Here is a 72,089-nt window from a genome sequence, read left to right on the forward strand (position 1 = left end):
ACATGAGCCCTGGTGCCCAGGACCCCGGACCAGCCCCGGAACCAGGACCAAGGCCCCGGAACCGGACTCTTCTGTCCAGGAGCCCCGGACCCAGGATCCAGGGACCGACCTACGGGCTCAAGGTAGGTAAGTATCAGTGTGTGTGTTATGTGTGTATTAAACTTTTATTTTTCAGGGTGTCAGTGTGTTTTATTTAACTATTTTTTGTACTGTAGAACTACAAGTGCCAGCGGGCCCTTTAATGCCCCGCATGCTGGGACTTGTGGTTCTCCAAGTCCCAGCATGCGGGGTAGGCTTGCTGGGACTCATAGTTCTACAGTAGAAAACAATAGTTTTGATTCTATTTTTTACACTTTCCATCAGCCCGATGCCCACCGCCCAGGGGCATTGGGGACAGCCCCGGACTTTCAGCATGGGCTGGTAAGTCCTGGAGGGGGGGGACCCCTTCATTGGGGGGGTCCCCACTTCCCCAGGACCCCTGCCGATGCTGACCAGCCAGGGGGATAATGCTTTGGCCGCGGGACCTTATATAATAAGTGTCCCCCGGCTGTGGCATTACCCTGCTGGCTGGTTGGGTCTGGTGCTGGTTCTTAAAATACAGGGGACCCCTAGTCATTTTGTCCCCCGTATTTTGGGAACCAGCGCCGGACCTTGAGCCTGGTGCTGGTTTCATTAAATCAAGGGGACCCCTATTTGTCGGGGACCCTGATTTTATGTCACCAGCACCGGCTCAATGAGCCCGGGGCTGGTTATGCTCTGGCAGGGGACCCCGCTCTGGTTTTTATTTTATTTTAACTGTTTAAACTTTTTTTACACCAGAACCCTGCACAGATCATTGCGATCTGTGCAGGGTTCTGGCTAATTCGCCCATCAGAACCTGGTCTGATTTTTGGGCGAATTATAGACACACTTTATACAAATCGCATACCATTAAATATGCGATTTGTATACTTTTTCATGTGAAAACATCTGGATGCGATGTGCTGCGAAAAGCAGCCATCGCATTTCCAGTGTGTCCAACTTGTTGGCCAAAATCGCACTTTTTTCACATTTTCGCAGCTCATTAAATATGCGAAAATGGAAAAAATGCGATTTCGGACGTTTTTGCGAAACAACTCGCCAAAGTCTAATTATCTCATCCCATAGAATGTCACCCTCACTGTTCTTTTGCTGTTTAACTCTTGTGCAGTCCCTCCTCTTCTATCTCCATAGGCAGGACGCTGAGGACGCCATTACACCCCTCTCGTGACTGAGGGGGAAAGGAGGGGAGAGAAGGAGGAGATGGAAGAAGAGGGGAGGAGATAGAGGGGGTGGAGGGTTGAGGACTGGCAGTGGCACTGGTACAGCACACTGAGAAGAGGGAAGGAAGGGCGGCGCTGTTGCCTGTTCGTCATTTGATGACAGCTGACAGAAGCAGGGAGCAATGGGTAGGGGGCAGATCCGGACATGACATGTCATCCAGGCATTCACAGACAGCACTACATGCCTCAGCGCAAGTGTCCGTGAGGAAGAGGGGGCAGGTCGCAGGAGGAGGACAGTGTGTGCGCGGTGCAGGGAGCTGCTCAGCCGCTCCATACTGCCGCCCGCTGTCAGACAGGCGCTGCAGGCGGCGTGCAGGCTGTGTGCACTCGCGATGCAGGGAGCAGCTCTTTATATTGCCGCCGGCCCGCTGTCAGACAGGCACTGCGGGCAGTGTGCAGGCTGTGTGCACTCACAGTGCAGGGAGCAGCTGTTTATACTGCCACCCACTGTCAGACAGGCGCTGCGGGCGGCATGCAGGAGGCAGTGAGAGTAAGTGCTGAGGCAGCTTTAGCAGAGCAGGGAGGGAGACGGTGCCTTTTCAGCATGGCGCCTCCCTGCTTTGCAGGAGCTGCTGAGTGGGTAGCGCCGACCCTGGCCCAACCTCCAGAACGCAGCATCTGCAGGTTGGACTGGGGGGCACACACAGCCTCCACTGCTTTCTGCTGTACTCTGCAGGGAGGAGGTGGCAAGAAGGAGGTGAATGGATGCCTGTGTGCTACATCTTTTCATCTCATGGACGGGGGCTGGGGGCAGCCTGGCAGCTTACCTTGGTGCTGGGCTTGCCCCCAGTGTGGTGGTCTAGGGCCCGGCGCGGTGATCAGCGTTCCCGGCACTTGGAGATGTGATAACACAAACAGAGGCATAACTAGAACTTTGTGTGCCCCATAGCAAAATCTTCAAAGTACCCCCAACCCACCCCCAGCCGGAGGAATGGTCGAAGAGATAGATGGACGAATGGTAGGGGGCATTACCGGACGCATTGACAGGAGGGGGCATAGCCGGAGAGGCAGGCTGGACCCTCTATCTACAGAGAGTGCAGGGGATGCAATTCATATGGGGCCCAATGGCTTGTGGTGGCCCCAAAGCAATCCCACTGCACCCTGTGTTCTATTTTTTATCTTTAACCACTGCTGCTGCAGGCCAGGTTGGCCCATCACCTCCTCCCATTATTGTGCCACCCTCTCCCCGTATAGACCTAATTGTTCCCCAGACATGTCCTGGAGTTCATAGCCATTGTTGTGTCAACCTCTCTCCCTCCCCCGTATGTCCTTTATTATTCCACCTCTGCGGTTTTGCCAATATTTCCCCACCATTCTGATCCCCCCTCCCCATAGTTTTTAGTGTAGCTGTCAGTATGTTTGAGCATGTAACTTACTTTGTGAGAGGACAGAGATAAAGCTGCTTTATGTGAAGAATCCGGAACTACAGTAGCTGGGTGAGAAGACGGGACGGAGGACAGAGGTGAAGCCGCTACATGTGCAGTCTCTGAATCTATAGTTGCTACGGCGCTGGTTGTGCGCGGCTGATGGACTGTTCAAGCACTTCAATGCGCATCCGTCAACCGCGCACAGTCAGCTCCGCAGCTACTGTAGATTCAGAGACTGCACATGTAGCGGCTTCACCTCCGTCCTCCATTCTCTCACCCAGTAAGTGACATGCTGTTCTCACTATACTACAGAAGGTGCAGGGATTGCTTTGAGGCCCCACAACCCGCCGGGCCCCGTAGCAACTGCATCCCCTGCACCCTCTATAGTTACGCCACTGAACACAAATGTTTATGGTGTTGGCCCAGAGAAAGTCATACAGTAACTCAATGACTTCAGCTACAGATTTATCACTTCCATAACACTAATATTTGCTCTAACCTGCACTTGCACTGGACAGCCCGGGGATATAGAAGAAAAGGGGTATAGGCAGAACCTATGTAGTTAATATGTTTCAGTAGGGCACAGTGTTCACCAGTCAGGGGGCGTGGCCTATGCCACAGCACTCTCGCAGGGCCACACCCCATTTCTGTCACTGTTGGGGGCATGGCGAGCGCTGCGAGAGCTGTTGCCCATGCCCCCATCCCCTCTCTGCAATCAATAGACACTGTGTGGATGCACACAGTATCTATAGTAGGGGAGACTCCCAACTGCCCACCCCCTACCACGGGATACTGCCGGCCCTGGGCGGGGTGCGGGACCGGAAAAAAAAACCCGGGACGGCCCCCAAAAATCTGGACAGTTGTGAGGTATGCTACACGACTGGATCTGCAGACCCGGGGGATGTAAATAATGTGTGATGGTCAAATAAACTGACCACGAGTGGCTCTTGTCAATACGGAGCGTTAGTATGTTTACACCCTTTTGGAGAATAATCGTTGAAGGGCGGTGTTAATGGCGAATAAATATGACCAGAGAGACAATAAGTGAAAAGCGCAGGTTACGTAATAAGTCCGCAACCAACGTACCCTTCATACCTAACTACGTGCGAACAAAACGTAGCGCAGCGTAGCGTACCTTTTATTGTATTATGTACACCAAGAACCAATACCTTAATCAGAGATTCCTTCGCAGTACTTTGTCTCTAATCTGCGAATATACCTTACAGGACAGTGTCCGTAATATACCTTATCGCTATTATGCGAATAAACAGACACGACCACTGTATAGAAATAAGGAGATAAGAACTCCGTAAAAAGGTTGTATTTAAGTCCCTAATGGACAAAAGGGGGTTACAGAAATAAGAATAAACAGGTATAACAAGTGATACAATATACTAACAATGAATACTAAACAGGCTCTGCTAGGGGGAAAGAATACAGATACAAGACACAATCAGCCAACAATACAATAAGGATAAATACCGTTAATGCAACCGTTACCGTATTATCAAATATGCGAAGCGCAGTCCGGTCAGAGCTCGCTATCGTTCAGGAATGAACTATAGCCCGGTTGAAGGTCAGGGAAAAGAAAGAAGTGCCGAAGTGACTGTGACTGCTCTGGGTTGCCTATCTTATAGGGTCAGAAGGGGGAGGTCAAAGGCCATTTCCATTGGTCAGAGATCGTATGTCAGGTCCACTGTGATTGGGGGTAAGATGATACAACTGGTTTGACTAGGTGCAGGGGAGTGAACTTTAAGAGTCCTTTGTTTGATGGTTTCGGCGTCAGCAGTGATAAGAACCAGTTTCATCCAGATTCCTTTGTTACATACTTTCAACAGAAACTGTCTCTGGAATATGGATTATGTACATCAGCGGTTCTCAAACTGTGGGTCCTGACCCCAAAGTGGGTCCCAACCTTGTCAGCATGGGGTCGCGACTCCATGCTGCTGACCATCACACTGAGGACTTTTCTAATCTCAGTCAGTGATTCAAGGATCCTGAAAGATCTGTTGGATTGTCTGTTATTTTAGGCTCCTCCCATCATTTTGTGCCTCCACAATGCTGCCATGTATGTGATGTCTGCTGACTACACGTGTGATGTGATCACCTTCTGCATTCAGTTGCTGGGGTCCTGTAATAAGTTTTATTGTCTAATGGGTCCCAGAGCAAATAGTTTGAGGAGCCCTGATGTACATAACTATCGGGCCGTGTCTATTGCGAAATATTCGCAATGACCGGAATACTACGCATAAGAAACGGAACGGAACAGTACTAAACATGATACAGACAGATGTATGCAGGGCTAACTAAGCTATGTGTGGCGTTCTAAACCTTTAACTATATTTTATTTAGTGTAAGTATGTTATTATGAATTTATGTGTGATAGTATGGCTACTCTTCTGGTCCACTTTGTCACACATACTCGGGTATGGAAACTTTATTTGCGCAACTCTGCGAACCAAAATTGCGGCCATACTATCCTAAAATGGCGTGTGTGCAACTAGACTTTCACAGTCCACCCTTTAACAGTAAATATAAAACTGTTACAATACAAAACATTTTACACAGCAATACAGAAATTCATAATCCTAACAAAGAAATTGGGATCCATGAAATAAACATATAAGGGGAGTAAACCATCTGCTCTTGGCCGATCCAGGATCACGGATAAATGATGGGCCGCATTTATCGAACAATCTACTCAGGGTCACGAAGGATAATGTACAATTTTGGGATAAAAATAAAAACAGGGGTGGTTACACTATATACAATTGTTTTTTTTTCAGATATGGCATCCTTTGGTAGGTATTGTTTGTGACAACAGACCCTTGAACTCTTTGTTGTCTCTCTTTTTGGTATGCTTTTAAGTATGATGGTATTATCACTATCAAACATCCGGTCCTGGGTAATGTGTCAAGTTTATAGATTCTACCTTGACCTAAACTGGGACGGGTAACACACTCTCAGAACTCTGTATCGTCCGTCCAATGCCTGGCAGCAGTGCGGCGGCGGTAACGGATAGTGGGGGGGGGGAGACAAGAATAGGACCCACAACAATAGAGAAAACTGAGAAAGGAAAAATTTTGTTAGTGATCCTTCCAACCTGTTACCAGTGGGGTGTCACAGTCCCTTTTGTAGCTTGTACAGGTTGCTTGACCTTAGCTGCTCTCCAGTCCTCCCGAAATGGTGCCTCTTAGCGATTTCTTTCTTTCGCCCTCGAGTGTAAGGACCTTTTGGTTTCTGTTCCTTTGGCAGTAGGACGAACGTACCCGAATCTCTCTCTCTGCGACTTTGTTATTGAGGTAGTGCTGGTCAACAAGATCTGGGGTGGTCCTTTCCAAAGGTCTATCAAGCAACCTGTATATGGCAAAGCAGGGGAAACAACAACAACATCTCCTGGTTCATGGTTATGACAGTTCACAACAGGTGTCAACAAAGTCCTTTTGCTGCAGTTTTCCAGGTGTGGATACATCACTTGCATTTGTGGTCTAGGATCTCCTTGTGGGATTACCATAACCTGTGGCTGCCCGCCAAGCAATGTTTCGATGGGGACAAATGAGGTGGAGTTCTGAGAGTGATTCTACTACTACAAAAAGAGATTATGGGGTGTACCATCAGTCCCTAAAGGTTCACACAAGACTTAAACCTTTCATATATATATATACTTGCATACTCAAGGGTGCTTCTGGGCTGCCATATCTATACACACAAACGTCAACATATATATATATATATATATATATATATATATATATATATATATATATATAATAAATAAATAACTAGAATGCTTCTAGAGTGGACTGTACAAAGCCAATTTTTTATTACCTGCAGAGGATCCTGCTGGAGGAGGGATGTGGAGATGGCTCTGTGGGAACAGCCGTTTCAGTTTCTTTCCCCCAGACAAGTAAGGCATGATCCTGTCGTCTTACCTGTCTGTGGGCACACTAGTAATTTCGGACTGATACCCCTTTTCCACTTGCAAAAATATCCCGGGTTTTTGCACATGAACGCGCATCAACCCGGGATTTAGTGCAGTGTGAAAGGGTCTTTGAGGGATATCCCGTGTTCAGCATTCCGGGATCTCTACCCAGGTCCTGACCTGGGTAGGACCCGGAATCGACACGGGATGCGGCCAGTGTGAATGGTCCCGTACCCGGGATCGGGTACACGGGACTTTAAAAAAGCTGCTGATTGGAGCTTTGTTTGGTCTCACAATGCTGATGTCATCTTTAATCGCACTGCAAAGCGGAAGAGAAGCCCTGGACGTGCGCAGATCGGAGCAGACAGGCATCATGGCGAACTGGACGGACCAGGAAGTGAGAGAGCTCCTGAGTATAAGGGGTGAGGAGGAGATAAAACGCCAAATTACTGGCACAATAAAAGATGCCGTGGTGTATAAAAACATATCAAAGCTGCTTGAAGCCAGAGGCTTGATCCGGACACAACAGCAAGTTGTCAATAAACTGAAGACCCTGAGAAAGAAGTTCATGAAGGTGCATGACAACAACCGTAAAAAGAGTGGGGCTGGCCGCATCGAGTGGGAATATTATGACATCTGCGCAACAGTCTTCGGCCACACAGCTCTCTGCAATCCTGTGAGTCTGTCTTCAAGTTCAAAGTCCATTGCTGCAGAAACCAGCCAAGGCCCTGAAGATACACAGACAAGTGAAGTCTGTCACTCATCACCCCTGCTAATTGAGGACACACCTGATTGTAGTGAGCATGAAACATCCAGCCACCTGCCCAGCCCTGATGGCAGCATATCCGTCACCGGTGAAGAGGGCGTGGAAGCTGCGACCAGTGACAGTGGGTTTCCACAAAGTGCCGTCTCCCCAACTTTGCAGAGAAACAGTAAGTTTATTTTTTAAAGACACATAGCACACTATAGGGTTAGGTTGGGGGTGGGGTGGAGGTGGAGCATAGGGTTATGCACAGCATGACCAAATAGTGGTCCTCCAGCAGTTGTGGAACTACATATCCCAGTATGCCTTGGCACAGTTTAAGCATTGCCTAATAGCAAAACTGTGGCAAGGCATGATGGGACTTGTAGGCTGTGGGAAGGGGGTTTACAGGGTAAGGGGGGTGACATAATGTACAGTTATCAAAGTATAACCTGCAGTGATGTCGCAGTGTTAAGCAGTGTGTACAAGGGCGTAACTACCATGGGTGCAGGGGGTGCAGCTGCTATGGGGCCCAGAGCTGAGAGGGGCCCATTTTGCCTGTCAAATTATTATATGCTTTATGCATTTTTCAGCATTAGGTGAGAAATAGGGGCCCTTACAAACTTTTGCTATGGGGCCCACATGTTTCTAGTTACGCCACTGATTAAATAGTTTGCCAAAGCTTCTATTTTTATGTATGGTCATTTTGAATTTATATCTTATCTTTACAGTTTACAACGTTCCACCTAGAACGAAGAAAATGAACAAAGCGGCGCAAGCAGCTAGAGCCATGACAAGTGCCCTTGTTGAAGAACTCCGAGAAATGGACAATGCTATGTCCACACAGGAGAATGCAAGGATCAACACATTTTTAGAGGCCGAGCGTGAAATGCAGGACTCATTTCTTTCTAAAATCCTGTCAATGCAGGAACGCATGAATAGAGAGGCTCTTGAGCGTCATAGAGAATTGCAGCAAATGAACATGGCGTTCATGGAACGTTTGTTCAATAATCCAAAAGCTCCAAGCCAACACCACAGCTCACAATACCCTGAACCGGGTTATTCCACGTATAATCATGCACCATACTTTGGTTCAAGCAATGCTGCAAATGAGCAAACCTCAGAGTTTTCAGTTTTTCGCAATTTGTCTTAAAGCTATAGGCACATTTATTTAATTTTTTTTTGTTTGTTTTGCACTTAAAGTGCCTCGGCACTAGTTTACCTCAGTGTTTATGTACCTGTAGGTCATTGTTTTGCACTTAAAGTGCCTCGGCACTAGTTTACCTCGTTGTTTATGCACTACTAGTACATTTTGTGGTGCACTTAAAGTGCTTAGGCACCAGTTTACCTCAGTGTTTATGTACCTGTAGGTCATTGTTTTGCACTTAAAGTGCCTCGGCACTAGTTTACCTCGTGGTTTATGCACTACTAGTACATTTTGTGGTGCACTTAAAGTGCTTAGGCACCAGTTTACCTCAGTGTTTACATACCCTCCAACATGACCCACTCCATTAGGTACAAATGTTCTGCTCCTGGACTTCCCTGCCAGTGGCATTTACAGAGGTTGGACTCCAGCATAGTCCGCAATTCAAAGAGGGGGGTCACATCATGAGTCCAGGACAGTGATGTTTGGAGTGGCATTAGGTGTGGCTCCCCTTTTTGAACATTGGATTGTGCTGCAGCTCCAACTGTGCAACTGCCACTGGCAGGGAAGTCCAGAAACAGGGCATTTTGTACCTAATGGAATGGGCCATGTTGGAGGGCATGCGTTTATGTACCTGTAGTTCATTGTTTTGCACTTAAAGCAGGCATGTCCAACGTTGGCCCTCCAGACGCTCCGAAACCACACATCCCAGCATGCTCCGCTACAGTGTTGCTATTTGAGAATGCTAAAACTATAGCAAAGCATACTGGGATGTGCAGCCTCAAAACACCTGGAGGGCCAACGTCGGACATGCCTGACTAAAGTGTTAATGCACAACTGGTTGTGCATTCGGTTAGCTTGAAATGCTAAACTTCAAGCAATTCTTGTTTGGGATGGGGGGGTTGGGACGAGGGAGGTTGGGATGGGGGCGGTTTGGGCGGTTTGGACGGATTGGGACGGGGGCGGTTGGGATGGGGGTGGTACGGGTGGAGGAGGGTTTCTTTATTGTTTTATTGTTGTGTCTATACAAAGGCAAAATGAAAGGCAAATAAAAATTGCACCTATAATCCAAAGGTGCTAAACCAAATAAAAAAAATATAATTTTAAACACCCTTGTCATCACTTTTTTTTTTAAAATGACCATTTCATATGGTATTTGCAGGGATTTCCCGGGATCAGTATGAATGGGGCTGTCCCGGGTCGATCCCGGGTCTGAATGCAGTGTGAAAGGGTACATTCCCGGGTAGTGCCCCGGGAAGCATCCTGGGACACATTCCCGGGTCTGACCCGGGACTGCAAGTGGAAAAGGGGTATGATTTTTCCACATACCTTCCCTGTCAAGACAAGTCAGGCCATGGGCTATCTCTGTCCTGACAGTTTGGCATGTTCTCAGAGTCACTGGTTTTCCTTGTCCATCTTTCTATTCCTGTCCACATCCCTTCGGCTTCCAGACTGCTTCTCCTGCAGGGGACACAAATCTTGTATTTCTATGTGAATATACTGACATTTACAGGGGGAACACAAACATTATCCGCAGAGCGCATGGCTCACCCAGCTGCCTTGCCAGTATGTTCATTATCAAGTGACACTGAATCCTCATCGAAGATGTGGGCTTTACACTTGATAACAGCCATTCTGTCCGGCAGTTGTGTGACTGTCAGAAATCTTTTAAACTTACAACGCTTGCGCCACTGGAGTGCCAGTTACTGAAACAAAACATCTGAGGCGCCATAGGGCCTAAGATCTTCTGTATTACCCCAACAAACGTACTTGGAGTCGGCATGAATATTGGCTGTTTTTTCTCTCAGCCCGCAGTACTACTAATGAGACTGCTGTTGCTGAGTGAGACGTCCAATGGGTTCAGCCTCTACTATGCCTTTTCCATCTATTACGGTATAGCCAGTGTACAATTTTCCCCTCTCTGTGTTGTGGAAAGAAAAATGATTTTTCCTCTTCCAATGGGTTGTTACCACCCTTTGGGGGCATGCTGCAAAGGTCTGATTCAAACATGTCATGCAATCATATTCGTCTCGGCTCCCCCTAAACTCCACCATTCCAGCAACCTCAGCACCACTCCACCCTTTGTGCCTTGGAGGGCACACCTGGTAGGAGTGTTGCTGGGATTACAATATTACCCGTTTTACTGGTAACATCAATGCAAGTTCCCATTTAGTGGACTTGGCTGATGAATATTTTTCACATGTTTAGGCAGAATTTTAGGAATGTCCAGACTATATGAGGAGCATAAACAGTTAAAACACACCCCAACACCACATTCTCAGTTTTGTTTACCGGTAGTGCTATGGCAACTACACTGTGTAGACACGTAGGAAGTGCTCAAATAATAGGGTTTAATTGTACACTGCAGTACGACATTGGTCAGGCTGGCATCACCAGGTTTCTTACGTCACTATATCTGTCGCCCCCTCAGCAGGTCTAATATTCTAAGTCACATGATCTCTTGTGTCAGTTTTACCCATGGCAAAAAGCTGTAATCAGGCCTGTTTCTTCTTCTTTACTATCCACATTTGTCTGTGAAGACATGGGTTTTGCGATTGTACCTATTTATATGTAAATGCGTTTTACAACCCTTTTCATTCTTTGTAGAAGGGGAATGCTTTGTGCATTACTTGGACTGCTTTTCACAAGATGGTGGCCGTGGTTGCCCTGGGTAACATTAGGAGCAATGCTTAAAGTTACTGGGACTTTGTTCAAGATTTACTGAAAAATATCTATATCGTGACTACTCGCTTTACGGGGTACCGCATATTCACAATTGTATTTCTCTGCTGGGAGTGCGACAGATTCTTCGAACTATTTTTCTATGATTTGTGGGTTTCTGGAACAGAAGAGTAGGGGAAGGAAAAAAAATTGGAAAAAGAGAGAGAGAAAAACTCAAAAACTAGAAAATATTTATGACAGTAATGTGTACATTTATTTTCAACTGGAAATTTTTCTTTTACCTTTTTTTTTATGACACCAGGATTTAGCACTATGGGGGAATTGGCTCTCAACTATTTGGTTCTTACCCTGTTCAACTCCTGTTCTGATTTGTAAGCCCTCCCTTTCTTTCTGTTTCCCAGTGTGGTTGTGACTATGGGCTGTGTCTAGGGGTATTTAGTTAAAAGTTCTCTTTTGGGAACCTTGTTATTTCACTGGGTATTTTTCCAGCTCAACCTCAGATTTCAAATGGTGAAGCTGTACTTTGGGGCGCTATACTTTCTGTTTTTAACAGGGTTTCTATTGAAGCTATGGTTGCCATTGATCCTGTGTCCTTCCCATCTTTAGTTCAAAGGGAACTCGGTATTTGTGCTGTAGTTTTTAGCTACCTTAGATGGATTTGACTCTATAACAGTGGAATACAACATTAGCCTCTGAGGACGGTCCAGCATATCTTGCACTTCTTGTGTAAGATTTCTAGGAGTGTCCAGAAATACCCCATCAGGGGTGCAGTAGATGACACATCCCATTTTACATAGTAAATCTCTACCCAGGAGGTTAGTCGGGGCCGCTGCAGCCAACAGAAAAGATTGTTTGGTATGCAGAGGCCCGCTTGTAACATCTGCTGGTTTCGTCAGTGGGTAATGCTGTATTTTTCCTGTTACCCCAATTGCTGCTACTAATTGCTTGGCACAACCTAGACCAGGAGGGAATGTTGTTAACGGGTTTGATGCAAAAAAAACCTTTATATTTAAACTATTCCACTTACCCATATCTGAGGCTCCTCCCTCAGATATTGTCTTATGTTACCTGGATGTGGGGTGTATGTGTGTCCTACTCCCTGTTTGCATATATGTGTCATGCTTAGGGCGGCGTTGGCTACTAGGTGGGGCTATGGCTATGTGTTGAGACCTACCTGTCTTCTCCCATTGTGTCTCCCAGTTACTTACATATGTGTTATGTTTCCTATGGTTACTTACCCTGCAATGTCTGGCTATGTGTCCTTTGTTTTCACATTTGAAACATACCATTTGGTTTTGTCTTTCTGTCATAAATCGTTTGTCCAGATCAACAGCAGTTTTCTTTTAAGTGTGTATTGACATCTGTCTGCAGTTGGGGTGAATGGTTTCTGTGTTGGTTCTCAGATTTTCCCTAAGACCTTGTATCAGCACAGAGACAATCCCTCCCTTAAGATGTATGTTGTCCCTGGGGCTGGGGATACCAGAGTGTTTTGGCAACGCCTGTAAAGCACGGTTGAAATATCCGCTGGTGGACTCACCATCTTTCTGTGTGATGGTGAACCCTAGGGTATTTTCAACTGTCGCTGGGAAATATACACCCAATTGTATATTTATTAGGCGTATATTTTCCTGGTTGCCCTGTTCAGTTAAAATCTTATCGCCCTCCACACCACTGTCTCGAATGAACTTCTGGACATCTATGTGTGAAGGGAGGCAAGCTCTCAACATGTATCGCCAATCCTTATTGGTGGGCTCATCTGAATTTCCTCGCTCCCTTACAAATTTCTGACACTTTGCCAGATCTTTGCTGGGATCAGGGAAATTTTTGATGATTGAATGACGTTCCAATCGTGTCCATGTATTGTGCATGTCACTATCCTTTACAGGCATTACCTCATCCCCGTCTCCCCGTCCACAAGGAGGTTCCACTGTGTGCAGAGGGTGGATCTGTATCCCCCCTGCACCATTGGACAACATCCCAGGAGCAACTATCTCTGTGTTGTGTTGTGTGTACTTACCTGTGTCTCCAATCGTGTTCCTGGCATCAGCCATCTCCTCGACCAGAATGGCAGCAGCAGCTTGGGCTGTCTCAGCCTCTCTCTCCTTTCTGCTAGCTTCGCAAGGGATGGCTGATGTCAGGAATCTCCCTTGTGGATCTGTATCTTGCTTATAGGGGGTAAAAACAGCGTACAAGTTAGCAATGGATACATTATTACTCATGTCTTTCTTATGAGTCATTAACCCCTTCGGCACATATGGGGGTGGGGGAGCTGATTCTATTGTGGCAGCGGTTGCATTTTTATTGTGGCTGATTGCGTCTGGTATTGCCAGACCTCTGATTCCCCATTGTTCCTGTCCTTCCTTCTGCCACAATTTAAGAATATCTATATGCTTCACTCTCTCCTTACGACTGGAGAGTAGGCATATTTCATCTTTTACTGCCGAAAAGATTTCTGGATCGAAGCTACCAACACTGGGAAATTCTAACTTGCTGCCTTGTGTCATTTTTCTCCATTTATTTTGGTAAACAACTGCGAGTTCACCGTGCTTCCTGCACATAATAAAAGCCGCCGATCCTTTTGGCCGGCTTGATTCCTCCCTAACATGCACGTTATCACAGCGTGACCCGTTATTACCCATAATTACAGGAATAAACGTTCACAGCTTAATAGATACCGGTGGGTTATTACTTGTCTGAGAGCTCCCCAACCACTCACTTCTCCACACACTGGCACTATTCCGCAATCAAGCGTGAAGCCCAATATGCGAGGTAATGTTACTCAATCACCAATGCTCTCAACTAGCCGCGCACGTCTAGTTGACCTACAAGATGCGGCCTAATTTCTCCAGGGCACAACAAACTTGTTTTCCTGTGCCCCCAGAAACTGGATTTTCTAAAGTAGCTAATCGGATCACTGGGTTCCGATGTCTTCTTGTACCCTCCTAGCGGATCAATTCCACTGAAGGGGCAGTTCCTATGTGCACGTCGCCACGTACACCCTGTCCTAACTGGACTGTCCTACTCTGGACTACACTGCGCTTGAGTCGTGCCGTCACACACCCGTTCGCCTCAGTTATTTTTCACACTGGGCGCTAGTTACACCTTGGTCTTATGCTTATATTTGAAATATTTCTGTACAGAAAATCTTCCCAGGCTGGTAGCTTTTCACTAGATACTTATGCAGGTATAAATCCCTTATAATAAGCTATAGGAATCTATTAAAACAATGCTTGAGTTGCTTGCTTAATGAGAAAATGAACAAAAAGAAAAAAACTTATTTTCTCTTTATTTAATCACCGCCTTATCCACAGTATATTACTATACTGTTTTAAATAAAGCTGATGGTTTAATACTGTTCACCTTTGAGTTCCTATGTGTGCTGCATGTGCAGTACCAATGAACAGCCACGTGTGTACGTGCGTTGTTCACAGGCCACCGATGAATCGGCCACCCACGTGTTCTATAGTGTATTTGCAAGGTTGCGCTCGGGTTTCGCTATACGCAGTAATTGCGCCTAAATGTGGAATAAATCCCTTAACTCCGTCCGAAAGTTACGTATCAAGATGCGAAATAAATCCCGCACTTAATCCGTAAATCACGTACAAAGATGCGAAACTTTCCCGATGTGGGCACGTGCACACGCACCTTGCGTAATACACAATAGACGCTTTACGTTACTGTAAAAGGCCCAGGACTTGTCGCCACGTGGCGGAGTCCCTGGTTTTGCAGTAACTAACAATGAAAGTTATAGTTTTGCACAGAGGGGATCCTCTATGTACTATAATAAACACAGACTCCACGTGTGCGAACCTTATCGCGCGTGGTACATATACTGTAATGAACAAGCAACTCAAGACACTATACCCCGTTAAACTACTTGTGGCAGGCAGAAGTACAGTTTACTAAACACTTAATATATACTTTAAACACGTGGTTTTCACTTATTGTGCTCCGGGTTCAACGCTAGCACTTCCCAAACCCCGCACCGCCGCGGACCTGGCCTATCCAGCAATGGATAATACTTCCACCCTTTTGCTGGTATAGGTCGGGTCGCACACCTGGTACTGAGTTCCGGAATGTGGAGCGGACGGACGATGCCCCCAATTGTTAATGGCGATTAAATATGACCAGAGAGACAATAAGTGAAAAGCGCAGGTTACGTAATAAGTCCGCAACCAACGTACCCTTCATACCTAACTACGTGCGAACAAAACGTAGTGCAGCGTAGCGTACCTTTTATTGTATTATGTACACCAAGAACCAATACCTTAATCAGAGATTCCTTCGCAGTACTTTGTCTCTAATCTGCGAATATACCTTACAGGACAGTGTCCGTAATATACCTTATCGCTATTATGCGAATAAACAGACACGACCACTGTATAGAAATAAGGAGATAAGAACTCCGTAAAAAGGTTGTATTTAAGTCCCTAATGGACAAAAGGGGGTTACAGAAATAAGAATAAACAGGTATAACAAGTGATACAATATACTAACAATGAATACTAAACAGGCTCTGCTAGGGGGAAAGAATACAGATACAAGACACAATCAGCCAACAATACAATAAGGATAAATACCGTTAATGCAACCGTTACCGTATCATCAAATATGCGAAGCGCAGTCCGGTCAGAGCTCGCTATCGTTCAGGAATGAACTATAGCCCGGTTGAAGGTCAGGGAAAAGAAAGAAGTGCCGAAGTGACTGTGACTGCTCTGGGTTGCCTATCTTATAGGGTCAGAAGGGGGAGGTCAAAGGCCATTTCCATTGGTCAGAGATCGTATGTCAGGTCCACTGTGATTGGGGGTAAGATGATACAACTGGTTTGACTAGGTGCAGGGGAGTGAACTTTAAGAGTCCTTTGTTTGATGGTTTCGGCGTCAGCAGTGATAAGAACCAGTTTCATCCAGATTCCTTTGTTACATACTTTCAACAGAAACTGTCTCTGGAATATGGATTATGTCCATAACTATCGGGCCGTGTCTATTGCGAAATATTCGCAATGACCGGAATACTACGCATAAGAAACGGAACGGAACGGTACTAAACATGATACAGACAGATGTATGCAGGGCTAACTAAGCTATGTGTGGCGTTCTAAACCTTTAACTATATTTTATTTAGTGTAAGTATGTTATTATGAATTTATGTGTGATAGTATGGCTACTCTTCTGGTCCACTTTGTCACACATACTCGGGTATGGAAACTTTATTTGCGCAACTCTGCGAACCAAAATGGCGGCCATACTATCCTAAAATGGCGTGTGTGCAACTAGACTTCCACAGCGGCCAGTGACCTCTTACCCTGCCTGTCCCTACCAATTGTAAGGTCATAAGGTCAGAGTGTGTTCCTGTACCTGCTGCGTCCGGCAGGGCTGCCGTGACTGATGTTTCCTGGAAGTGATCGGAAGTAGCGGGACAGCAGCAGCGTTTTTTCAAGGATCAAAATTGGAGAAGAGGGGGCGTGGCCTGACCGGGACAGGGAGCAGCGGCGTTTCCTGAGAGTTCCCACACATGCTGGGGTAAAAACACCCGATACCGGCGCCTTGACCCTCCATCCTGCCTCCACACCATCCTCTTCAGCGCCCAGACACCGGCGTCCGCGTCCCGGCCTGCTCTGAAATTGAGGCCCCGGCTTCACCGGCCGCTCCAACGGAGTAGGCTGCAACCTGCAGCAGGCCGGGAGATGCTGTTAAGCGTCTCTGCAGGTTGCAGCCTACTCCGTTGGAGTGGCCGGTGAAGCCGGGGCCTCAATTTCAGAGCAGGCCGGGACGCGGACGCCGGGGACACAATCGCGGGTTCATACACCCGCCGCAGGTACCTGCAGCCCTCCCCACATCTCCTCCTACCTCCGGAGGCTCCCCCAGACCATAATACTGGCAGCAGGGGAGGCGGGGGACGGGTTTTAGGCTTCTAAGCCTTCCTGCATCTGCAGCCCGGCAGCCATCTTACAACAACACAGATACCCTGGGACTGGGACCTATCCCCCCATATTAGAGTCCCCTATTAGTGTGTACACACTACTGGACACTTTTGGCAGCCTGGACATTATCCCTGCGTCCAGCCAGACATCCCTGGTGACTCTGCACCCAACATCTACATTATAGTATACCCTGCTGCTGCGGCAGACAGTGAGCCCCACACATTGCACCCTGCCTGCACTGGATCGTGGTTTGTCTGGGATGCCACTTGTGTGCCTCTGGTCTGCATTCGCCGCATATGTTCTCTGCCCCCGCTGCCGCCGATGTGAGGCCCGGATCTCTCTTTAGCTGCTCCCTGCGTATTGTTGGCATTTCTTTTTTTTTCTATATCCTTCTATGAAAAAATTCCTGATATCTGCATCCATGACCCCCACTGGTTCTGTCTTGGCCTCTCAGGAAGGGGTGTGGTATAGTAGCCCGACAGTCGGGATTCCGACAGTCATTAGTCAGACGTCGGAATCCCTACTGCACAGCGTGGGGAGCGCAATGAAGCCCCTTGCGGGCACAGTGGCGAGCTGCGCTCGCCACCTATTTTATTCTCCCTCTATGGGGGTCGTGGACCCCCACGAGGGAGCAGTCGGGATTCCGACGTCGGAGGAATGACTGTCGGAATCCCGACTGTCGGGGAGCCGTCCGGCACCCCTCAGGAAGGTACTACAGGTGGCAACTCCTCTGATTCTGACCACTCTACATCCCGATCTGCTTCCCAGCGGAGACGCAAAACCAAGTCTAACACCCCTATGCCTAAAATGAAACCCACTGACATAGCAGCGGTATTAGGCCCCCTGCTGGACGAAAAACTAGCAGGTATAAAGGAGGCAATTGAATCCACCTTGACTCAACTACAACACCACTCTGGCCGCCTAGATGAGGCGGAACACAGAATATCCTCCCTAGAGGACGATCTCCATACCGCACAACAAACGGTGGAATCCCAGCAAAAGGAACTTACGGTCTCGCCGCTAAACTAGATGACCTTGAAAACTGCAGCAGACAGAACAACTTACGAGTCATCGGCATACCGGAGGCGGTCAGGGGGTGTGAACGGTACTTGTTTCCTAGAACGGCGCCCACGATTTTGATCTTAGGCATCGCAAGGGAAAAAATCGCATGCGATGCGACCAACGCCATTACCGCAATTTTACATAGGGAACAATGTTAAATGGCCCAATTGACCCGATTTCACATAGTGAACAATGTTAAATGGCCCACAGACCCCAAATAGCCACCCTGAAGTGTGAAATGGCCCCCCCAATTGTTAATGCCACCCCACGATCAACGTCAACCCGAAGCGTGGCGAGCGCAGCGAGCCCGCGAGGGGCGGCGGTACGCGTCCTCCGACCTTTTCATACCCCCACTATCCACGTCGGCATGGAGTTTAGAATAGAAAGTGTGGCGAGCGTAGCGAGCCACCGAGTCCAAAGCGTGGCGAGCGCACGCCGATACCTTCACAGCTATACGCGTCCCCTCGCGGGCTTCACAGGTATCCGCGTCCGCTCGCCACGCTTCGGGCTCGGTGGCTCGCTGCGCTCGCCACACTTTCTATTCTCAGCTCCACGCCGACGTGGATAGTGGGGGTATGAAAAGGTCGGAGGACGCGTACCACCGCCCCTCGCGGGCTCGCTGCGCTCGCCACGCTTCGGGTTGACGTTGATCGTGGGGTGGCGTTAACAATTGGGGGGGTCATTTCACACTTCAGGGTGGCTATTTGGGGTCTGTGGGCCATTTAACATTGTTCCCTATGTGAAATCTAGTCAAATGGGCCATTTAACATTGTTCCCTATGTAAAATTGGTAATCGCGTCGGTCGCATCGCATGCGATTTTTTTTGGCCGCATGCGATGCGACCGACGCGATTTACATTTTGCCATGCATTTCTATGTAAAATCGCGGACATCGCATCGGTCGCATCGCATGCCATTATAATGGCATGCGATGTACATGCGATGCCCGCGATGGGCGCCGTTCTAGGAAACAAGTACCGTGTGAACTCCTAGATCTTCTATCCACTTGGCTCCCAGAACAACTAGCCCTGGACCTGAAGGGGACCCCACTGGCGATAGAGCAAGCGCACAGGATCGGCCCAGAGCGAAAACCCTCCTCTGGCCGCCCACACAAGTGAAGCTCCTGGATCACTATCACAAAACTGCAGCTGTCAACTATAAAGGAGACCGTTTGCTCATCTTCCAGGATTTTTCTACCGTGGTTGCCAACAATCGCAGGGAGTTTGCCCCCATCGGCAAGCAGCTACTTGACACTAAAGTCAAGTTTTCACTACTCTACCCAGCCAAGCTGCGGGTGTATGAGAATGGCAAACCGCTCTCCTTTGAAGACCCTGAAGCAGCCAAATCCCACTTCTCCTGCCCTGACACCTGACTTTGCCTTTAATCCATACAACTATTTCTGCTTGTGATATATGTATCCCCCCTTTCTTAAGGTCCGGGCCACATGTGAGGAGCGTTTGCACATGCACTGTTTACTCCTACACATACTGTTATGTTTAGGCTGTTGGTTAATCTTTATATGTTTGTTTGTTATGCTGCCTGCCGGTGCTCTGGTCGCTGCCCTATCCAGGCTTACCCTCTACCTGCTCGCTGGGACAGGGGGGGGGGCCCTATATACCCTACAATTTCCTTTTATGATGTATCCGTCCATGGTTATAGGCTAATATGCCACTTCATTCATCCTCCCAACTAACTACTGAAGAGGACTCACAAACTACATCCATTAATATTGTTTCTTGGAACGTAGAGGGGCTAAACCACCCCAGAAAGCGTAAAAAGGTGCTCTCCCATTTAAAACGCTAATCCCCCCATATCATTCTCCTCCAGGAGACGCACTGGCTAGATGATACCCGCAATACACTCCGTGCTCCCTGGATTGGAGAATGCATATCTGCACCATATAGTAATAAGTCTAGGGGGGTGGCAATTTTATTTCACAAAAATTTACAGTATTCAGTACATAGGAAATTTCTAGACCCGGAGGGGAGATTCATATTGCTAGACGTCCTGGTCGATGATACTACCTATACTCTCTTGAATGTATATGCACCAAATGTCTCACAACCTTCTTTCTTTGCAGCTGTCCTAGAGAAACTCATATCTTGGGGAGGTCGGAATCTAATAATTGGAGGTGACTTTAATCTGGTCGGCGATCCATCCATGGACAAATGTGGGGTATGTTATACTCAAGCTGGCTCCTCTACGAATCTCCTCTCCTCCTTCTGCTCCCAACTTGACATAATAGACCCATGGCGCATTCACAACCCCACAGTAAAGGACTATTCCTTCTACTCTCACCCTCACTCATCACATTCCCGCATTGACTACTTTTTCACCTCCCCAAGTATTCTTCCCAAAATATCTCAGACAACCATTACCAACATTGTGATTTCAGACCACGCCCCAATTACTTTGACCTTACAGCTTTCCCTACCTCAAATTTTCTCTAGATGCTGGCGGTTTCCATCATACCTCCGCCATTCCCACGATTTCTTATTACACCTAAGTTATATGTGGCAGCTGTACTCTGCTGACAACGAAGCCCAAAACTCTAATACGCCTTTGTTCTGGGGGGCTCTAAGGCTGTTCTTAGAGGTCACATCATGTCCTACATCCACTCAAAAAAAAAGAAATTGAAGACTAGCCTGCGGGATCTAAGCAATACACTCACCTCAGCTTACAGGAACTACAAGCGACATGATACCGTCTCTAATAAAGAGATATACCTCTCTGCCAAACAAATATATGATACTTTTGTCACTTAACATGCCCAGACATCTTATGGTTTCCAACGGAATAAGTTTCACAGATGGGGTAATAAATCGGGCAAACTCTTGGCCAATTTGGTTAAGGGACAAAGGCCCCGAACATGGGTCAATATGATAAACACTACAATAGCTAAGGTAACCGATCCCTCCCTAATATGCTCGGAATTCATGGCGTTCTATAAAACTCTCTACACTAAAGGTCCGGATAATGCACAAGCAGGCCTATCCTTCCTGGAGAAAGCCCAACTACCTGCTCTATCCCAGGAGGATAGGGACCTTTTAGATAGCCCATTTTCTGAACAGGAGGTTAAAGACACTATTAAATCCCTACCCAATAATAAAAGCCTTGGCCCAGATGGATTCGGAGCGGAGTACTACAAGATGTTAAGCGATGAGCTAACCCCGACCCTTACCAATCTTTACAATCACATTCTCCACTCCAGAGAAATGTCCCTCCGCTTTAATGAAGCCAAAATCATAGTACTTGCAAAGCCTGGCAAGGACCCCTCACTAGTTAGCTCCTACAGACCCATCTCACTCCTCAACCAGGATTTTAAAATCCTGACTAAGTTGATGGCCAACCGACTCCAGACATGCCTCTCTAGTCTGATTTCACCCGCGCAACTTGGCTTAGTAAAAAATAGGCAATCAGTGCAGGGAATTAAAGCCACCATTGCCGCCATAACACATTCCCGTATCCAGAAAAAACTCACAAACATTCGTATTAATTTAGATGCAGAAAAAGCATTTGACAAAATAGCCTGGTCGCACTTGGATAGGGTGCTGCACTTCCAACACTTTGGTCCAACTTTCTGCAATCTTATAAGCACCCTCTATGATACACCCACGGCACAAGTAACAGTCAATAATGTCACCTCCCTACCGTTCATTTTGGAGAGAGGCACTAGGCAGGGATGCCCCCTGTCCCCTCTTCTCTTTAACCTAGCTTTAGACCCCTTATACGCTACATTCTGTTACTCCCTGGATTTAAGGGAATACGGATTGGCAATAGGGAACTCCGTATTACCGCATTTGCGGATGATATCCTACTATTCATCTCCGAACCTCATCACACTGTCCCCTTACTCATAGAGACCATAAATGAATTTTCAATTTTTGCAAGCTTTTCGGTTAATTTTGAAAAATCAGAGGCACTCGCTAAACACGGCCAGGCGAGATCGGATTGGACCACTCCATTCCCCTTCCGATGGACTAACTCTTATATCACCTACCTGGGCATTCAATTGCCCGCTAACCCTATCCATCTCTACTCTAACAATTTACAACCGATCATACACAAAATTAAAACTGAGCTCAGTCTCTGGAACACGCTACCACTCAATTTTCTAGGTAGATGTAATTTAATTAAGATGGCCAGCTTCCCTAAACTGCTGTATGTGCTTCAAATGACCCCACTCTCTCTAAATCAGACCTCTTCACCCTTAACTCTAAATTTATCTGGAATAACAAAAGACCCAGGATTAGCACCAAAAAACTTTCTCAAACAACATTTAAACGGGGAGTAAACCTACCAGACATTAGACAGTATAACGTGGCTTGTCTTCTCCGTTTTGCCATGGACTGGACTAGGGACACAAATCCCAATTATGTACTCCCCTTTCTCTTAGTTATTTTTTGCATGCTACTCCTTCCACCCTAAAAATCCCTCACTCAGATAATACCTTGTTACGCTCTACTGCCCAAGCTTGGAGGCTGTCTAGGAAATCTCTTGGTCTCCAATTTCAACATTCCCTCTTCCTAGTTGGCAATTTAGAATTTCAACGGGGAACCGCTGCACTACCTTTCACTGCTTGGCGCTCACACGGTATTTTGAATATCCGTAACCTCCTAAACTCTAATACACCACTCTCATTTGATGAGGCGAAGGAAAAATTTAGCATTAGCCCTACCCATGGTTTTTTCTATGCCCAAGCTGTTCATTATATACAGACAATACTACATTACAGGACGCCGATTATATCAACCCTATGGACTCGCTCATACGTATAGGCTCCTACTCAACGTCTTTCATTTATTCACGAATCCGAGTCGAGATAGATCCCGAGACTGAATTACCACAAATCGACAGATGGGCTTCCCAGATCGCTTCCATCTCATCTGAACAGATAGTTGAAACCTTTAGTGCATCTCTGAGGCTTATTCCGGCAAGTTCTTACCAGGAAATGACATATAAGATGTTCCACCGGGCATACCTATCCCCCAAAAGGAGACATCTAATGGGTATATCTGATACTGCAGGTTGCACCAAGTGTCTTGCCACAGAAGCAGACATAATGTATTGCTTTTGGGAATGCCCTCCTATTCGACAATTCTGGTCCGACCTACACATATATGGCACCACAGTCCTAGGCATCCCATTTAGCTGCACGGCTCCTTGGGGCAATCTTTGGCTACCTAGCAGATCAATCGGGCATACCCAAAAATGAAAAAAAAATTAGTAATGATCCTGTCAGCCGTAGGCTATAAAGCAATCCTGCAACAATGGATCCATGATGTAGGACCCACTCTACCGATGGCTACCTCCCTTTTAATCTTCCTGTTTACAATGGATTGGCTTGAGACCTCCTAGTGCAAAGAAACCTTAACACCTGCTTTGTTTCGATGCTGGAATAAATTTATCCAGACCCTACCCCCTGCAACTAAACTTGCTCTAAGGCAATGTTTTCAATCTACAACCTGGTACTCATATCAACTCCTTGGCAATAAAGACCCTATTCCCATATAAGACTATTTAAATTTCTTTACTCTACGACTCTGATACCTCCCCCCCCCTCCCCTCCTTCCTTCATTTTCTCCCTTCACTCTCTTTCCCTCTTCCTCTTCTTACTCGAGCCTCTCCTATGGATGGATTGCCCCATGGATGGATCGGCGGCCTTGGGAACCGGGTAGGCGGCAATGGTTTGTTTTATTAAAGTTGTCTATATTGTTTTGTCCTCTGTTTTGGACAAAAAGCAGTATGGCTATACACGCACATCTTTCTAGGTGAAACACAGAATATGACAAATTATTGTTATACGACAAATTATTGTTATACGGTTATACGGTATACGCATAAACTAAATCTGTTGTGAATCGCGTAGCCTTCTTCTTACAAGATAGATCATCACTCTAGATGTGTGTGTGTTGCCCTCATGATTCGAGCTGTTATATTAAGTTTGGAAAAAGTTTCTTGAAGCTTCTCATTGTCTTAGACCATTACAAGACATACATGTACAATTTATTGTTTGACCACTCTTGTGCATTATATATGTGGACACTTTTATTGTATACTGTCTCATTACTTTTTTTGAGAAAGACTTCATTTGAGATTATTCCGTTTTCAGAATTCTGCCATTTTATTTACCCATCACACATTGGGCCGGATTCAGGTTTGATCAGTCCGGGGAACGATGTTTTTGGTCTGCACTTGCGTATATTCTCATATGTGCAGGGCCGCTGTGGGGACGCCCAGTTTATGCTGAACATCCACTAGCAATGCAGCGGGGATGTTCTCATGGCGGCGAGGGGCGGACATTCGCTCTCCCGGTGGGCGTAGGGCATTTTACGTTCCCTACACTTTCCTTTCATATCTGTTTTTATGTATGTCCCTGTCTTACATGAGCCCATTTCCCCCAGTATGCAGCACTGCTGGAGCAATTTATAATAATAACAATTAGTAATAATTAGGCAAAAATTATATTTATTAGAATTATGGCTCCTGCAAATGACGTTAATACAGCACAGCAATAAAGCAGCAAGGCATTCTTGGAGTTGTAGTTCAACCCATCTTTTATTATTTAAGAAACGATCATTCCCTATAGGAGGAGCTATTATCCCAACACAAATCGCAGCCAATAGGAGCAAGTGGCTGCAGTGATGGGGTGAACACAGGTTGTTAGATATTGTAGCCAATCACAGCTGTCGGGGACTCAGAGGCGGAGACTCTCACAGAGATGTATAGAAATATATATTTATAGTGGCAATTACTACCACACCAACATGGGAACCCATTCAGACACACTGGTCATATGGTTGCACAGGGGGAGGGGGTCAGCTGTACCCGCATGCAATGTTATATGGGAAGTTCTCCCAGATCTGTCATCCGGATATATTTATACAACCTGAAATTATCCATAATGCAGCATAAAGGGGCTCAGTGAAGGTTACATTGTAGGTGTGTAAGTGTCTGATCGAGTCACATAGGGCATAAAATGACAACAGCCCTGCCTCATAATCCAGATATATCCTCACTCTGTCACAGGGAACATAGTCTAATAAAGAGATCTCTTTCTTGTTATGTATCAATGAATACTGATTATTATCTCTATACAGACACCAGGACTTTTTATTATATCCAATGTATGACTTACGTCCCCTCCTGCCCATACTGGGATAACACATCCCCACCCTCCAGCACACTGACTTACTGACATCCACCTCCCAGTAATGTCGCCCTGAGGAGAATCCCCTGGTGCTGATTACCTGAGGACACGGAAATCTCTGTGGTGTTACTGGGCGATTCTGGCTTATATCTGACCTGGATGCAGATTTCCTGTCATCTGATATCTGTATCTTATTACCAGCTGTGGCTACATCCAGTAATACTTCTGTCGCTTCCTGCACATAGATCCCCATATTTATACAAGTTATTAAATTAGTCAATCCTGTGTGTGTTGTCCCCAAGATGAGACCCACATCCAGATCTCCTGCACCACGGACCTGGTTATCATGTCTCTCTGTGTCCTCAGTGTCACACATGTCCCCTGTGTCCGGTTCCTGTAAGACAATCACTGGGTCAGACATGTTACACAGTTCCTCAATGTGACGCATCTTCCTGGACAACTTTTCCTTCTTTATTTCCAGCTGTCGGATGAGAAAAGAGACTGAGAGTGAAATGCTTTCTGCTTGCTTGTAGATCTCACTCAGGACTCTCTTCTCCAGGTCTTCCAGCTGTCTCCTGAGGTCTCTAAACAGGGCAGTGACTGTCTCTGTTACACCCGCTGCTTTTCTCTGATCTTCTCTCCTGCGCTCCTGCAGTCTCTGCACTCTATTCTCAGTCTCCTCTCTCTTTGTGGTCAGTTTCTGAAGAACGTCTCTCAGCTTCTCCTTCTTCTTCTCAGAGGCCTCACCCAGCATCTCCACCCGGTGTCCCCGATGTTCTTCAGCTAAACTGCAGGACACACAGATACAGGCAGCATCCTCAGTGCAGTAATACTCCAGGACCTTCTTATGGACGGAGCATTTCCTGTTCCCCAGGGCAGTGGTGGGGTCACATAAGACGTGTTCTGCTGACTTGCTGTGTACTCTCAGGTGTTTATCACACAGAGAAGCCTCACACAGCAGACAGAACTTAGCAGCAGGTACAAGAGAGTCCACACAGTAAGTGCAGAAGGTGACAATCTCCTTATGATCTGGCCAAGTAGAGAGGTAAATCCCCACTATGTTACACAAAGGATTGTTCCGTATCAGTACAGGACGCTCCTGACACTCTGCTCTGCACTCAGGACAGCTATAAACTCTAGCCCACTTCTGTGTATCCAGCACATGATCAATACAGACCCGGCAGAAGTTGTGGCCACATCTCAGGGTTACAGGATCTGTATAAATGCTCAGGCAGATGGAACAGACCAGCTCCTGTCTCAGATCAGCAGACGCCATCACTGGCAGCAGGAGGGAGAAACGGTTGTGACACTCTGTTAGATATCAGTGAGGTCACATTCTGCACACAGGGTGCAGCTGAGCTGTCACAGGCTCAGTTACTTACGCTCATGGACACACCCAGTACATAAAGGCACAATGTGTTTGTTCTAGAAACTAAAGGTCAGTAAATAATCTGATAATCATTTTGTATCTTTTGCAAGGATCACATAAAAGTTTTTTGTGCTTGTGGAAATACAGCTATTTAGCTTGTAATCTATACATTATTTATTTATTATATAGTGCAGCATATTCCTTTGCACTTTACAATAGGAGACAGTGATACAACAAGCAGGGTATTTACAGACAGTGAAAAGGTAGAAGGGCCCTGCTCGCAAGCTTACAATCTATTGCTTTATTCATACTTCCCAACACTTAGAGGTTCCAGACCAGGACGTGCCGTGTCGGAGGGGCGGCCACAGATAGAAAGGTGGCCTGGCTTCGGCTGAGAGCCGCCCGTAACTGAGATATAACACTAAACAGCATATATTTGTATAATAAGCTGAGCATTACTGACAGAGATAGGAATGCAGACATATGTGTGCAGCAGTGTTGCACAGCGTAGTATACCTGACCACAAACATGGTGTCCAGAGGTAAATAAGAAAAGTAGAACAATGGCAAAATGAGGTACGTGGTGGTATATGTGACCCTCATAATCCATAACGTCTATAGGAGTATTCCTACCCATAGGAATTAGAGACAAGTCGGGGAGTAGTAACAAGCCAGATGGCAGGAGCCCGTCTTCTTGGTTACTGTGTAGGTTACATAACCTATGCTCTTTAAATTATACTACAGAACTATCATTACTTTATAATGTTGTCGTCCCCCCCCCCCATACCTCCCGTTTTCCTTTGGTCTTTCCTTGTTGTCTCATCTCCACCCCCTTCCACCTCCTCTGGTACATCTGATTTATCAATGTCTCTATTAGAGAGAAAAGTTTCTTTGATGCCTATGTATGATACATTGTTTTCTCCACCTCACTTGAAAGGCCTCGATGTCTCTGAAGTTTGGCAGTTGGAAAATTGGAGGCATAAACTCCCTCAAAAAAGCATAGGAGTGTCTTGCTTTACTTAAACAGATTGCACTTGGATGTGTCCCTTTTGCAGGAGACCCATCTAACTGAAGCTCAACGCCCTGGGATGGAAACTTGCAGCTTCTGCTCCCTACACTCCCTACAGAGGTTTAGTGATCCTAGCAAAATATCTTTTACCCATTACTATTACCATTACGTTTCTAAAGGCCCCCATACATTAGGCCGACTTGTCCTAGGGACAAGTCGGACCATATTCTCCTGCGAGCCGCCCGGCAGGTCCCCAGGAGGCTCACATACAATTTGGCACTTGATGTGCCATTTTTTACATGTGATAAATCGCATGCGATTTATCACATATAAAACAAACCGAGGAGCTGCCGGGCGGTGAGGAGCAGTGTGGGGGAGGGGGGGGCACCGGTGGTGCCAGTGAGCAGCGGCGGTAGTGGGGGCTGGCAGCAGCGTCTCTGGGTGCAGTGGGGGATGCCGGTGACAGTGGGGCGGGCGGCGGTGATAATCAGCATGCTGTCACTCAGCGCCGAGCAGGCGGGCAGCGGCGGTTATTACATCTTTAAAATAACGTCAAATGACTATACACCTTCTGATTGGCTGAGATAGAGCACTCTCAGCCAATCAGTGATTTCCATAGGAATCAATGTTAAATGGTCCCAAATGGTCCCTGAGACCATTAGGGTCAATGTGAAATGCCCCCCAGGCCCCCCCATTGTTTGTATGCCCCCTCATTGTTAACGCCACCCCACCATCAATGCCAACCCGAAGCATGGGGGGGGACATACACACAATGGGGGGGCCTGGGGGGCATTTCACATTGACCCTAATGGTCTCAGGGACCATTTGGGACCATTTAACATTGATTCCTATGGAAAATCGAGTCAATAGCATCGCATCGCGTGCGATTTGGTTGCACGTGATACAATCAACGCGATTTTATCGTGGAAAATCGCGTCCATCATATCTGATTGTATGCCTTAAGTTAAGGCATACAATCAATCGCATCGGGCGCCCAGATAATACACAAGTACCTGAAAAAGACACATAAACCACGTCTAAGAGCAACAATGATGTTTTTGGACTCTCTACTTGCAATGTGGTGTACGCTCAGATATACGGAAGGTGCCGGTGTGAAAACGGCCGAGATCCGTCCGTGCACTGTGGCGTACGCTCTGATGTACACCAGGTATCGGTGACTAAGAGGGAGATCCGTCCGTGCACGGTGGCGTACGCCCAAGTGTACGCCACTCCCCATTGTCGGTGTTTGAGACCATCCTTGTGCGGCTGTTCTGTGGGCGGACTTACGCTCACCGTGAGCGTACGGGAAATGTACGGGAAACGCACGGTGTGACGGACCGTACGCACGTTTCACTGATCCGATCAGAAAAAGGCCCTATGTCACATGTTGTGTGAAACGCAATCCTTTTTATGTATGTTTTATTTATGCCTATGCTCCTAATGTCTACAAGAAGGATCTCTTTCTCAAATTAATATCTCTCCTCACCCCACACTTAGATATGCCAATAATTCTGGGTGGTGACCTTAATTTAATAACCTCATCAGTACTAGATAGACAGATCCCAAACAGAAATAGATGCAAGTTACCCAAATTGGTGTTCAAGCCCTATCCTCCCTTCTACAACGTTTAGATATCTGGAGGGTCCTACATCCAACCGAAAACGATTTAACATGCCTCTGAGCATCTACCAGCCAACTGTCTAGGATAGATTACAATCTGACGTCCTCCTCCCTTCTCCCTAATATAGCGGAATCCCTTATTGAACTGATTACACTATCGGACCATGCAGTAGAGAGGTTTAAATGTAAGTTAAAGAGGGAGAAGTCCTTCTTTATCTCATGGCGTTGCCCGTCCTCCCTTTCCACATCTGCAAAACTTAAAGACTTAGTTTTAACAGCTTGGGACTCATACCATCGAAATAATACAGTAGTTCCACCCAAACCTCAGTGCAACTCAATACACAAGGAATTTGTTTCCGACCACCACTGATCCTAGACATAGATAACAAGTGATAGCAAGTAATAGAAGTAACAAGTAATATGACAGTGACAATATGTTCCTGTGCCTGATTGTCCTCACTGGTTGCGAGCTGTACCTCCTACCGGATGGCAACCTTTTGAACAAGCTGGGTGTAGATGGTCACTGATAATCCTGCCCGCTTAGTGGCTCTTGACATGTCGATGACCTCAATCGCTGGGAGATCTGAACCTATGATTTTTTCTGCTACTCTCACAATTCGCTGTATTCCTGTCCTGAGCAGAGGCACCAGACTATCATTGATGAACAGATCACAGATTGGATGATTGCAGAGTAGAAGAGCAGCAGTAGTTCCCGCGGCAGTTTGAACTTCCTAAGTTAATGTAGGAAGAACAGTCTCTGCTAGGCTTTTCCCACGATTCCATCAATGTTGGCCATTTCAGGTCCTTCGTGATTGTGGTGCCTAGGAATCTGTAGGAATCCATTACCGCCACCACACTGCCGTCGATTGTTAGATGGGGGAGAGTAGGGGGGTACTTTCTGAAGTCAATCATCATTTCTACTGTCTTTGACGCATTCAGCTGCAGGTTGTTAGTTCTGCACCAGGTGACCAGCCTCTCACCCTCCCATCTGTAGGCAGACTCAGTTCTCTCCGAGATAAGGCCAATTAGAGTGGTGTCATCTGTGAATTTAAGGAGTTATAAAGTTACTAGCGACTTACCTCGGCTTCGCACGGGAAGCACTAATTATCTATAGCCAGATGAATTCTGGTGGATGGATGGGGGCGGTCATGTGACGAAGTTTTAGCATCTATAGGTACAGTGCCTTGCTACACCCAAGGAAAAAAAAAACATATGCATTTAAGGCAAATGGGAAATTATATTTATTTTATTAATTCATCTTAAGGCCAGCGGATGTTTTTTATTTGGAGTAAAACCGTATACATTTTTCAGTGTGTGCCAACACGAGAGCAAGCCACATACAACTGGGCGTGTGAAAAACATAAATTTTCCAAATCTAAGCCAGCAATAGTCAACGATTGGCCTTGTGCTTTGTTGATTGTATTAGCAAAGGCAAGACGCAAAGGGAACTGGAGCCACTTGAATTCGAATGGTAAATCGTTGGAAATCATTGGTATGCGTGGAATCAGTACGTCTTCGTCTTTGAATTTGCCACCGATGATTGTTGCCTTGATTAAATTTTTTGATTGTCAATCTGGTTCCGTTGCATTACTTTGGTGCGTTTAAGTTGAGAATAAGCAACACCAGTGATCCAACCTTCAATGGTAATACGTGCGCTGGCATTACGGCTGGTTCCAATGAATTCAAAAATTCAATCGGATAATTGACGGCTTGTTCTTCGTCCATTACTGTTACGATCGATTTGTACGAAATACCTTGTCGACAACGGCTTGAATATTCAGTTGCATTTGACAGAAGTTCGGCGGGAACGAAATCTCATTCGTGGCGCGATCAATTGGAATTTTGACATTTCCGATGTCCAAAAGTTGTTTTGAGAATGTTTGGGCAGATGGGTCTTGCAGCAAATGCACACACATGTTCGTCGATAGCGTAATTTTCTCGACTCGGTTCCAAAAGATATGATGATTTCAAGCATGTGTTCAGCTCATCTGCGGGCGTGGAATAACAGGCAAAGTTTGTCAGAAATCACCAGCAAGAAGAATAAGAGCGCCTCTTATCGGTTGGTTGTTTCCTCAAAAATCACGCAGAGTTATTCCAAAGAAGTCCTATCACCATAAAAAGGTTAAAAAGAATAAAAAAGGGTATACACAATCAGGTTTCCCAGCACTACTTCACCTCTGACACCACCACTCGCCCGGGATTTTGAGGGTGGTGTTGTGGAGCCAGGTAACCAGCATTACAGACCCTCTGTTGTCCGTTTCCAGTTTTCCATCAGAAGGACATCAATTCCACCCTCAAAATCACTCAAGTGGACATATTCCTCGATGTGCAGCATTGTTGATTCAACCGAATGAAGAACAGACATCCACTTTCAATTTTTGCGTACATGTCGTCAATGAATTGATGGAAGAGTTCGCTGCATTTCAACAAATAATTCGATTCATTCGGCCAGATTATAAGGCGATAGGCATAAAAGTCCATGCAGGAAACTTTTTTTGTCAACTCTTCACTTGTGTTATGGTTCATTTGCGTTGCGTTGAAATGATATCCATCCTCGACACGCGGAAAAAACACTGGATATTGTAGTGCATCATATGATCAATGAGTTTCTGCAACGCGTTGAACACTTTCATTCCGATGGTGGATGATGATATCGCATTGCTCGAATTCTGTGCCGACCATAACAACAGCGACATTGCCTATCACCGGTGCATTGAAGCGCCGCTCGTGCTCCCCAGCCGGTGTCTTGTCTGCTCTTATCACAACCGTATAATCATCTGACAGCATCTGGTCTAGGGCTGTTTTTAATAGACGGATGAGGCTGTTGTGTACATGCAACATAGCTTGATGGCTCAAAACAATTTCCCCGTCTGACTTCAGTACTGATTGCGCAACGCTGCTCAACTTCTGTTGTTTCATTGTCAGTGAAATAAATTTGGAGGAACTTGGCATCTTCATCGGGAACTGGGAGCAACTATCCAATTCTGTGGTAGATTTGGCCTTGCACTTTGAAGGTGGGCATGTAGCCGGCGTCATTTACTAAGTTAGTTGCTCCCAAGGACGTCATGCATGAGTTGTACTTTGGGATGTTTTGAAGGAAGTGCTTTGAAATCGGAGTGGCGCCAGAAATGTAACTTAGTAGCGGCTCAGGCGGCTCAATCGGTGGTGGCAAAACAACTTCACAGTTCGAACAGCACATTCCAGGGGATTCCTTAGCGAACTTCAAAACACGACAATGTAAGCAAACTTTGTCAATTGTGCCAATCTTGATTCCGGTAGTCATCATTCTTATTGTAATGAAATGCCGCCAACTTTAAATTGATTCTTTCTCTTGATCGAGCCATTCGTGAGCAATTGGCATCAAGCCATTCGATATGCTGTTGGGGTGTCTCTGCAGCTCTTGATGAAGATGCACTGTCCTGCATTTGCTGAAGCCGCAATTCGCATTCTCCTTCCGTTTCTGCTGCTCTTGACGTGGACACTCTGTCCCGCTTTTGTCGAAGCCGTGATTTGTGTTCGCCTTCCGCTTCTGTGGCTCTCGATGTAGATGCTGTTGTGCATTTGATGAAGCCGCGACTCATGTTCTCCTTCAGTTTTTGTAACTCTAGAAAAAGATGATCGTCCCGCTTTTGTCAAAGCCGTAATTCTCGTTCACCTTCCGTTTCTGTGGCTCTAGATGTAGATGCCCTGTCGCGATTTTCCTGAAGACGTGATTTGTATTACTCAGCTGTTTCAGCTGCTCTTCTTTCCTTCATCTTCTTTGATTTGGTGTTTTTTTTTATAAACTGTAATCGTGCAAAAGAAACAATGATGAAAATGTCATCAAAATCGGTCACGCCGTTTTGTAGTCCATAGGGAACATACACACATCGATTTATATATAGATATATATATCTATATATATAGATATATATATATATATATATATATCTATATATAGATATATATATATATATATATATAAACTTATACTGGCAAGGCTCTAAGGCTACCATACAAGGGGGATTATATCCTTCTCAGGTTTTCAAAAACGTGAAACAACCCGGGAATACCTAGAGGCCCAGCAACACCTTACTGAGTAAGAATTAAAAATTGACCCCATCCCTCATTCCAAATCTCAATACATGAAAGCTAGGACTAGCTATGAGACAATATTGTCCAAAATGGAAGCCTGGTATTCATTTAACAACGACTTAAAGTTCCATAAATTTGGGAACAAATCTGGGAAACTGTTGTCTAATGCACTCCCTCCACAATACAACCACTGAAAACACAACATAATACCCTCACAACTAACAACACAGAGATAGCTGCTCGGACTTGAGTCAGGCGACAACTTTCTGGGATAAATACCTCTCCCTCCGCTCCCAACCAAGCTTAGTTCAGCCTTTGTCAGAGATATTGCGCTACAAGAGGTGGTTCATGCTACCTCCACCCTTAAACCTAACAAAGCCCCGGGATCTGACGGCCTCACGTCCGAATGTGTTAAAGTGTTACTACAAATTGTTGACAAAGATCTTGGCCGAACATCTTCAATTACTCGTCCCTAAGCTGGTCCATAAAGACCAGACAGGATATGTAATGGGTAGAAATTTGAATGGAGGTCTGGCAAACCCAGAATATCCCTCACAAAAGCTCCAGCTACCTAAAACTGAAGGAGGCCTAGGACTCCCAAACTTAACCCTACAGTATATTCTAGAGCACTGATTAGCAGATACGTCATGGATTGGCTACTGGAATCAGATCATTTTATTATCTTTGAGCTAGATTGTACCCTGCTCTACCCCTTCTCCCCAAGTGCTCTCCTCCACACGCCACCCCAAACACATACTTACCCACCTCTTCTTCAAAGACACATACGAGGCATGGTGGTCCACATGCAAATCATTGGATGCAAACCCCTTTACGCTCGGTCTGGCTTCAAATTTGGGGTAATGCTCACACCAGGAATTGACAACCCTGCCTTACAACGCCTTTTCTCTAAAGGCCTCAAACTCAGCTCACAGGTGTTTGATCCAGGAGGTGCATGCTTGGATGCAAAGGGGACAGTGCTTGATGAGAGGAAGAGATTGAGGAGGTGGGCAAGATTGGAACAGGCAAAAGGAGAGCAATCAATCAAGTGGGGAGGGGTGGACGGTGGGGGGTGGATGAAGGTCACGGCTTTTTCTCCAGATACAGGGGAGAAAGAAGTCAGAGAAAGAAAGGGTGAACATTAGGGTTGCCAATCCCAGAGCATTTTTTCAATCCCGGAATTCGGGATTGAAAAATGCCCGATCCCGGGATTGGCTTCCCTATTTAAAAAACCCGCCCCGGCCGCCCCGCATATTTACTTACATGTGCGGTGCGGCTGGGAGGGTGGTCGGTGAAGCAGAGAGGGTGGGCAGCCGATTACTGATGCCGGGAGGCAGGTGGGTGAGTGAGCGGCCAGCAGCAGGAGCCGGGTGGACAGACGGGTGATGATGTCATGCTGCGCGCCGGGTCTGCACAGCTGCTTGGCCTGCGCAGCGTGACCTCTGGCCTTGTCACGCTGCACAGAGCCACGCCAGGGAAGGGAAAAGCCAGGCAGCGTCTGAGCACACGCTCAGACGCTGCAAGGGCATTAGACTGGCGTTTTAGGGGCCGGATCCTGCTGATCCTGGGATTGGCCACCCTAGTGAACATGGAAAGGAGAGGGTTGCTGAGGGACATGATATATGGAGGCAATTTTAGATGTGAATAAGGTGGCAAGGTCAAGGACAGAGAGGGAGGAGGGGAGACAAGGTGGGGTAGACAGAGAAGGGATTGGAAAGTGGTGAAGAGACACCAGGGGGTTGAGGGATGACCATTTATAGGGGTAGAGGGTGTTCATGAGCATTGCTGGAGATATCTGCTGCATTTGGAGGGCCAGGGTCCAGACCGTGACCTGTGAGGAGGAGCAGTGATCGCCAGAGCAACAAAAGACGTAGTCAGTGAGGAACTGTATAGGGAAGTAGCTTGTTCATGGCGGGAGAGGGAAGAGGACAGAGAAGTAATGGTATGATGTCAGTAGCCTCAATGTTACACTTAGTGATGGCAGCCTTAGGAGGTAGAGGTGGTGAAACAGATGGATAATGGAGCAGGTGATGGTCAGGGAGGGTGAATGGGGAGTTGGAGAAGTCAAAAATATCACAATGATGTGTGAAGACCATATCAAGTGAGCAGTCACTCACATTGGAGGATGAGGAGGTGTAGTGGGAGAGACCAACCAATGATGTGAGGGTAAGGAGTTTAGAGGTAGAGGATTCTGATCTGACCTTCCTCAGGCACAGGAAAGGGGGAGATATATAATATCAGGGCTGCTGTAGCATTTAGATTATACCACACTGCAGCCTCCACACATTATACTACACTACAGCCCCCACATAATATACCCCACTGCAGCCCCCACACATTATACCACACTGCAGTTCCCACACATTATACCACACTGCAACCCCCACACATAACACCCCACTTCAGCCCCACACATAATACCCCACTGCAACCCCCACACATAACACCCCACTGCAGCCCCCACACATAATACCCCACTGCAGCCCCCACACATAATACCCCACTGCAGCCCCCACACATTATACCCCACTGCAGCCACCACACATTATACCACACCGCAGCCCCCACACATTATACCACACCACAGTCCCCACACATTATACCATACTGCAGCCCCCAAACATTATACCACACTACAATGCCCACACACTATACCACACTGCAGACCCAAAGCATCATATTACACTACAGTGCCCACACATTATACCACACTGCAGCCCCCACACATTATACCACACTGCAGTTCCCACACATTATACCACACTGCAACCCCCACACATTACACCCCACTTCAGCCCCACACATAATACCCCACTGCAACCCCCACACATAACACCCCACTGCAGCCCCCACACATAATACCCCACTGCAGCCCCCACACATAATACCCCACTGCAGCCCCCACACATAATACCCCACTGCAGCCACCACACATTATACCACACCGCAGCCCCCACACATTATACCACACCACAGTCCCCACACATTATACCATACTGCAGCCCCCAAACATTATACCACACTACAATGCCCACACACTATACCACACTGCAGACCCAAAGCATCATATTACACTACAGTGCCCACACATTATACCACACTGCAGCCCCCACACATTATACCATAATGCAGTCCCCACACATACCACACTACAGTGCCCACATATTATACCACACTGCAGCCACACACATTATACCACACTGCAGTTCCCACATATTATACCACACTACAGTACCCACACATTATACCACACTGCAGCCCCACACATTATGCCACACTGCAGTTCCCACATATTATACCACACTGCAGCCCCCACACATTATACCACACTGCAGCCCCCACACATTATACCACACTGCAGTTCCCACATATTATACCACACTGCAGCCCCCACACATCATACCCCACTGCAACCTCCAAACATTATACCATACTGCAGCCCCTAGACATACCACACTACAATGCCCACACATTATACCACACTGCAGACCCAAAGCATTATATTACACTAGAGTGCCCACACATTATACCACACTGCAGCCCCCACACATTATACCATAATGCAGTCCCCACACATACCACACTACAGTGCCCACATATTATACCACACTGCAGCCCCACACATTATACCACACTGCAGCCCCACACATTATACCACACTACAATGCCCACACATTATACCACACTGCAGACCCAAAGCATCATATTACACTACAGTGCCCAAAACATTATGTGGTGCCCCACTTCTGAGGTACCCCTGTTTGTGTATTTAAACCAGGAGCTAACTGCCCTTCCTTGTTGTCTGGTAACAGGAGGAGCCAAAAGAGAGAGCATCTGTAGAGCACTAGGACCCAGGGGAGTTGTCAGAATCCCTGAAAGAGAGGGAAACAGAGCTGTGCTGCTATTGGGCAGAGGTCAGAGAGGTGAAGGTTGAGTTGAGACAGAGGGCAGTATTCAATGAGGCTGATTCGCCATGTTTTATGGCGATTTTGTGCTATTTTCGTGCTGTACGGCGATTTTTTGACTAAAACGGTGAATCACCCTATTCAATAACCAGATGGCGAATACATTTCAAGGTTTTTATCGCCATGATTCACTGAGTAGCAATCGCTATCTTTTTATGGTGAAGTGGAATGTGAACTTTTAAAATAAAGTGTTTTGTTTTTTACATTTGGTGTAAAAAAATCAGGAATTATATATATTTAATAAAAAAATAAATATATATATATTTTTACACAGACCAGCAAGCAGGGGGCCGGAGCCGAGCCACTCATTACATATTCATATATTCACTGCACCCGATCATTACATATGCACGATCGGGTGCAGTGAATACCCGGCCCCCTGTTGGCTCTCCCGGGGGGCAGCCTGTGCCGGGGAGCCCACCACCCCCCACAAACGTTCTGGGGCAGGCAGGGAGACTTCCATCTCCCTGCCTGCCGCCGTCCTCAGGCTCCCTGCGGCATCGCTGCAGGAGTTAAAATTCGCCCCTGACTCGTTGAATACTGGAGCCGGCGAGGCTCCGGAATGCGGCGGGCAGTGGCGAATGTGCAGCGAATCCTAAATAGGATTCGCTGCACATTGTCAAAATTCTCATTGAATACTGCCCAGAGAGTGAGGAGAGCAGCAGCATGGGGCATGGCTGCAGAGTGAGAAGCAGTGCGACAAGTGAGGACAGGACCACATGTGAAGAGGACACAGCTTGGCATGCTGTGGTGGACAGAGAGACAGAGAGTGAGGAGAGCAGCAGCATGACATGGCTACAGCAGAGTGAGAAGCAGTGTGACAAGTGAGGACAGGACCACATGTGAAGAGGACACAGCTTGGCATGCTGTAGTGGACAGAGAGACAGAGAGTGAGGAGAGCAGCAGCATGACATGGCTACAGCAGAGTGAGAAGCAGTGTGACAAGTGAGGACAGGACCACATGTGAAGAGGACACAGCTTGGCATGCTGTGGTGGACAGAGAGAGAGAGTGAGGAGAGCAGCAACATGACATGGCTACAGCAGAGTGAGAAGCAGTGTGACAAGTGAGGACAGGACCACATGTGAAGAGGACACAGCTTGGCATGCTGTGGTGGACAGAGACAGAGAGTGAGGAGAGCAGCAGCATGACATGGCTGCAGCAGAGTGAGAAGCAGTGTGACAAGTGAGGACAGGACCACATGTGGAGAGGACACAGCTTGGCATGCTGTGGTGGACAGAGACAGAGAGTGAGGAGAGCAGCAGCATGACATGGCTGCAGAGTGAGAAGCAGTGTGACAAGTGAGGACAGGACCACATGTGGAGAGGACACAGCTTGGCATGCTGTGGTGGACAGAGAGACAGAGAGTGAGGAGAGCAGCAGCATGACATGGCTGCAGCAGAGTGAGAAGCAGTGTGACAAGTGAGGACAGGACCACATGTGGAGAGGACACAGCTTGGCATGCTGTGGTGGACAGAGAGACAGAGAGTGAGGAGAGCAGCAGCATGGCATGGCTGCAGAGTGAGAAGCAGTGTGACAAGTGAGGACAGGACCACATGTGGAGAGGACACAGCTTGGCATGCTGTGGTGGACAGAGACAGAGAGTGAGGAGAGCAGCAGCATGACATGGCTACAGCAGAGTGAGAAGCAGTGTGACAAGTGAGGACAGGACCACATGTGAAGAGGACACAGCTTGGCATGCTGTGGTGGACAGAGAGACAGAGAGTGAGGAGAGCAGCAGCATGACATGGCTGCAGCAGAGTGAGAAGCAGTGTGACAAGTGAGGACAGGACCACATGTGGAGAGGACACAGCTTGGCATGCTGTGGTGGACAGAGAGACAGAGAGTGAGGAGAGCAGCAGCATGGCATGGCTGCAGAGTGAGAAGCAGTGTGACAAGTGAGGACAGGACCACATGTGGAGAGGACACAGCTTGGCATGCTGTGGTGGACAGAGACAGAGAGTGAGGAGAGCAGCAGCATGACATGGCTGCAGCAGAGTGAGAAGCAGTGTGACAAGTGAGGACAGGACCACATGTGAAGAAGACACAGCTTGGCATGCTGTGGTGGACAGAGACAGAGAGTGAGGAGAGCAGCAGCATGACATGGCTACAGAGTGAGAAGCAGTGTGACAAGTGAGGACAGGACCACATGTGAAGAAGACACAGCTTGGCATGCTGTGGAGGACAGAGACAGAGAGTGAGGAGAGCAGCAGCATGACATGGCTGCAGCAGAGTGAGAAGCAGTGTGACAAGTGAGGACAGGACCACATGTGGAGAGGACACAGCTTGGCATGCTGTGGTGGACAGAGACAGAGAGTGAGGAGAGCAGCAGCATGACATGGCTGCAGAGTGAGAAGCAGTGTGACAAGTGAGGACAGGACCACATGTGGAGAGGACACAGCTTGGCATGCTGTGGTGGACAGAGAGAGAGAGAGTGAGGAGAGCAGCAGCATGACATGGCTGCAGCAGAGTGAGAAGCAGTGTGACAAGTGAGGACAGGACCACATGTGAAGAGGACACAGCTTGGCATGCTGTGGTGGACAGAGACAGAGAGTGAGGAGAGCAGCAGCATGACATGGCTACAGAGTGAGAAGCAGTGTGACAAGTGAGGACAGGACCACATGTGAAGAGGACACAGCTTGGCATTCTGTGGAGAACAGACAGAGAGTGAGGAGAGCAGCAGCATGACATGGCTGCAGAGTGAGAAGCAGTGTGACAAGTGAGGACAGGACCACATGTGAAGAGGACACAGCTTGGCATGCTGTGGAGGACAGAGACAGCAGCTGCAGACAGAGTGGGTGCCTGTGGGAGGAGCCACAAGTCAGAGAAGTGATTGGCAGGAGCCAGCAACTGCAGCAGCTAGTACAGGTACCCTGATAACACACAGCCCTTGTCCATGAACCCCTTCAGAATCTGCCCTGAGAGACTGCCCCTGTATCCACCTGAAGGCACCCCACAGTACCCCTGATGCCCAGGCAGTGCATATCAGGCAGCACTGGCCCCTTCTTGTCCCTGTATGTGCGGAAGCCACAGATAGCTCAGCCCAGGCCACACAGTGCAAATGAACCAAGTGTAATTTCTCACAGTGTGGCCTGAAAGAGACACTAGGGGGCGCATTTATCAATATAGTGCGATGCCGGCGCAGTGGCACCGCCGGACATCGCATTGCGGTGTTGAGTTACACCGCCGGGATGTATCATTAGAAGGGCGCAGGGACAGGGCTCCGATAGGAGCCCGTCCCTGCGAAGCCCTAACCCAGAAGCCGGGGGGGTCTGCGCATGCGCGGTTATGCGCTGACCCCCGCCGACCCCTGTGACCGCACTGCCCCGCTCGGCAGTGCGATCACGTAGCCATAGGCTACAATGGGCTATCGCCATCCCAGAATGGCCATCGTCCAAGCTGACCTAAATTGGCAATACTCCAAAACACCAATTAAAAAATCTATTCAGATTGATATAAAATAAGGAAGGCAGCGTGTGATGTATAAAACCTGTCTGAAATTTATACAGACAGGCATTATTTATGAATATCGCCTAAACTGACCCAAATCAGCAGTGTTCCAAACGCTGATTACAAAAGACCTGTCTGAATTTCACAGTTTACCAACACCATCCAATCTGACTTAATATATCAGCACTACTTTAATGCTGACGCTGGAGATAGAATGCCAGAATGTCAAGTTACAGGAATTTCTAAAACCTGCTAATAAAGATTCTTGTCATTTAAACTCAGCCAGTCAGTACCTGACATCACTGAATGTTAAAAATCCGCCGTTATATATATATAAACCCTGTTTTTGCTGACTAGATATAAGCAAAATTTCAAATGCTTAAAAAGTGTAAAAATCTAAATATCAGAGCCAGCCAAAACAATTAAAGGGCTAAACGGAACATTGGATAAGGATCATTAAATAAATATCCAGAGGGGAACTATAACCCTCAGAACATCAATGAATATAAGCATATACAGTAATAAGGAGTTATCCTGTTTCAAATGGCTGGTGGAAGGGGATGGCGAAATTTGGTGGGCCCCAGCTGGACCCATTGTCTCCTCCTCTTCCTCCTCCTCTTCCTCCTCCTCCTCTTCCTCCTCCTCTTCCTCCTCCTCTTCCTCCTCCTCGTCTGGCTGCTCCTGGGCTGCCTGCTCCCGGGCTGCCTGCTCCCGGGCTTCTATGCGTGCCCTTGCCCGTGCTGAAATGTTCATGTTGATGGCATAGAAATCGAAGATTGGGTTTCATAAAAAAGGGGGAAAGAAAAATTCACATTAGTCATGCTCATAACCTTCCAAATTATCATTGCTGTTATATTTCAGACATTTATCATGCAAACTAATTGATATGCTACACCCAAAAACTGAGCAACTACTTAAACCCCCCCCCTATACACCCCATATACACCCCCTATACACCCCCTATACACCCCATATACACCCACATACTCAGGAACATATTTATAAAAAGTACAGAAAACATTGCAAAAAAACGCAGACATACTAGTAAATAAAAACTTACATCGGGCAATATGGCGGCGAATAGAGCAAAGTAACACTGGCTGCCGCCGGCGCAGGTCAGACCAGCGGCGCTCCACCTGTGCCAGGCTTCTGCGGACGCCGGTCCGGGTGTATATTAGGCGGTGGGCAGCATTATACGCCCGCCGCTTGTCCATGTTGGACACATATGGGCCCCTGGGCCCCAGCCAAAGGTCCATGACCTCAACCAAGGCCAGCAGCTCCTGGGTCGAAAACGCGTGAGCCCTGGTTGAAGTCATAGTGGCAATGGCGCAGTTATTAATTGCAGATACATATATCACTTTTGGTGCTTGCTGATTGGTGTAAAAAATTGTTTGTTTAGTATTAACTTTATTAATCCTTCTTACATGAACAAACTGGATGCGAATAGAAACTTACGCGGACCGTTCCGATATACACACACCATAACCAACAGCATGCATTCAATGTATAGAGAGGAACTGTATATACAGTGTGCGTAAAAGAATACACGCAACCGTCTACTAATAAATACGCTGCTAAAAGGGGCACAATGCAACATGTTGGTGTATGACAATTTCATACTCATTACATATGTAAGGAAAGCATTATAACGTGATGTTTTGAAATGTGACTCACAAAGCATACACGAACTCCAACAGATACCAGCTGACAACACTCATCATTGGAATGACAGGTGCACACATTTCACGATGTAGCACACAATGCTCCACAACCTGTGTATGTGCATATACAGGTGATTGATCAGGTGCGTTGAGACCTGCGTAATTTAAGCGGCAATTATCGGCGGGAAATATCGGCGTAAATTAGAAACTACATTGCGGGGAAAAATATACGCCCCCTTGTTCATGGCGGGAGATTAACATATAAATATTCAGTCAGATGCAGGCCAGAATTGCTGCAAACATGTCTAGCTCAGACGATTCCGCAGCTGAGGACGCTCTACAGAGAGCTACAGCAGAATCCCTGCTTGAAGCTTTGCAGAAGAGGGAACAGGAGCGGAGAAGGAGGGCTCAAGAGAGAAGTAGCCTGCAAGACCAAGCGGGCCCCTCACTAACAGGCCCTGTTCAACCTCCACCAGCTCCACAAGGGCCAAGCAACCAGCCAGAACAAGAGGTTGCATCTCTCCAAACAGGTGTGACCCAGCAGGTGCATGGTGAGAGAACTGGGGCCACCAGAAAACGAGCTGCAACATCTAGGGTGAGGACTGAGCAGGATACCACCACCAAAAAGAGAAACCCTGCATTTGTAGAGGCAGAATTAAGAATTTTAGTGCCCAGAGCACGCGAATGGATCGAATTGCCAACCAGGAAGCCGGGTGCCAGTGCAAGGAGAAACCTTTGGGACAAGATCACAGAGGAAGTGAACCAGGTGTCACCAGTGGTCAGAGATTGGCAAGCGGTGAAGAAAAGGCAAGTGTGTTTGTCCCCCTGATAATGTCATATGTGTGTACATATGTTACATGTATGTTTTGAGAATAATAGAAAGGTGTGTTTGTAGATAGTGCTACACTTCAATGTCACATGTGAACACAACCATGTCTAATAACCCACATTGATATATGAAACATGCACCATTGGTGTGATGTGAGGTTATGGGCACAGTTCTGCTCATGTGAAGTATGTGAAGTATGTGATGGGACAAGAGAAAGTGTGTTTTTGAAAGAGTTGTTGTAACATGTTCCATATGATGCTACTGAAACAAGAATGACCAAACTGTGCACATGTAGCTGGTGAGAAACTACACATCCCAGTATGCCATCCCATAGTTAAATTACTCCATAATAACCACACTGTCAAGCTATGGTGGAATGTGTAGTTTCACAACAGGTGGGGGTGCATAATTTGGCCATGGATGATGTCATTTCTGCATAGTGATCTATGTATGTGCATTTAGTGGCCTAATGAATGAAATGAGACACTGAAATGCCTCCTAATGGAGACATTAATGTGTGTGTGGGACACATATGGCTAAAAAACATAAGATCACCCACACTAGGAAATGTCACGTAGCACAGTGGTGCACATATCTCATGGTGATATTTGTATTTTTAAACTTGTAGGTGGACCGACTTCAAAACAACACTGAAGAGGAAGATGACTGACCGGTACAACCACAGCATGTCCACCGGGAGAGGGCCTATGCCAGATAATTTGGAGTATACCCCCCTGGAGCAGGACGCCTTGGATGTCATTGATGTGGCCGAGGTCAGGGGGATATCCAATATGGATAGTGAGCTCCCGGCGGAGGTCTTTGCTGCTGCTTTTGATGGTAAGTCACAGTAATGCATTGTATTTTGAAAGATATTTTTTTGTGCGTATGTGATGGTGACATTGTTTTCAATTATTATCCTAGAAGAAGCAGAAACCCAGGATGAACCGGCAGCATCTTCCTCTGCAGAGCCACAGGTGGAGCAAGTGGTCCAGCCTCCACCAAGACGACACCCCCAGCCACAGGAGACATGGGATGCCAGCGTGATGGTGATGCTGGAGAGGATCGAGCAGCAAGGGGTGGATGCTGCGATCCGTCAGCAGCAGGTTGGGGAATTTCTGGCGGATTGGAAGGCCACAAACAGGCAGCAGTGTGAGGCCTTCAACCGCATGAATGACACTCTGGCGGCTGGCATGCAAAGCATTGGCCAACACCTCAGCCGCCAGAATGAAATTCTTGCGGAGCTGCTGACCACCGCCAGGTCCCTAAGGGACAATCCCCCATCTGCTGGCCCACCCCAAGCTGCTCCCCAACCTTCCACCTCTGCTGACCCTCCTGTGTCCACTAGGGGAAGACGCCGCAAGCCATCTGAGCCAAAGGCCCCTGTCCCCAAGGCCCCATCTAAAAGGGGGAAAAAAGGGCCCAAATAATGAGACCTGGTTCACTTCCTCTGTGGTTGGACCCCAAATGTTTAAATTGCACTGGACATCCACTTCCTGAGTTGGCCATCGATCCATTTTCGTGCCATGGGCATTAAAGTTCTTATTTTGACCTCTACAAATGCAGGATAAATTTTTGGTGGTGTGTATCTTGCTTAGTATTCACCCTGGTTGTTGCAGTACGTATTCTGGTGTCCCCATTTCTTTCACCATTGCATTTGCAGGGTAACACATGTTTGGAGATATGCAACCTCTTGTTCTGGCTGTTTTTTATTTTTGTGTCTATTTTATTTGTTTATTTGATTTATGACATTAAAGTGTCAAATAAGCTGTGATGCTGAACAGCAAATAAATTTATTTTACCAATTAAAACAAAATTGTTGTATGTGTAATTTCTTGTGTGAAACAAATACTAGATTTATGTGTACTTACTGACCAGGGTATTTTTGAACATTTGTTGAAGTGTGGTAGAAGTTTCCCATGTGTAACCCTCTCCATGGCCATTCCCATGTTCCTATCCAACTTTTCCCTGCTAATTAGTTTGTGTCAGCACATGTGCAGAGCAACTTAATAGGTGAGAAAGCAGTTTGTGTGCAGGTGAGGTAGCTCCTACAGTAGTAGGTAAAAGCAGGTCCAGAACAATGCTTTCCTCATGGAGTGGGTGAGGCAGACAAGCAAGGGTCAAAAGGTACATTTGTGTAGGAATGCATATGTGTCCTCCCTAAAAAAAGATGTGTGAATCGGCCAAACATGATAAAATTGCTTGTGAACAAACATGTATAACTTTTTAAATATATATGATTTTACAGTGTCATAAGCAGATGTAGGAATCCTTTGTTAGAGAGATGAGAGTGCAATAATGTGATTGGTGGCATCTTACATCCAGAGTGTAGTAAAATCCAATTCATAGCAGATCAGATAGTGGTACAGTTCTGTATTTTGGGTACTATACAAAGATTGTGTGCAAAATAGTGGGCATGGGCTTAAAACATTGCTGAAACATACTTTGTAGGTGTTAGATGTGGTTTATGTTATTGTATCATAAATACAAAACCTATGTTTGTATTAGAGTGAACACGTTGACACATGTCGACTTGTGTAGATTGAGTGTGCTACTGTGTAAAGTCTATGAAAGCACGTAGTGAATGTGTCTAACTGTTTAACAAATACCTACCTTAGCATATATAAGCAGGTCTTAAAAAGATTCTTACCTTGAATTAAACAAACCTTTAAATGTAGAGAAGTATAGAAAGATAAGCTTCCAATGTGTTTGAGTGCTGTGTGTGGCTTGCAGGTAGTGAAATCATGGTTTGGACTTAATAGACTGCAGCATTGCTTATTACATTCAGGTGTATGTGTTTGAGTAGTAATCAGCGTAAATTAGCAAACCCAGGAGCACGCAGGCATGCGGTATCTGTAGGGGTGGTCTGAGCTGGCGGTTGGCGGCCGCCTGTTTTGTGTCTGAAATGAACGGTGCTTTAGGCGATCGTGCGGTAGTAGCACCGCTCATTTTTGGTGCACACCCCCGTGTACGCCCATATTTACGCCCATTTTCCCTCATTATTTCGGCCGCTCCCCTCAACACGCCCCTATGCCGCCCCCAATGCCCGTACTCTCGCGTACAGGTTTTTTCGCACGGAGAGACCCGTCCGTAAGCGTTGTGGAGTGTTCGCGCCTGCGCATTAGCGAATGTACGCATGCGCAGATCATGAAAAACCCCGGAACGTACGCGTACGGCCCGGCCACACCAACCAGAATAAGGCCCACAGAGAGATTTGGGTACTCTTTACCTAGAACGGCGCCAGCGATTGAAATCGCGGGCGTCGGGGATAAAAATCGCGGTGATCGCGGTCATCGCGGGTAAATCGGGATGACCGCGATCACCGCGATTTTCCCATAGGGAACAATGTTAAAACGGCTGATTGACCGCGATTTTACTGTTAAATGCCTCAATGGACCCGATTTGGGGCCAAATAGGCCAAATTAACCCTTAAATGTCCCCCCAAATGTTTAACGCCACCCCACGATCCACGCCAACCCGAAGCGTGGCGAGCGCAGCGAGCCCGCGAGGGGCGGCGGTACGCGTCCTCCGACCTTTTCATGCCCTACTATCCACTAGGGCGTGGTGTGAGAATATAATAGTGTGGCGAGCGCAGCGAGCCACCGAGCCCGAAGCGTGGCGAGCGCAGCGAGCCCCGCGAGGGGACGCGGATACCTTCACAGGTAGACGCGTCCCCTCGCGGGCTTCACAGGTGTCCACCTCGCCACGGACACCTGTGAAGCCCGCGAGGGAACGCGTCTACCTGTGAAGGTATCCGCGTCCGCTCGCCACGCTTCGGGCTCGGTGGCTCGCTGCGCTTGCCACACTATTATATTCTCACACCACGCCCTAGTGGATAGTAGGGCATGAAAAGGTCGGAGGACGCGTACCGCCGCCCCTCGCGGGCTCGCTGCGCTCGCCACGCTTCGGGTTGGCGTGGATCGTGGGGTGGCGTTAAAAATTTGGGGGGACATTTAAGGGTTAATGGGCTCTGTGGCCAATTTAACATTGATTCCTATGGCCAAATCGGGTGGATTGAGCCATTTAACAGTAAAATCGGGTCCATCGCGCCTTTTAACATTGATTCCTATGGGAAATCGGGAGCATCGCGTCGCGGGCATCGCGGGTACATTTATGGACGGCCGCGACGCGACCGACACGATTTCAAAGTTTAACATTGGTTTCAATGGGAAATCGCGGGCATCGCGGCCATACATAAATGTACCCGCGATGCCCGCGACGGGCGCCCTTCTAGGTAAAGAGTACAGAGATTTGTGTCAGAGATTCAAATTGGGAGATTCAGCACGGGAGATTTCAAATCTGTCACAGAAAGTGAAGTACAACACTGCACTTCATCACAAAAATGTTATTATTACTGAACATTACTTATTACTCTTTAATAAGTATTCTTTCACCTCCCCCTAATATTGCCCCCCCCCCCCCCCCAAAAAAAAAGTTAATCATTGGTGGCTAGTGGTTCCCCCTGCACCGACCGACTTCCCCATATGCAAACTTTTAAACATTGGTGGTACAGTGGGAACGGACATAAAAAAAAATACTTACCAAGTCCGGGGTCCAGCGTCTCGTCCTGTCATACAGACAATCATTTTGTGAAATAAAAAAATGGCATGGGGTCCCCCCCCCAGGCATGACCAGCCGGGCTTTTTGAGTGGCCCTGGTCCACAAAATCCAGAGGACAAAGTGCGTGGGGTCCCCCGGATTTTGGGGACCAGCACCAGGCTCTTGAGCTGGCCCTGGTTTCCAAAATACGGGGGGACAAAATGAATAGGGGTCCCCCGTATTTTGGAGACCAGCACCAGGCTCCACTAGCAGGGGGTGTAATGCCATAGCCAGGGGACACGCTTGATGGTGTCCCGTGGCCAAAGCATTACCCACCCTAACTAGTCAGCCCAGGCCGGGAGTTTTTGGGGAGGTGGGGACCCCCCAAATAAGGGGGTCCCCCCTCTCCAGGGCACCCCAGGCCTGGGCTGCAGCCCGGGGCTATCCCCTGCACCCCTGGGCGGTGGGTGCAGGGTTGATAGCTTGTTTAACAGTAATATTGTCTTTTACAGTAGAACTACAGGTCCCAGCAAGCCTGCCCCACATGCTGGTACTTGGGAGAACCACAGGTACCAGCATGTGGGGCATTAAAGGCCCGCCGGTACCTATAGCCCCCCTGTAAAGGAAATATTAAAATAAAACACATAAACACTGGTTTTAAAATATTTTATTAATCTGATTCTTCTTTTTTCACCCAGGGGAGCTCAGCCCCCCAGGGCTTCTGCGGCATCTTCACCTAGGGCCGGCAGCCGCCTAAGCTCTTTTGCATGGCTGCCGCCTCCCAGGGCTTCTGCCTCTTCATCTGTGTTCTTCACCTGGGGGCGGCGGCCTTTTAAGCTCTTTTGCATTGGCCGCGCCTCCCAGGACTTCAGGAGCTCTTCTCTCCTCCGCCGTCGGACTGACTGCCCCTACCCTGTCTCGAGCTGGCTAATATAGCCAGCTCTAGGGGGCGGGGCAATGACGCGGCGAGCCGTGATTGGCTGGCCGCGACCATTTTGAAATTTAAATATTTTTTTTTTAACATGTCCGCCGCGCTGCCGCCCCGCTGCCGCCGAGAGGAGAGGTGAGGTGGGGGTGGCGATGGGTGCTACAGCTGGTGGGGGAGGGGGGTCAGGGGTGCGGCGGGTCTGCGGCGTCCGCAGTCGCTCGGCCCTGCTCATCTGCCCGCAGCCACACATGCGGGAGATGAGCAGGAGCTTTCTGAGCGACTGCTCTGAATTGTACAGCCCGTCCGTTCTGAATCTTGGACAGATTCAGAACGGCAGGTGCGCGCATGTAAATCGCTGTGTGGGCTATATACACAGCGATTTACATGCATCTTCAGGCAATTTCTGAGCGATTTGTTAGAATCGCTCAGAAAATGCCTGAATATCGTGCTGTATGTGGGGGCCTTTAGGAATTAAATCCTAAAAGAACGTTATCAGAACCAACTCACAGCATCCTTTGTAGTCAGTTTTAGGGGAACTTTTTATCCCTATAAAATCACTTTTTCTCTCTTTTTGTGCTAAACGCAAGTCACATATGTATGTTACATGTTGGTATGTCTAAAGTCTTTTTAATTCTATGAATATTTCCCAAACCCCAGAAGGAGATCACCCTGTGAGATCATATATATAAACAATCTGCACAGGAAGCAGGTCTCGCTTCTTTTTAGTTCTGAATGATAATTAAAAGCTAAGTTTTAGAATATTGTGTCTTTCTTTGGTGTGCATCCACAGTGCAATTCTTTTCTCTTTTTTGCCTCCAGGCCTGTGTACTCAAAATGCCAGGGCCGATTTCTGGTCCCAGTCCGGCCCTGCCTCCCTCCCAGCCTGACACAAACCCTCTGCACTAGTGCCTTATCCCTGTACTCCCTGCCTAAACCTAACCCCCTCCCCATAGTCTAACTCTAACCCCCCAGCCTGACAACCCTCCACGCTAGTGCCTAATCCTAATTTAGTTTTGATTTAAATTCATTAACAGTAGTTACTGTAACCACCCCACCGTCAATGAGTTCCAGAATGTTACTGCTCTAATGGTGAACAATCCTCTTCTTAATTCAGTACGGAATCTCTTTCCCTCGAGCCTCAGTACATGCCCGCGTGTCCTAAGTATAGGCCTGTTAGTGAACAAATCATATCCCAGTTCCATATGATTCCCAATCCTGTATGTGAACATACTAATCATATCCCCTCTCAGCCTGGAATATTGTTGTATTCTAGTGATTCCAGACCTTTTACTAGCTTAGTCACCCTTCTCTGTACCTGTTCCAATTCATTTAAGGTGCGGTTCCCAGAACTGAACACAATATTCTAAGTGTGGTCTCACCAATCCCTTGTAAAGAGGCACTATCACATTGGCATCCCTTGAATCCATACCCCTTTTAATGCATGCCAGTGTCCGGTTTACTTGAGCAGTACGCACTATTACTCAATTTTTCATCTATGATGACCCCCAAGTCCTTCTCTACAGCAGAATTCCCTATAATAACTCCATTTAGCCTATAAGTAGCTTGTTCATATTTGTTCCCATAATTAAGTACTTTTTTAACGTTGAATTGCATTTTCCACCTTTCTAGTTTATTGAAGTCACTTTGTAGTGTTTCCACATCCTCTCCTGAGTTAATGTTCTTACTTAATTTTATCTCCTAACCCTAATTTACCTAGTATCATTAATAACCTTTTATGAGGCACCATGTCAAAAGCTTTAGCAAAATCAAGCAGTTTTCCCTAAATCCAGCCCCCCTACTGACTTCCTCATAGAAGCTAATTAAATTAGTCTGACATGATCTATTTTTGAGGAACCCATACTGAGCCTTACATATCACTTTCTCACTAGTGCCTAAGCCCTTTACCCAATCACCTAAACCTACCCCCCTCCCCACAGTATAACTCTAACCCTCCACATTAGTGCCTAAACCTACCCCCTCCACACAGTCTAACTCTAACCATCCCTGCTAGTGCCTAATCCATTTACCTCACCACCTAAACCTACCCCCCACCCCACAGTCTAACTCTAACCCTCTGCACTAGTGCTTAATCCCTTTACCTCACCACCTAAACCCACCCCCTCTCCCTGAAGTCTAACTCTAAACCTACCCCCTCCACACAGTCTAACTCTAACACTCCACACTAGTGCCTAATCCCTTTACCCCACCACCCAGTGGTGTAACTAGATAGGGTGCAGGGGATGCAATTGCTATAGGGCCCGGGGGCTTGGGGGGGCCCCAAGGACCAGCAGTCCCCTGCACCCTCTTAAAAAATCCTAATAGGGCAGCGCAGGCAGTGGCTGCGCCGCTGTCCATAGTCGTTCTTCATTGGCGGTGCCACATAAGGGACATGCCACGCACCCAACGCGCTACCCGCACAGGATAATCAGGACTGCATCAGAGCCCACCAGGAGACCCGGCGCACTTGATGTGCGCTGCCCACACAAGATACCCGGCTAGCGCCACATCAGAAAGCGCCGGCGCTGCAGCAGGATACACACAACATATCAGGAAGTCTAGCTCCACATCAGACAGCGCTGGCGCACCAGGAGATCCGACATCACGTCAGCACACACAGCACCACATCAGGAGACCCTATATCACATCAGGAGGTCCAGAGCCACACAGGAGTGGAGAAATGGCACTACAGGTTAATGGGAGACCCGGCGCTGGGGGCTGGTGAGTGGAAGACCTGCCACTGCCAGATGTACAATATATAGTGCCGTTTGCACTACCCTAACACTATTGCTCCACCTCATATTACCTCTCTCCCCCTGGCTCTCTCAATCCCCCTCTCTGTCTCCCCTCTCTTCCTCCTTTATCTCAAACCTCTCACCCCCCCCCCCCCCCACCACCACCACCAGTCTTCCCTGATTTTCACTCTCTCTCTGCATCCCCTTTTGTTTTTCCTTTTTCTCTCTCACTTTACTTGGTCCCCTCTACCACACCCACTCTCACTCCCATGTCCCCTCTCCTACACCTCTATCTTTTGTGTCCCCAACACCCCATCTCCACCACCTCCTCTCTCTCCTGTGTCCCGTCTCCTACACCATCTCTCTCCCCCCTGCTGTCTCTCCACTCTTTCTCGCCCCATGCCAGCTCTTTCTACCCCCTGGACTCTTTCTTTTCTCTCAACACATTCTCCCTTCTCCTCTGTCTCGCCTCCCTATCGTTCTCTGCCCCTAGTCTCATTCTTTCTCTTATATCCCCTCTTTCTCCACACATCCCATCCCTCTTTCTTCCCTCTCCCTCTTACAATATCTCTTTCTCTCCCCCTCTCTCTTTACCTGACACCTTCTCTCTCTTTGATTCCCTGTCTCTCCTCGTTCTCTCCCTGACACCCTCTCTCACTCTCTAGCTGGAATGTAATGAAGTCCTACTTTGGCAGCCATGCAGGATGCCAGCCAAAATCAGAATTTTTTTTAAAGAGGCAATCACTTACAAGCAAAAACCATGCCTTGTAAGTGATTGCCCCTTTGAAAAAAATGTCTGAGTTCTGCTGGCATCCGCACAGCCATTGACCTTGGGCAGCATTACATCCGGCCCCCTGTCTCTCTCCCTTTCACTCCCTGACACCCACTCTCACTCCCTTTCTTTAACTGTTTTCCTTGACATATTCTCTCACTCCCTGACTCTGCCCATCTCTCCCTCACATCCTCTCCCTGTCTCTCCCTCACACCCTCTCTCTCAATGCAGGGGGGCCCTTTCAAAATTTTGCTATGGGGCCCGTAAACTTCTAGTTACGCCTCTGCCACCACCTAAACCTAACCCCCTCCCCGCATTCTAACCCTCCCCGCTAGTGCCTAAACCTAACCCCCCTCCCCACAGTCTTTTTCTAATGAGAAAGGTGTTCCTGGCAAAGGGGATCTAGCCGCTGCTGTAAGGCATTGCCACATCCAGAACCCATTACCTGCCTACAGCTCCACCGGGTTCCTTCTCATGGACTTTGTGACGGGCTCCTCTGAAACATGTGGCCTGAGATTGCTGTCCCCTGCCGGGCCTGGAGCCAGAAGGTGAACCTGCAGGAGGTGGGCAGGGAGGTGTGATGCGGGTGTAGGTCCATACCTCCCAACTGTCCCATTTACTGTGGGAACGTCCCGGTTTTTGGGGTCGTTGCCACGTCCCGTCCAGGACCAGCAGTGTCCTGTGGCAGGGGGGCAGTTGGGAGTCCCCACTGTGCCCGTGAATAGATGCACAACAGCTATTCCTGCCTCACAGAGGCAAAAATTGTGCATGGCCTCGTGGGAGAGCATTTCATTAGGCCACGCCCCCATAATTTCTGGCACACCTTTGGTGCGTGTGCCTGTCCCTCCTGCGGCAACATGAAAGTTGGGAGGTATGGAGGTGAGATGGCAGGGAGAGAAGGGAGGGTGTAGGCCTTAGTGGCAGGATAGTAGGATGATTCTGTAATGGTCTAATTTCATGTATTAGTAATACTTATATAATACTAATAAGGCGGGGTTTGTTACACAGCTCCTCCCATGAGGGGTACTAAGTATAATGCTGCCCATACAATCGAATGATTGCATGCATTTTTAAGGGACCATCCGACGCGATGTGCAGGCATGCCGTCGAATGTTGCATCGATAGATAATGTGCTGCACATAATATCTATGGAATTGCAGGTCCGATCTGCGGGTGGGGGGGGCAGAGGGAACGCTTTCGGCAGCATGGGGTTTGGGGACAGGGGGCAAGAGGGACGGCACATGGCATGGGAGAGGGCGGCGCAGTAGAGTAGTGCTATAAGTAGTGCTAGCGGTTGGCGGGGTCAGTAGTGGCAGCAGAATTGTTTTAAAACAATGGGCAGCCCTCTGATTGGCTGAGCTCTCTCTGCTGCCACCGCTGACCCCCACCATCTGCTAGCGCTACTTCCAGTGCTACGCTACAACGCCGCCCTCTTCCAGCACCCAATGTGCCATCTCAAGATGGCATGTGACGTCGGGTGCTGAAAGGGGGCACTTTTTCCACCATAAGTGTATGGGTAGCATTAGGGGCACTCATTGATAATTTACCCCCCTACACTTTATTATCAGGTCTGTACTTATTCCGTCGTTACGTCCCTGTCTCATACACACCATTTTGTAGTGTAAAGCACTGCTGGAGCAATGTATAATAATACCAATAATTAGGCACGCTTGAAGTTGTAGTCCATCTCATATTTTATTATTTAAAAATGCATTACACATCATCCCAATATACATCACAGCCAATAGGAGCACCTGACTGCATTATTGGGGTAAACAGAGGTTTACAGACAGATATTACAGCCAATCACAGCTGTCAATGAGTCAAAACCAGAGATATCCCACAGTGCTTGTGCTGCCTGGGTCCCGGGGAGCCCTCCCCCCTTCCACATACGTTCTGGGGCAGGCAGGGAGATGGAGATTTCCATCTCCCTGCCTGCCACCGTCCCCCGGCTCCCTACGGGACACCGCAGGGGTTAAGAATTGCTGTCAGGGGCAGCGAGTCCCCTGCGACGTTGAATACGGGGACAGCAGGGGGACAGCGAGGCTCTGGAACACGGCGACTGTGCAGGGAATCCTAAACAGAATTCGCTGCACATCGCCATAAAACTCATTGAATACTGCCCTCTGTGTAGATTACATATGGTCATTTCTCCCAGCTCTCTCACCCAGATATCATTATACAACCACTCTGTACCCATAATGCAGCATGGAGGGGCTCGGCGAAGGAGGCAGTGTAGCTGTGTAAGTGTCTAATTGGGTCAGATAGTGCATAAAAGGACATCTGTCCTGCCTCATTATCCAGATATATCCTCACTCTGTCACAGGGAATATAGTCTAGAAGACAGATCTCTTTCTTGTTATGTATCACTGAGTACTGATTATTATCCCTACACAGACACCAGGACTTGTTATTATTACCAATGTATGACTTACGTCCATTCCTGCCTATACTGGGATAACACATCCCCACCCTCCAGTACTCGGACTTACTGACATCCACCTCCCAGTAATGTCGCCCTGAGGAGAATCCCCTGGTGCTTATTACCTGATTACACTGAAATCTCTCTGGTGTTACTGGGTGATTCTGGCTTATATCTGACCTGGATGCAGTTTTTCTGTCATCGGAGATCTGTAACTTATTACCAGCTGTGGTTACATCCAGTAATACTTCTGTCGCTTCCTGCACATAGATCCCCATATTTATACCTGCTATTATATTAGCTAATCCTCTGCATGTTGTCACTGAGATGAGACCCACATCCAGATCTCCTACACAATGGACCTGTTCATCATATCGCTCTGTGTCCTCAGTGTCACACAAGTCCCCTGTGTCCGGTTCCTGTAAGACAGACACTGGGTCAGACATGTTACACAGCTCCTCAATGTGACGCATCTTCCTGGACAACTTTTCCTTCTTTATTTCCAGCTGCTGGATCAGATCAGTGACTGAGAGTGAAACGCGCTGTTCCTGCCTGGAGATCTCACTCAGGACTCTCTTCTCCAGGTCTTCCAGCTGTCTCCTGAGGTCTCTAAACAAGGCAGTGACTGTCTCTGTTACACCCGCTGCTTTTCCCTGATCCTCTCTCCTGCGCTCCTGCAGTCTCTGGACTCTTTTCTCAGTCTCCGCTCTCTTTGTGGTCAGTTTCTGCAGAACATTCTTCAGCTTCTCTTTCTTCTTCTCAGAGGCCTCATCCAACATCTCCACCAGGTGTCCCCGATGTTCTCCAGCCAATCTGCAGGACATACAGATACAGGCAGCATCCTCAGTGCAGTAATACTCCAGGACCTTCTTATGAGCAGAGCATTTCCTGTTCCCCAGGGCAGTAGTAAGATCAGATAAGACGTGTTCTGCTGCCTTGCTGTGTACTCTCAGGTGTTTATCACACAGAGAAGCCTCACACGGCAGACAAGATGAATAAGCAGGTACAGGAGAGTCCACACAGTAAGTGCAGCAGATCCCGGTCTCCTCCTGATCTGGCCGAGCAGACAGGAACCTCCCCACTATGTTACACAGAGGAATGTTCCGTATCAGTGCAGGACGCTCCTGACACTCTGCTCTGCACTCAGGACAGCTATAATCTCCAGCCTCCTCCTGTGTATCCAGCACACGACCAATACAGACCCGGCAGAAGTTGTGGCCACATCTCAGGGTTACAGGATCTGTATAAATGCTCAGGCAGATGGAACAGTCCAGCTCCTGTCTCAGATCAGCAGACTCCATCGCTGGCTGTAGGAGATGGAAATGACAGTGAACTCTGACACTCAGATACCAGTGAGATCACATTGTGTACACAGGGCGAGGCTGAGCTGTCACTCAGGTTATATCTACAGGCTCAGTTATGTTAAGGGACGCTGGTATTTTTCAGTCATAATCTTGGAAAGCCTTGTGTGACAAGGATCACAAACACGGGGACTCAGATGAAGCCTTTGTTGTTCCTTTTTGAACAGCAGGCTCCAGATGCTGCTGATGAAACACCTGGGATTCTGCTACTGCTACCAAAACCTACTCCGGATCCTCCACATTACTTTCATGTGGGGAGATGCTGTCTCTGCCATACTTGCAATCAGATAGCCGCCTCACCAGAGTGAAATCCCGTCCTGTGCTAGGCTGAAAAATAATGGATATTTCGCAGATCAGCAAATAGCAGCAAATTCATTTACAACCCACTATCGAAAGATTTTCCCGTGCTGACAGCATTCCCGATACTGGGCCCCATTCTGGTTTACCCGGTCCTCTGCGTGTTTGTGCTCTGCACATGTGCAGGGCCAATGTGAACATGCCTTCGGTGGCTTGCACAGTCGCCCGAGACTTTTGCTCTCCCATGGGGACGCCAACGATTTTCCGCGTGCACTCGCCACACTTCAGGCTCGGTGGCTCGCTGCGCTCGCCACGCTTTACAAGTTCAACTCCACGCCAACGTGGATAGTGGGGGTATGAACAGGTCAGGAGGACGCGTTCCACTGTGCTCGCAACGCTTCGGGCTGACTTGGATAGGCAGGAAATCGCGGCAAATTGGCCACTAATTTCCATGCTATAGGCCATGCCCCCTCCAGCGGCAAGCCACACCCCCTAATTTTGGGCACGCACCTTCGGCGCATGCAAGTGGCCCTCCTCGGACAAACTAGAAGTTGGGAGGTATGCGTTAGGTATGATTATGACAGGATGTAAATATACATGTTTGTACGCCTTATACGGCACAGTGCTACTGTGTTCTACATATCATTATGTACATACAGTATGTGGAGCTTACAATCTATATTCCTTATCACATGTACACACACACTCAGACATTCTAAGGTTAATTTTGTTGGGAGCCAATTAACCTACCAGTATATTTTTGGATTGTTGGAGGAAACCGGAATACCCGTAGGAAACACACACAAGTACAGGGAGAATATACAAACTCCACACCGTTTGAGCCAAGGTGGGAATCGAACCCATGAACACGTGTGAGGCAGTAATGCTATAACCATTACACCATCCGTACTTCCCCGTATATATAACACATGGTGGGGATAGAACCCATGACCTCAGTGCTGTGAGGCAGTAATGTAACCATTACACCATCCGTACCGCCCCGTATATATAACACATGGTGGGGATAGAACCCATGACCTCAGCACTGTGAGGCAGTAATGTAACCATTACACCATCCGTACTGCCCTGTATATATAACACATGGTGGGAATAGAACCCATGACCTCAGCGCTGTGAGGAAGTAATGTAACCATTACACCGTCCGTACTGCCCCGTATATATAACACATGGTGGGGATAGAACCCATGACCTCAGCGCTGTGAGGCAGTAATGCTAACCATTACACCATCCATACTGCCCCGTATATATAACACATGGTGGTGATAGAACCCATGACCTCAGTGCTGTGAGGCAGTAATGTAACCATTACACTGTCCGTACTGCCCCGTATCTATAACACATGGTTGGAATAAAACCCATGACCTCAGTGCTGTGAGGCAGTAATGTAACCATTACACCATCTGTACTGACCTGTATATATAACACAATGGTGTTTTAAGTCACATTGTAGTGTTTCCACATCCTCTCCTGAGTTAATTTCCTTACTCAATTTTGTGTCGTCCGCAAATATTAGTGAGTAAAATATAATTTTACTCACTTTGGGGCAGATGTATTAGGCCTTAACAAGAGATACTGTAAATGCAAGGGTGATAATGAGAGATAAACATCCAACCAATCACCTGCCAACTGTCATGTTACAGGCTGTGTTTGAAAAAAGTCAGTAAGGAGCTGATTGGCTGGACATTTATCACACTTGAATTTATCTCTTGTTGTTAAGGCTTAATACATCTGCCCCTTTGTCTCTTTCGATATCATTAATGAATATATTAAACAAGGTGGGTCCCAATATTAAACCTTGCAGGACTCCACTTTTTCTGCAGATTCTGTTACAGTGTCTAATATAGCGCAGCAGATTCCGTTAGTGTCTTATATAGCGCAGCAGATTCCGTTACAGTGTCTTATATAGTGCAGCAGATTCCGTTACAGCGTCTTATATAGCGCAGCAGATTCCGTTACAGCGTCTTACATAGCGCAGCAGATTCCGTTACAGCGTCTTACATAGCGCAGCAGATTCCGTTACAGTATTTTTGTAAGGATTCTGGGAGTATCCCCGGTACCCTAACTCCGTTGCCTCTGACTGGAATCGACGGACGTGTGCGGTGCTAGGCTTCACCTGGGCCCGTCTCGGCTGAAGGGCGAATTAGGTCCGCCCCACTCCGCTACAGGCAGGTCTTAGGAAATGACAACACGTCCGCCGAGGCCAGGAGAGAGCAAGGGGAAAAAAGCTAACTAAATCCCTATACCGGGGAACTCCCAGAAGCCCAAAGAAGTAATAAGGCTGAGCAGGTGACACTGACTGGTAACAATGCAAGTGAGATGATACACAATGAAATGGCAACAATGCTAATGAGATGTTATATAATGAAATGGCAATAATGCCCAGTGACACAGTGTGCCAAAACTGCGTAAGGAGAAACACAGGGTAACCCCTGACTTATCTGGGAAGATGACGGAGTCCCAGACAAGCACTGCAGATCTCTTTGGCAGATGAGTGTACAGCGGGGCAAACAAGCTGAATCCCAGGCACGGCAGGACCAAACCAGGCAGGGCAGGACAGGCGTGGAACAACAGGAAGGCTCCCAACAGGAACCAGGACCACACTCTGACATAGGCTGACAGAACGCTGACTGAAGCAGGACAGAGTGGACAACAACGAACTGAACAATGCAACTGAATCCTATAACCGGCACCGGAGTGTGTGAGCAGAGAGTCTTTATAGTGAGCACAATGTGGTGCTGATTACACATTGCCTAAAGGTGTGCACTGCAGGCTAGGAGCCTAATCAAGACACCTGAGTCCAGAACACACAGTACTGAAAGTGAGCTGCAATGGCCCAGGCTGACCACTGGATGCCACCAGCGAGTAAACACACACACACAGGCTGGGATAAACCCAGGGAGCAGAATCCAGGGAGAACATGAAACTACACACAGAATGTGTGAATCTGCGCATAACACAGATCCGCTGGAGGCGGATCCTAACAGTACCCCCCCCTTGAAGAGGGGTCAAGGGACCCCAATACCAGGTTCTCCACTACATGGAGAATACCAAACCCTGGAATGGGGGTGTAAACCAACAAACAGGAACAAGCTGTGACTGCAGCTTGTAACACTGCCCCCCTCTCAAAGGTGGCCTTCGGACACAACAAGACCAGACAAACAGATATGACAAACAGGACAAGCAAAAGGTCAGTGCATATACTTCTTTTTCCTTCTCTTAGAATGTTTGGTACGAGAAGATGTCCCTGGTCTTAAACAGGCTTCTTCATAAACCATAGGGCCTGTATACACCGGATACCCATCAATCTCAGACACAAATTCTGAGTCTGAATCTGAGAAAGCATCAAACCTGGATACCAGCGCTCTAGGTGGTAATAATTCAGGAAGACCTTTGTAAGAGGGAGACAAAAAGGCACACCCAGCGGAAATAGCTATGGGCTGGGCCTTTTGCACTGACTGGCTCGAGTGCTTCACTGGGGTAGTGGTACCATTGACCTCACATGAGAACCTTGAGGCTGTGACTTTAGGGACCCCCTTAGAGGTTATGGCCTTCAGCATCTCCTGTAGCTCCAAGACCAGTGAGAGCCCCCCTGAAACAGTGGCCTTAGGAACCTCGGCAGAGGCAGTGACTAACTGTGGCTGTGGGCCCCCACTTGGCGCTACCAACTGTGGCTGTGGGCCCCCACTTGGGGCTACCAACTGTGGCTGTGGGCCCCCACTTGGGGCTACCAACTGTGGCTGTGGGCCCCCACTTGGGGCTACCAACTGTGGCTGTGGGCCCCCACTTGGGGCTACAAACTGAGGCTTCGGGCCCCCACTTGGGGCTACAAACTGAGGCTTCGGGCCCCCACTTCGGGCCCCCACAAGGGACCCCAATACCAGGTTCTCCACTACATGGAGAATACCAAACCCTGGAATGGGGGTGTAAACCAACAAACAGGAACAAGCTGTGACTGCAGCTTGTAACACTGCCCCCCTCTCAAAGGTGGCCTTCGGACACAACAAGACCAGACAAACAGATATGACAAACAGGACAAGCAAAAGGTCAGTGCATATACTTCTTTTTCCTTCTCTTAGAATGTTTGGTACGAGAAGATGTCCCTGGTCTTAAACAGGCTTCTTCATAAACCATAGGGCCTGTATACACCGGATACCCATCAATCTCAGACACAAATTCTGAGTCTGAATCTGAGAAAGCATCAAACCTGGATACCAGCGCTCTAGGTGGTAATAATTCAGGAAGACCTTTGTAAGAGGGAGACAAAAAGGCACACCCAGCGGAAATAGCTATGGGCTGGGCCTTTTGCACTGACTGGCTCGAGTGCTTCACTGGGGTAGTGGTACCATTGACCTCACATGAGAACCTTGAGGCTGTGACTTTAGGGACCCCCTTAGAGGTTATGGCCTTCAGCATCTCCTGTAGCTCCAAGACCAGTGAGAGCCCCCCTGAAACAGTGGCCTTAGGAACCTCGGCAGAGGCAGTGACTAACTGTGGCTGTGGGCCCCCACTTGGCGCTACCAACTGTGGCTGTGGGCCCCCACTTGGGGCTACCAACTGTGGCTGTGGGCCCCCACTTGGGGCTACCAACTGTGGCTGTGGGCCCCCACTTGGGGCTACCAACTGTGGCTGTGGGCCCCCACTTGGGGCTACAAACTGAGGCTTCGGGCCCCCACTTGGGGCTACAAACTGAGGCTTCGGGCCCCCACTTGGGGCTACAAACTGAGGCTTCGGGCCCCCACTTGGGGCTACAAACTGAGGCTTCGGGCCCCCACTTGGGGCTACAAACTGAGGCTTCGGGCCCCCACTTGGGGCTACAAACTGAGGCTTCGGGCCCCCACTTGGGGCTACAAACTGAGGCTTCGGGCCCCCACTTGGGGCTACAAACTGAGGCTTCGGGCCCCCACTTGGGGCTACAAACTGAGGCTTCGGGCCCCCACTTGGGGCTACAAACTGAGGCTTCGGGCCCCCACTTGGGGCTACAAACTGAGGCTTCGGGCCCCCACTTGGGGCTACAAACTGAGGCTTCGGGCCCCCACTCGGGGCTGCGGCCTCCGGGCCCCCACTTGGCGCTACAAACTGAGGCTTTGGGCCCCCACTCGGGGCTGCGGCCTCCGGGCCCCCACTCGGGGCTGCGGCCTCCGGGCCCCCACTCGGGGCTGCGGCCTCCGGGCCCCCACTCGGGGCTGCGGCCTCCGGGCCCCCACTCGGGGCTGCGGCCGCGACACAGGCCTGAACCCCCTCTGGGGCGACATCGGCCTGAACCCCTTCTGGGGCGACACCGGCTTGAACCCCTCTCGGGGCTTCGGCCCTTGGGCCCCCGGCATCTGACAGGCTCGGCGGGCCCCCGGCATCTGACAGGCTCGGCGGGCCCCCGGCATCTGACAGGCTCGGCGGGCCCCCGGCATCTGACAGGCTCGGCGGGCCCCCGGCATCAGATTGGCTCGGCGGGCCCCCGGCATCAGACCGGCTCAACGGGCCCCCGGCGTCAGACCGGCTCGGCGGGCCCCCGGCATCAGACCGGCTCGGCGGGCCCCCGGCGTCAGACCGGCTCGGCGGGCCCCCGGCGTCAGACCGGCTCGGCGGGCCCCCGGCATCTGACCGGCTCGGCGGGCCCCCGGCATCTGACCGGCTCGGCGGGCCCCCGGCATCTGACCGGCTCGGCGGGCCCCCGGCATCAGACCGACTCGGCGGGCCCCCGGCATCTGAGTCAATCACCTGGGCTTTCCCCTTAAGGGTTTGCAACTCTGGCTTAATGTTAGCAGAAATACCATCATGCGGGGAGCACCTCCTCTGCTGATTCTTAAACTCAAAATGAGGTCTCCCAGCACTTAGACCAACGGTATTAAACAGAGTGCTTTTACTGGGAGACTCAGAGCGCTCCTCTGCCACAGTGAAGACAGGCAGAGATCTGACAACCTGCCCTGACTTGGCCAGAGGAGACACCCTCTCGCCACCACCAGGCCTGCACAATCCGCAAGCCTGGAGATAGTGGCCTGAATCTCCACAGTACAAGCATAAATTCAGGTCTCTACGCCGCTGACGCTCCTCCAGCGAAAGTTTTGGCCGTAGAACACTTTTATGCTTCTCCTGAACCTCCGGGTTTATGGACTCGCTGCCTAATAACTCTTTAGACAGGGTCTCATTAGGGGCTGAATTAACCCCAGTGACCTCGGGAAGGATCAGGAATATTTCAGTGAGGAGTTTTTGCAGCTGCAGTAGGGACTGCTGCAAAATCTCCAACCGCCCAGATTTAAAGGTATTAAACGCCAGATTTAGGGCCGCTAATGACTCTTGCATGGCCTGCATGATATGGCCGTGCAAGGTTACTGTGCAAAAGACTATGACACAACAACTGAGACAGGGCAAAAAATACTGTGACAAGACAAGACTGACAAGGCAAAAAAAAGACTGTGACAAGGCAAAAAAAAACTGCTGGACTGAGAGGGCAGAACTCAGCTCCAGAGTTTATCTGTTATGGCCAGTTATAATGTAAGGATTCTGGGAGTATCCCCGGTACCCTAACTCCGTTGCCTCTGACTGGAATCGACGGACGTGTGCGGTGCTAGGCTTCACCTGGGCCCGTCTCGGCTGAAGGGCGAATTAGGTCCGCCCCACTCCGCTACAGGCAGGTCTTAGGAAATGACAACACGTCCGCCGAGGCCAGGAGAGAGCAAGGGGAAAAAAGCTAACTAAATCCCTATACCGGGGAACTCCCAGAAGCCCAAAGAAGTAATAAGGCTGAGCAGGTGACACTGACTGGTAACAATGCAAGTGAGATGATACACAATGAAATGTCAACAATGCTAATGAGATGTTATATAATGAAATGGCAATAATGCCCAGTGACACAGTGTGCCAAAACTGCGTAAGGAGAAACACAGGGTAACCCCTGACTTATCTGGGAAGATGACGGAGTCCCAGACAAGCACTGCAGATCTCTTTGGCAGATGAGTGTACAGCGGGGCAAACAAGCTGAATCCCAGGCACGGCAGGACCAAACCAGGCAGGGCAGGACAGGCGTGGAACAACAGGAAGGCTCCCAACAGGAACCAGGACCAGGAACACACTCTGACATAGGCTGACAGAACGCTGACTGAAGCAGGACAGAGTGGACAACAACGAACTGAACAATGCAACTGAATCCTATAACCGGCACCGGAGTGTGTGAGCAGAGAGTCTTTATAGTGAGCACAATGTGGTGCTGATTACACATTGCCTAAAGGTGTGCACTGCAGGCTAGGAGCCTAATCAAGACACCTGAGTCCAGAACACACAGTACTGAAAGTGAGCTGCAATGGCCCAGGCTGACCACTGGATGCCACCAGCGAGTAAACACACACACACAGGCTGGGATAAACCCAGGGAGCAGAATCCAGGGAGAACATGAAACTACACACAGAATGTGTGAATCTGCGCATAACACAGATCCGCTGGAGGCGGATCCTAACAGTACCCCCCCCTTGAAGAGGGGTCAAGGGACCCCAATACCAGGTTCTCCACTACATGGAGAATACCAAACCCTGGAATGGGGGTGTAAACCAACAAACAGGAACAAGCTGTGACTGCAGCTTGTAACAATTTTATATAGCGCAGCAGATTCCGTTACAGTGTCTTATATAGCGCAGTAGATTCCGTTACAGTGTCTTATATAGCGCAGCAGATTCCGTTACAGCGTCTTATATAGCGCAGCAGATTCCGTTACAGCGTCTTATGTAGCGCAGCAGATTCCGTTACAGCGTCTTATATAGCGCAGCAGATTCCGTTACAGTATTTTATATAGCGCAGCAGATTCCGTTACAGTGTCTTATATAGCGCAGCAGATTCCGTTACAGTGTCTTATGGAGCGCAGCAGATTCCGTTACAGTGTCTTATATATGGCGGCAGATTCCGTTTCATCGTCTTATATAGCGCGGCAGATTCCGTTACAGTGTCTTATATAGCGCAGCAGATTCCGTTACAGCATCTTATATAGCGCAGCAGATTCCGTTACAGTGTCTTATGTAGCGCAGCAGATTCCGTTACAGTGTCTTATGTAGCGGAGCAGATTCCGTTACAGTGTCTTATATATGGCGGCAGATTCCGTTTCATCGTCTTATATAGCGCGGCAGATTCTGTTACAGTGTCTTATATAGCGCAGCAGATCCCTTTACAGCATCTTATATAGCGCAGCAGATTCCGTTACAGTGTCTTATGTAGCGCAGCAGATTCCGTTACAGTGTCTTATGTAGCGGAGCAGATTCCGTTACAGTGTCTTATATATGGCGGCAGATTCCGTTACATCGTCTTATATATGGCGGCAGATTCCGTTACATCGTCTTATATAGCGCGGCAGATTCCGTTACAGTATCTTATATATGGCGGCAGATTCCGTTACAGCGTCTTATATAGCGCAGCAGATTCCGTTACAGTGTCTTATATAGAGCAGCAGATTCCGTTACAGTGTCTTATGTAGCGCAGCACATTCCGTTACAGTGTCTTATATAGCGCAGCAGATTCCATTACAGTGTCTTATATAGCGCAGCAGATTCCGTTACAGTGTCTTATATAGAGCAGCAGATTCCGTTACAGTGTCTTATGTAGCGCAGCACATTCCGTTACAGTGTCTTATATAGCGCAGCAGATTCCATTACAGTGTCTTATGTAGCGCAGCAGATTCCGTTACAGTGTCTTATATAGAGCAGCATATTCCGTTACAGTGTCTTATGTAGCGCAGCAGATTCCGTTACGGTGTCTTATATATGGCGGCAGATTCCGTTACATCGTCTTATATAGCGCGGCAGATTCTGTTACAGTGTCTTCTATAGCGCAGCAGATTCCATTACAGCGTATCATATAGCGCAGCAGATCCCGTTACAGCATCTTATATAGCGCAGCAGATCCCGTTACAGCATCTTATATAGCGCAGCAGATTCCGTTACAGTCTCTTATATAGCGCAGCACATTCCGTTACAGTGTCATATATAGCGCGGCAGATTCCGTTACAGTGTCTTATATAGCGCAGCACATTCCGTTACAGTGTCTTATATAGCGCAGCAGATTCCGTTACAGTGTCTTATATAGCGCAGCAGATTCCATTAGTGTCTTATATAGCGCGGCAGATTCCGTTACAGTGTCTTACATAGCGCAGCACATTCCGTTAAGTGTCTTATATAGCGCAGCACATTCCGTTACAGTGTCTTATATAGCGCAGCAGATTCCATTAGTGTCTTATATAGCGCAGCAGATTCCGTTACATTGTCTTATATAGCGCAGCAGATTCCGTTACAGTGTCTTATGTAATGCAGCAGATTCCGTTATGTCTTATATATGGCGGCAGATTCCGTTACATCGTCTTAGATAGCGCGGCAGATTCCATTAGTGTCTTATATAGCGTAGCAGATTCCGTTACATTGTCTTATATAGCGCAGCAGATTCTGTTACAGTGTCTTATGTAGCGCAGCAGATTCCGTTATGTCTTATATATGGCGGCAGATTTCGTTACATCATCTTATATAGCGCGGCAGATTCCGTTACAGTGTCTTATATAGCGCAGCAGATTCCGTTACAGTGTCTTATATAGCACAGCAGATTCCATTAGTGTCTTATATAGCGCAGCAGATTCCGTAACAGTGTCTTATATAGCGCAGCAGATCCCGTTACAGCATCTTATATAGCACAGCAGATTCCGTTACAGTGTCTTATATAGCGCAGCAGATTCCGTTACAGTTTCTTATATAGCGCAGCAGATTCCTTTACAGTTACTTATATAGCGCAGCAGATTCCGTTACAGTGTCCATGCTTCTTTTATTAAAGCTTACATCTTTTATATAAAACATTTAAAACTTTATACATATATACATATTAATATAAATAAATAATATAAAAAAATAAACTTATGCCATTGCCAAAAGAGATAACTTAAAGAATAGCATGTCCGCTTATAACTTCAAACAAAACATTCCTAAATATACTATAAATCTCAGTATAAATGATAACGATTCACTTCGTCTTATGTCAATATATTTCATTCAAGAAATTTGAGTCCATTCATTCACATTTATTCCTCATTCTTTCCCATACACCCCAGGCAGTCTGTCTTTCATGCCTCTAGATTATCTACACCATACAATCTTTATTTATTCACCCATTTTCTTCACAGTTATTCTACATTTATTCCTACTCATTTATACCACCCAACCACCACCAGCACCCTGTGTTTCTCTATATCCCATAAATTTCACAAACATAGCCAAAACCCACAAGACACTTCATCCAAACCACTTACTCCACCAACATAAATAAGGTAAAGAAGTTTTATGCAAGCAAGTTGTATGTAAAAACTTTCCTTTTGAAAATGAAAAATTCCTACTACTAGTGTTAGAAAAGTGGAAAGATCCCAGAGGGTCCAGGATCAGTTTGGATACCGCCTACTAAGGAGGTTTCAGTTGACCCCACAGACGAGACCAACTGACGGCATCCAGCTTTTCCTTTTCCCTATCCATCACCACCCTCACATCTTGTAGGATAAAACCCACCACCGTCCTAAGAGGAAGGATTTTCTTTCTTAGTCCGATATGACACCGTGCATTCCACGTGTGGTATCTGACCACTAAGCTAACTATATAAATAGTGCATAAATCAAACCCTTTATACCCTTTGAATGCTCCATAGGCCCATTCCGGGTAACTGAGCCCCGAAAGGCAAGGGATACCTAGGGAGGTTGACACTGCTCTATAAACCTCAATATTAAAGGGACACTCAAGAATGAAGTGGTCTACCGTCTCCTCCACTCCCAGACACTCCTCCCGTGGACAACCACGATCATCGGCACTTCTAAATTTAAGGTTCCCCCTAACATAGAGTTTCCCTAGGAACGAAAGCCAGGCAATGTCTCTAAACTTCAGAGGGATCCGCTGGTCATTGAGCAACTTCAACCCTGCTAAACAGACGGTGCCTGGGCAGTCCTTCAGAGCCAGTGGGGCCAGGAAGTAGATCTGCAAGACCCTCTTCCCCAACTCCTTCCTTGAGAGATCCCTTACATCTCCCACCGCCAAGCCCCACTTGGAAATCATTCTGATGGCAAGAATCACGTAGATCGGGAGGTACTCTCGCCCAGACCAGGGTTTCTTCAAGCGACCACCATCTATCCAAGCCTTACAGTAGGGATCCCACCATTTCATGAAACCCTGTACCCATCGAGGGGGGTCCTCCAAGAAGATGCTACCAATGTTCAGCTTTAGAAAAGCTGTTGTAAAGAAGACCACAGGGTTAACCATGTCCTGGCCACCCTCTGCCCTCGACCTGTACACGATACCCCTCTTGACCATGTTCATTCTGTTTCCCCAATACATTTGAAAAAACAAGGAACATAACCTAGACCACATCGATTGAGGCAAGCAACAGACATAGCTGACATACAAAAACATAGGTACCAAATAGGTTTTGCATATATCAACCCTTTCCCTCATAGACAACTTTTGTCTCTTCCATAGGCTCACTTTCTTGGTTGCATCCTCAAGCTTCCTCTCCCAGTTTGCAGAGGCATAATCGCCATGGTCGAATTGGATGCCAAGAACTTTTATGGTGTCATTGGCCTCTGGGAAAGTGTCCGGGAGAGGAAATTCTTCCCCTCCCTCCCCCATCCAGAAAACTTCACTCTTGTCTTTGTTCACTTTTGAACCGGAAGCCTCAGAATAAATCTGGACCAGTTGGTCGATGACACTTGCCTCTGCCATTGATGACAGAACAATGGTGACATCATCCGCATAGGCTGTCACCTTCAATGTGAAATCCGGAGCCAGCTGCAATCCCTCCAATATGCTGTTTTCAATCCTCCTAATAAAAGGATCAATTGCAAACACATAGAGGAGAGAGCTCAGGGGGCATCCCTGACGTACTCCCGAGTCCACGTCAAAGGCGGGCCCTACCCAACCATTGACAAGAGGGAAGCTCTCGGCCTTCTTATACAAAATTTCTAGCCAATTTACCATTTTCCCTGGGAAGCCATACCTTTCCAGTAAAGCCCAGAGGTACTTGTGATTGACACGGTCAAAGGCCTTGGATTGGTCCAATGCCAGCAGATATTTCCCAATCTTTCCAGCCCTGCACCGTTCCACGGCTTCCCGGACACCAAGAACCGCACTAAAAGTGCTTCGCCCTTTCACGGTGCAGTGCTGGAAGGGGGAAAGGAGCTTCCTTGAGAACTCCATTATTCTGTTGAAGAAAACTTTTGCCAAAATCTTTCTATCTGTATTGAGAAGGGCTATGGGGCGCCAGTTCTCAATACGAGTTCGGTCTTTGCTTTTAAACAACAAAATAAGTGCCGACCGCCTCATGGAAGGAGTGAGTTCACCCTCCTCCAAACAGGTGTTGAAAACCTCTGTGAGACGGGGAGCTATGACATCAGATAATTCCTTATAGAATTCCGATGTTAGACCATCAGGTCCGGGTGACTTCTTTGATGACAAGCCATCAATCGCTTCCCTAACTTCCTCTACACTTATTTTGTTGCTCAAACAATCAAGAGAGGTACCTGGATCGACCAGACCTGGGGTTTCCCTCAGGAAAGTTTCCATCCTCTCTCTGGTCAGTGATTTCTCAGACAAAAGGTCAGAGTAAAAATCCTTAACGACTTTTAGGATGCCTTCCTTCCCTTCTTGAAGCACACCCTGTCCATCGTAAAGGCCTCTGATCTCTTTAACCTCAGTTCTCTTCCCACAATCCTGGTAGGGGTCCGGTGAGTGGTAAGTACCGTAATCCCTTTCCAAGATCAAAGAAGCCAACCGATCATACTGATACTCTCTCATCTGAGACTTCACTCTGGAGATTTCCCCACCATCTCCATTCTCAGAGATCAAGAAATCTAGTTCCCTTTTTAAGGCAAGGTAGGTATTGTTCTTTATCAAGTTTCTCTTTCTTACCAGCCTTTTGAAGAAACCCTGGACTTTCTTTTTCAATACCTCCCACCACTCAGATCTACTCCATCCAGCCTCCAACAGCGATTCATGATCCGACAGAAGATCTCGAAGAGACTGCATCACGCTCGCGTCCTTCAGGAGCTCAGCATTCAACCTCCAGAGGCCTCTTCCTTTCTGAATGGTCTCAGAAGCATTCAAAGAGAAAGAAAAAAAACAGTGATCAGAGAATTCTACTGGCTCTACCTTGGGGGGAAGAGTTTTGGAACCTCTTTTAACAAAAAACCTATCTATTCTAGACCTACGGCTACCACTAAAAAAAGTGTAACCCGTGAGGTCTGGGAAATGTTTAACATGGACATCCTCTAGACCAGCCTGCTGTACCATGCTAACTAAAAAATTTGCATCATAGCCCAGAGTCCCATTATTTTTGGACCCTCCTCTCCTTTCGGTCGGATGACGGTGTTAAAGTCACCCCCAAAAATGACTTGCTGGGCTGTGAATAGGAAAGGTTTTATCAACTTAAAAAGGCATTTCCTATCCCAAGGAGATTGGGGGCCATAGATGTTTATTAGCCTTAGGTCCTGCCCTCTAAGATTGATGTCCAAAACCATACATCTTCCTACTTCCAGTTCTATGAATCTATTTACGGTTACCTTGTCGGTAAAAATCACCGCCACTCCACTGTAGGGCTCGGCTGCAAGAGACCAGAAAGAGGGGCCTCTTGTCCACTCTCTTTTGGCTTTGTGAAGCACTTCCAGAGTTCTCGTTCTAGTCTCTTGAAGGAAAAGTATGTCAAAATCCTTGCCTTTTAAAAAATCATAGGCCATAAGCCGAGCCCTGTCTGATGATATAGAGGCCACATTTATAGTGGCACATTTGATGAGGTGGGGATCCATAAATAGATTTATAGTGGTATACATAATACCTATTTACCTTCACCATCCTTGCATTCCCCTTCACCCTCCACATTTGCAACCACATCCATATCCTCAGACAAACCATCATTATTCACTTCTGGGTCAGGTGGCTTCCCCTCTTTTTTAGTGTCTGGGTCATTCTCAGGAAGGACAAAGGACCCGGCTGGGTTGTCTCTTTGGATCTCTGCCCTTCCAAGAACGCCCTCTTCTGTATCCTCTGATTCCTTCTCAGCCACCCTCTTGTCAATTTTCTCTTTTGGTTCCTCACTCGCTCTCACTACGTCCGCCCCTTTTCTATGTTTTGTCATCACTTTTTCTCTCTGTTCAGTTTGTCTGTCTTTAATTTTTTGTTTTTTGTCTACTTTTCTGCTTCTCTTATTTTTATTTTCACCGGACTTGAAAGTTAGCCCTTCTTTTTCCCTGATAATTTCTCCTTCACCCAGCTCTCTCTCTGATTCTTCTTCACTCTCTGAAAATATTAAAAATCTGTTTGAGAGGTCAAGGTGACCAGACTCTTTAGTCTGCTTTCCCTTCTTCCCTCTTCTCACTACCTGGAAATCTTCCTCCTTTTCTTCTACACCTTTGCACCATTGAATTTGGTTATCTTTCCCCACCACCACTTTTGAAAATGGGACTGTGACAGGGGTATGTTCACTTTGTTTTCCTATGGGTCTTTTTACAGAATTGGGACATCTGCTATATGGGTGGCCCTCCTCCCCACACAAATTGCATTTAACTTTATTGCACGTGCTAGATGTGTGCCCGGTCTCACCACACAAATTGCATTTTTGCTCGCCACATTCACTACTTGTGTGGCCCACCAAGCCACATCTAAAACACGTGCGGGGTTGACCGGGATAGAATATCTGAATTCTATCCCGGCCTATGTATGCGGCGGATGGAAGATGCACGGTCCTGCCCTCCTCCTGCGCCAATCTGACCAGGGCAGACCACGCACCTCCCCATACACCCAGGGTGTGACCCACTTTAATTAATTTGCTTTTGACTGTACACAGCCTACTTAGCCAAAATTCAATGTCATGTGCAGGAATTAGGTCATTCCGTACCAGTATTCTCAGTTTTACATACTCAGGCCTTGATGAGGATGCAACAACTGTAAAATCTGCAAATTTTTCCTCCCCTTTCCTCTCTTCCCACTCTTCAAAGACCTTATGCATTCTATGGAGTGAAAGAAAACTTAGGTCAAAGAAAGGAGACCTGTCTGGATGAATGCACGCAGAGAGGTCTCCAGCTGAGCAATCTAAGGAAAACACCATTTTCAAAAAATCAACCTGCGACGGTACAGGCCCTGTACCAACCCATTTAAATTGTAACAAATGCCTTCTGCCATATGAGTTCTTTTGTGCATTCTCTTGATTAGCATTATTATCTTTAGACCTTACGTCCCCACTTAATATTTTTGCATACGATATTGGGGTCTTAATCTTAGTCGACACAGACTCAGCTGACATGTCAGCAACTGACTTTTTCTCCACTTGGTCTGCAATAATTTTTAGAGCACTCTTAGCACCCACAGGCGCACCAATCTGACCAAACACAGTTTTAAAGATAGCTTTTTCCCTTGCAGTTAAATTGTCCACATTGTGGCCCTTATTCTGATCGGTGCGGATATTCCCGCATTCTTACGGAGCGGTCCGCACGCCACGGTGTTTTGCCGCGTGCGGGCATCGTCCGTAGAAACGCCCACGTGTCCTCCGCATTCGGACGGACTCACTCTTTAAGAACAGGGCGTGTTTACGGACGACATACAAACCATGCGTGTGCGGGAGAAACACTCCGATTCTGCACGGTATTACAGAGTATTACAGAGTATGCTCGGGAATACCGCATCCGAACGGGAGCCAAGCGGTGCTACAGCCCGTAAGCGGAGTATTTACGCCAAACAACCCACTATTATGTATATTCTGCAATACATCACATGAC

General features: G+C 47.8%; 3 protein-coding genes across 3 annotated transcripts in view; all 3 read right to left on the bottom strand.

Moving 5' to 3' along the window:
- Positions 1-24,593: 24,593 nt before the first annotated feature.
- Positions 24,594-26,611, bottom strand: LOC146072214 (E3 ubiquitin/ISG15 ligase TRIM25-like). Its single transcript, XM_083179546.1, has one exon. It carries the CDS (start codon positions 26,566-26,568, stop codon positions 25,009-25,011), a length of 1,560 nt encoding a protein of 519 aa, XP_083035672.1. The 5' UTR covers positions 26,569-26,611; the 3' UTR covers positions 24,594-25,008.
- Positions 26,612-53,963: 27,352 nt separating this feature from the next.
- LOC146072215 (E3 ubiquitin/ISG15 ligase TRIM25-like) lies at positions 53,964-55,954 on the bottom strand. The gene has a single exon (XM_083179547.1). The coding sequence runs from the start codon at positions 55,952-55,954 to the stop codon at positions 54,395-54,397; it is 1,560 nt and encodes a 519-aa protein (XP_083035673.1). The 3' UTR covers positions 53,964-54,394.
- Positions 55,955-66,741: 10,787 nt separating this feature from the next.
- LOC146072200 (uncharacterized) overlaps positions 66,742-72,089 on the bottom strand; it is a 19,604-nt gene continuing 14,256 nt past the window's right edge. Inside the window, exons 2-3 of the mRNA XM_083179528.1 lie at positions 71,213-71,761; positions 66,742-69,402 (exon numbers count right to left, since the gene is read on the bottom strand). Of these exons, the coding sequence (XP_083035654.1) occupies positions 66,742-69,402; positions 71,213-71,761 (3,210 nt within the window). The remainder of the gene's footprint in view (positions 69,403-71,212; positions 71,762-72,089) is intronic.

Source organism: Crinia signifera, chromosome 4 (genome assembly GCF_055691185.1).
Source record: "Crinia signifera chromosome 4, ASM5569118v1, whole genome shotgun sequence".
NCBI lineage: Eukaryota > Metazoa > Chordata > Amphibia > Anura > Myobatrachidae > Crinia > Crinia signifera.

What these genes read in the sequence shown, in the direction of transcription:
- LOC146072214 (XM_083179546.1), bottom strand. Translation starts at nt 26,568, where the DNA reads ATGGCGTCTGCTGATCTGAGACAGGAGCTGGTCTGTTCCATCTGCCTG.
- LOC146072215 (XM_083179547.1), bottom strand. Translation starts at nt 55,954, where the DNA reads ATGGAGTCTGCTGATCTGAGACAGGAGCTGGACTGTTCCATCTGCCTG.